Source organism: Callospermophilus lateralis, chromosome 1 (assembly GCF_048772815.1).
Source record: "Callospermophilus lateralis isolate mCalLat2 chromosome 1, mCalLat2.hap1, whole genome shotgun sequence".
In the NCBI taxonomy this organism is placed as follows: Eukaryota; Metazoa; Chordata; class Mammalia; order Rodentia; family Sciuridae; genus Callospermophilus; species Callospermophilus lateralis.
The window spans coordinates 209,936,671-210,005,435 of NC_135305.1; the positions used below are offsets into that span (position 1 = coordinate 209,936,671).

The window sequence follows — 68,765 nt, forward strand, 5'->3', positions numbered from 1 at the left end:
TTCCTGCTTCCTGGACCCCCACACCTTCAGACTGGGCAGTGTCCTATGGTGCTGCAATAAGTCGTGCTACTATCATGCAAAGATAAATACCAAACCAACGGGTCACAGAGCTGTGTGATCAAGATTAGAGCTCACATGAGCTCCCACGTCTGGCCACCTGGCCACCGTCTGCCGGTCTACACCTGTCCTCACAGGATGGCAGGGCCGGATTAGACCCTTTTGTATCGAGAGGGAAAATGAGGCACAGCACCATCAACTCATCTAGGGGAGGCTGGGTGGAGGCCCAGGTGGCCTCCCACTACCACCTGACGGCGTTTCCTTTAATTTGCTCTGTCGATAATGAGCTCCCCGTCACGGGAGGTGATCAAGCCACACCAGAATCCCACCAGGCAGAGATTGTTCTGGACCTCTCCCTGGCTCATGGGGTGGCCCCAGACAAGTCCCTTCCCTGCTCTGGACCTCAGAGGCTGGTGGCAAGAGGAGAAGTCACTTAGACTTTCCCAGTTCCTCTTGGGTCGACCCAGCTGTGCCTCTGAGCAGTCTGAGTGGGCTTATGGGGTTCTCTGAGCTCACAGGCTCCAAGGCCCCTTCTCCTGGTTCCCCAGAGCCAGAGCAGCCGACAGAACCTGCCACACCTTGGGAGTGAGGGGGGGGGGAGAGGGAGGGCGACATAGCTGGGCAAACAGGACCTGCTCATCTAAGCCAGGTGGGGGCCCAGCTGTCTAACTCAGGGGCCACACCTTCTCCTGACTCCTCTGCATGTGGTAGTGGCCTTGGGAACTGCTAGGTGTCGGGAAGGGCTGGCCGCCCAGGGCTGGCCCCAGAGCCCGCATTGAGGCAGCTCCCTTGGGACCTGAACCTCTGATCTGAACTAGAGGAGGGTGTCTTCCCGCTGGGGGGGCGTGTCTCAGTTTCCACATCTAAAAATGTGGCCACAAAAAAAAAAGAAAAAGCCTCTGAAGGGAAGTTGGTCAGAAGGGTGACCCCATAATTATTATTAACATAATCATGGTGACGGCTCACTGCCCCCTGAGCGGCCACAGTACTTTTCCACCCTCCTCCACGGGCGCCTGCCAGGAGACCTACGTAACACAGAGGGAAACTGAGGCTCACAGGCTTAAAGTCACGTGTCCCAGAGTCCCCCGTGGCCAGCAGGACACCCCATAATAAAAATTCCCTTCCTGGCTGAGCAGTCAGGCCCCCTCCTCAAATCCGGGTCACTGTCTCACCTCAAGGAGGAGAAAGTGAGGCCAGGCGACCAGGGACAACTTTACCGAGCCACAGAGCCGCGGCTGGCAGAGCAGGGACCTGAAGGAACCCAGGGAAGCCTCACGTTCCCGAAGGTGGCCCAGCTCCGGAGCAGCAAGGAGAGGTCGGGGATCAACCGCGGTTCCCGCCAGAAACGACAATCAGCGCCCTCAGGAGCTGGGGGACAGTTCCTGGACAGCCACCCTCAGAGGGCTAACAATCGCCACAACTGGAACAGCGACGGGGGGACGAGGGCTGAGTGCCAGCCGCTCCTCCGGGAGAGCCCGCCCAACCCTGGCAGGCGGCGGGCAGCGGGGGTCCCCGGGGTTAGGGAGGCTTTCCTCCCGGCCAAGGCCACAGGTGGCCTTAGAAACGCCGGGGATCCATGCTGCCGGTGGGCGGGGCCAGCCGAGTTCCTGCGACTCGGGGCTCCAGGATGTCGCTACATCTTCAGGGACTTGCTAGGGGCTCCCTGGGACCCTCCTTGCCTCCTCCCGGTGCCCACTCCCGGGAGCCGCCAGGTCCTCAGGGTCCCTAACACTTACCCGCCAGGCGACCGTCCAGGCCCTGCCCTCCTCCCCTGGAGCCGAGAAGGGCTCTCACCTGGCGGAGCCCCCGCCTCCCGGCCTCGCTCCTTCCCGCTGCAGCCCGCGAGCCGCGTCTCCCGGCCGCGCGGAGTCTCGGGGTGGCCCAGGCGAAGGCCCTCCGGCCCCGCCCCCAACACGCCCCGCCCCCAACACGCCCCGCCCCGCCCCGCCCCCGACACGCCCCTTCCCCCGCGGCCCGGGCCAGCGCCCGACGCTCGGGGCCTCCCCGCTCCTCCCGCGCCCTGGAGCCCACCTGGGTCCGGCGCGGCCAGGGAGGGGGCTCGCCGCGGCTGGAGGGGGCCCCCGCGCAGCGCTGGCCCAACGTGTGCTCAAGGAAGAAATGATGAGCTGGGAGGCAGCTGGACCCAGGGCTCCAGGGTCTCTGCAGAGGTTGGAAGCCTCCAGAAGCCCCAGAAACCTGTGCCTCGCACCTCCTCCCCCGGACTTCCGGAGGTTGCGGGCTTGACATTCAAAAAGGTTCTGGAAGTGGAAAGTCAGATTTGAGATTGGGGGTGGGGGCTGGGTTTGGGGAGGATTCGAACTCTGTCCCCTGCTGCCTCGAGGGTCTATAGAAGTTTCTAGGCTTGGACTGTTGGGATCAGGAGCTGTGGGGTGAGGGTCCAGGTGTGTGTAGGCTCCATTCATCCTGCGTCCTCCCATCCCCATTGCTTCCTGAGAGGAAGGGTGAGGGGCCTGGCTGGGACAGAGCTGGGACAGAGCTGGGACAGCTGTGGGGAGTGAACTCTGCTTGGCGCAGAGTGATTGCAAAGAGAGATGGTGTCACCTTGGCTGCCCCATAGGGGCCCCAGGACATCAGGGGCTCCAGATCCACACCTTCCTTGCAGAGATAAACACTTGGACTTCGGTTAGGAGCTTGTGGATACCCCATGGGGCCCCAGGAAGGACCTGTCACATTCTTTCCCGTGGGAGGTCCCTGCCCATCCCCACCTTCACCAGAAAGGGGCCCTTTCCTGGGTTGCCCCGGAAACGTGCAGAACCACTGTAAGGAGAGGAAGCCCGCCGAGTCCTCAGAACCCTGTCCCCTGCTGCTTCTAGGGTAGACACCCAAATCCTGGTCCTTCCAAACAGGGGACCCTGGACACAAAGGTCAGAGATCTGGGATCAAACGCAGGGAGTGAGTAGCCTGCCCTGGTGAGGCATGCCGGGAATCCCAGCGGCTCTGGAGGCTGAGGCAGGAGGATCCCAAGTTCAAAGCCAGCCTCAGCAACTTGGCAAGACTCTTTAGCAAAATAAAAAGGGTTGGGGGTGTGACCCAGTGGTTAACCGCTCCTGGGCTTAAAAACAAAACAACAACAAAAAAAAACAAAGATGAAAAAGAGAGATGGGATAGGTCCTCTCTCCCATGAGAGTCCACATTCTTCCAGAGCCGCTCCCAGTGGCAATTCCAGGTGAATCCAGAACAGGTGTTCCAGCAGGCCCTTGTGCACACGGTCAGGGCAGCACCATTTACAGTGGCCAGAGGACCCAAGGACCGGTGTGTCCATCTCAGGGCGGAGGGATAAAGGAACTGGTCCATCCACATAGGGGAAGGTCACTTAGCTGTAAAAGGACCAGGCCACAACAAGGATGAAACTTGAAATCATGCCGCTGTGTGACGAAAACCAGGCCCAAAAGGCCACAGGGTGTGACTCCCCTGACACAAGACGTCCAGAACAGAGACACAACTCGGGGGCCTGCCCATGCGGTGGGGGTCCTCTTTGGGGAGATGAACATGTCCTAGAGGGAGATGGAAGCCCTACATTTTGAATGTCCTGACCGCTGCGGGGCAAGTTCACGGTCAATTTTCTGTTGTGTGAATTTCACATTTGTTTATTTTTAGTTTGGGGATGGAGCCTGGGGGCACTCCGCCACTGAGCCCCATCTCCAGCCCTTTTTAAAAATGTTCTCAATTCTGAGACGGGGTCTCCCCAGGTTGACGGGGCTGACCTGGAGTCGGGACCCTCAGCTCCTAAGTCGCTGGGATCACAGGTGTGTGACACAGGCCTGGCTCACCTCAGTGGAGACACGCACACACAAGCCCACTAGGGGACTTGGAGCACTGTGCGACTGGTCACTGTGGCAGAGCAGAGATTGGGGGCCACCAACGGGGGGGGGGGGACCAGAGAATCGTTAACAGCTCAATGACACCACGCCCTCTGGGGTTGACCAGTTTAATGGGTCACTGCCCACTCTGTTGGGACGCACCCTCCTGAGATAGGCGCGTGTCACACAAGCAGGGCAGGGCAATTAGGCGGTCACTCCCAAGAAAAATGCCTCCTGTGTTTTAAAAGGTGCCCGGCCTTACTCAGGACCCAGGAAAACAAATTCAAGGCAGCATGAGGTACCATGTTCCTGCCGCTTATCAGATGGGCCGGAACCCAAGCCTTGATAAGCCAGTGTGTTGGAGGTGGCAGCAGATGGTGGCATTCAGACATCAGCTCCGGGCTTGCAGATGGCACCCACACCATCAGCCCCATGGCCACACAAGACTCTCTGGGGGGACCAAGGCCACCAGCCCTGCACACACATGGATGGTGGGGACACTGCCATCGGCTTTGTCCTTCTGTGGGCTATGGCTCCCTCCCCTCCCCCAACCCACTGTGAAGTCAGGAAGGTGCCCTGAGGACATTCCCCCCAGCTCCAGGGTTCCCCTCTTTTTTTTTTTAACATATGAAGAAACCAAGGACAGGAGGACTGGAGGGGATATTATCAATGGGGTTTTGAGGTGTGAGTAGGAGCTTGCAAGATGAGGAAGCGCCTCCCCGCCCTGGCATAGCCAGCCATCCCCCTCCTCTTCAGACGAGGGAGGATCAAAAAGTGCAGGGCAAGTCTCAAGCCACATCCTGCTTCCTGTTTCCTGTTTCTGAAACTCCATTTGGTGCAGACTTGGTTCCTCTCAGGTTGTAGGATCCCTCAGGGTCAGACTGAGTGACGGTCCCCAGGTGCCTGTCAGGACCCAGGACCATCTGCTGAGCTCAGACCTGCTCCCTGGCACTGTCTGTTACCACGTCTACCCCGGGCCCCACCAGGCCACTCTGCTCCCCCTCCCTCCTGGCACTCTGTGTACTCAGCTTCCCCGGGGCCACCATGAAGGGGGCTGCAGATGAGGACACCTAGGCTCAAGCCACTCATTCAAAGTCAGTGATGGCCGCGTCGGCTCTGGACCCAGGCCCCTGCTCCCAAGTCTTTCAGCTTCCAAGAACTTTGTCTTGCTTACAGCTGCGCCCCCTGCCTGGCCCACCCCGGAGATCAATTAATGTTCATGTATTGACTAAAAATCGCTTTCTCATGGAGCTCAAACTCTGCCTGGGGTGCCCCGCCTGTCTTATAAACTCCTGCTCAAACGTCAAAGCCCCATTTATGATGCCCCTCCCTAGGACATTTTCTTAACTCCTTGGGAAGAGCTCTGGGTGCCCCCATCTGGGCTCCTATAGTCCTTGTCCCTCCCACTAGCCCAGTTCTGAGCCCGTGGGCCCTGTGTCTGGCTTTTGTCCCTTGAAAGCTTGTAGGATAAGCAAAGTGTAGGGTGTGGGGCGAGATACCCTAGAAACCCCAGGCCGCACCCATGCAGCTCTGTCCCCCTCCACTGACTTTATGAAGGAGCCACTCTGGAGCGGGATAAGGTCTCCTTTTTTATTTTGTTAGAAAATAAAGTGTTTATTCGAAGAACGTTAAAAGGCCAGGACCTGGGGCGTTGGCGGGAGGAGGCCGGTCTCGGCTCAGCCGGGCTGGCGGGGGCTCCTCTCCAGAGTCTGGGCCTGGGGGGCGGCGGCGGCCCGGCACCCAGCAGGAGGGTGGGGGTGAGTGAGCACCTCGGTCCCAGCTCAGCAGCTCACCAGGTACATCCCTGTGGCAGAGGGGACAGTGAGGAGGGCCTGACCTTCCGGTTCCCTCGGTGTCCCCCGTCCAACGTTCCCATGGTCTCTGCCTGGGTCCCAGCAGCCCCTTATGGGGCGGGAGGACCGAGTGGGGGTGGGGGTGGGATCTGGTTCCCTGCCCTGGGTCCTTCCAAGGACGCCCCGGGGTCAACCCGGCCCCTGTTTCTCCCCCTTTATTTGCAGTGCTGGGCGGGGATGGGGACCCTACTTCCCCAATTTTGGGTCTCCTGGCTCCAAAACCTTCAAACGCCCCCTCCTGCCAAATTCCTCCCAGCAGCCCAGCAGAAGCAGGTGACAGGGCCCAGCTCCAGTGCCTGGTGGCAGGTGACAGTACCTGTGGCGAACCTCCTCTTCACCAGCGACATGCGGTAGCCATTGCCCACCAGCTCCAGGTCCACGCCCGACAGAGTGGCCCCCTCGCTGGTGAACTGTGCGGCCACAGGGCTGGGCGTGCTGGGCCCAGACAGGGGCTCCCAGCTGGCAGAGAGGTGGCCAGGGCCTAGGGAGGCCTGCGGTGAGCTGCCCCCGCCCAGCGCTGTCCCACGGTCCCTGTGCTAGAAACCCTTTGCTCTCTGGCTCATCTGCCCCGCCCACCCCCTCTTGCACCCAGGCACCCTTTTCTTCTGGCCCCGCGGTTGACACAGCAGTCCTACCACAGGGTCTTGGCATCTGCCATGCCCACCCCCTGGGTTTTCTTCTCCCACATTTTTCAAGCCCACTCCTCACACTAGCATTCTCCCCAGTCTGAATAAGTGCCTCCCACCTGAGCTCTCCCCGTGCTTCATGCACACCCATAACTCACCTGCTGCCTCAGACACATCTGGAAGCTTCCACATGAACCGCTTCTCCTCCAGGCTCCTGGCAGTGAGAGAGGTTTGGTCAGGTCTTCACCAGAGAAGATGCTAGAAGCCCGTGGGCACAGTTTGGCCACTTCCTGGTCCCCTGCATGACCCCCACAGGCCCACTTCCCAGCCTCGCCTCTGTTTCCCCATGTGTAAAAGGGGTGGGCATGGAGCGGCTGATGCCAGACAGCACTTTGAAAAGCCACATTCAATCCTCCTGCACAGCAGGTTCCACCTTTTGTACAAAACGAAGGTGGGCCCAGGGCCACGGCTCAGGGGTAGAGCACCCACCGTGTGCCTGGGGCCCTGGGTTCCAACCCCAGCACGGCAAAAAAATAAAAATAAAAATAATAAATTTAAAAAGTGGTGGTGGGTCAGACTGGCGGCTGCAGCAGGAATGGGTGGGCAGTCGGGTTTTGGTGTGGCCTCAGACAAGCCGAGGAGCCTCCCGTGCCTGTCTCCGCCTCCGTATGTGGGGAGGTGAGAGGCCACACCTGGGGCTGCTGAGGACCAAGACCACCCGGCAGAGGCCTGCTCACGCCTGGTGTGGAGGAAGCTCTGCAGAAATCATTGGTTTTTATGTTCGTTGTTTTGCTTGTTTGTTGGCTGTGCTGGGGTGGACCCCAGGCCTGGCGCATAGGAGGCACGTGCTCTGCCGCTGAATTTCTTTTTGAGATGGGATCTCCTGGTGTGGCCCAGGCTGGGTTCAAACTCCTGAGCTCAAGCCAGCCTCCTGTCTCGGCCTCCACATAGCTGGGACCACAGGTGGGTGCCATTGTACCCGGCTCCAAAATTATTTAAATCATCCCCAGTTCTAAGCAAGGTAGGCGCTGTCAGGGGTCCAGCCTTGGCTGGACCTTTGGCTGCCACAACCCCGGGTGCTCTACAGGTCCCCACGTGGGAGAGGACGGGAGGGGAGGGCAGGGCTGGGCTGGGCGTCGGTCGGCCTCGTACCAGGTGGCAGCAGGCTGTAGGCGGACATTGGTCACAGGCTCCCCCACGGGCAGCAGGATCTGGACGTTGGTGAGCGGTGTGGACACGGCCGTGGCCCCAGCGCGGTAGCTGTACTCCACCGAGACCTGGGTGAGCGAGGCCGCGCACTGCCAGTGGACGCTCAGCTGCAGAGGCAGGGACTGGGGGCCGGGGCGGGAGAACTGGGGGGACAAAAGCAAGAGAGACACAGCTCGGGTTTATGTCCTGCCACCCCGTGACCTTGCCTCGCCACCCACCATTCCACCACTCCACCACGCTGACAGCGCCACACACACATCTTTCATCGACTCCAGGCCGGTGCAGGAGAATTTAGTGTATTACACTATGTGCCCAGCAGAGGGCAGGCGAGCACCTCATTTTAACAAAATCGGCCAGACAAGTGCAAGCCCAAGGTTCGGGGCGGGGCCTCTTCCAATTTGCATAATTGTACCATCTGCACCAATGGGGAAGGCCCCCCAGGGCGTGGCGAGGCCCCACCCCCGGCTCCGGGCCCACCTGGTATCGCAGCAGCACCACGTTGTAGTAGGAGGCCGTGGGGTTCTGCTCCGCCTGTCGCTGCAGGGCCTCGGTCAGAGCTGCCATATTGAGCCAGAAGTCTTTGGTGTCCGGGTCGCTCTGGGAGGGGTCACTGTGCAGACAGGGCTCATCACCCCCAGCCCTCAGGAAATGCCCTCCCAGGGCTTTCTTCTATGCCAGCGGCTTCCTAAAGACGTGATTTCTTGTCCCACCCTCGGCCCAGGAAAGCCCTACTTGGGCTGGAGGTGAAGACAGTAGAGGAGTCAAGGAAAGCAAGGTTCAGAGAGGGCAAGCAGCTTATCCCAGGTCACACAGCAAATCCCAAGAGGCAGAGTAGAAATTCAGAGCTCGGGAGCCGCTGACCCCCCAGTGTAAGGCCCCTTCCCACTGGGCGTGCCCAGTACCTGAAGAGCAGGTCAGCACTGGGCTGGAAGTGCTCGATGGGGGCCGTGTGCACGAGCCTGAAGCTGAGGACGGGTGGGGGTGGGGTCCCGTTGAACACTCGCATGATACCAGCAGGAAAGGTCATGGTCAGCTCCCCAGTGACTCGAGCCAGGCAGCTGGGGAGTGGGGGACGTGGTGGCTCAGGGCTCTGCCTGGAGCCCTATCCCCCTCCCCTGGGCCCACCACAGCTGGGGCTTCCCAGTTCCCTGTATCCAGCAAGGCCCTAATCAAGCCAGCAGGCCTGTCACCCCTGCCTGGACGGGAAGAAGCCACCCAGGACTGAGGGAGAAAGAAGGCCCCTCCCGTTTGCTTTTCTCCTAGACCAAGACCTCAAGCCACAACGGCTGCGTGGTGCAGCGGTCCTCAGCCAGAGCTTGGGTCAAACCCTCTCCTCCTCCTCGTGGTGTGAAGGAAGTCCTTCCTGCTGATCCACCCAGGGACGTCGGGCCAGGCTCCGGCTCCCCAGCTCACCCCACCTGCCCCTGACTGGGCACGGCTTCTGGTCCTCTCAGCCTGGTGGCACAGTGGCCTTGGGGAGCCCCAAGCCCTGCTCCGACGCCCTCTGGGGCTCCCACTGCCCTCCAAGGCTGAGAATTGTCTGCTACTTCCTTTGCAGACCCAGACACCAGCCTTGGAGCCCTCCCTGTACCCTTCCCGACCTTGTCACACCTGGGACTGTGGCCACGGAAGTAGGCGTGGACGTACTCCGTGAAGGCTGTGGCCACAGGCAGGGCATCCTGGGAGCCGAGGACCACAGGGCTTGGGCCCCGGGAGACTCCTGGGGTGGCGAGGAAGAAACCGGTCACATGGATGCGCACAGGCCCTGACGACCCACCCTGCCACAGCCACCAGCCACCGCCCAGACCAGAGACAGGGTCCCCGAGGCCGGGGGGCCAGAGCTGCCCCACCTACCGTGTCCTGTCTGGGAGGAGAAGCCGGGCCTCTCCGAGGTGATGCTGGGGGCGGAGGAGCCCAGTGGGGAGGGGCTCAGGGGCCGAGACTGGAAGGACAGGGGTGGGGGCTAGAAGTGGAGGCCAAGAACCACCCAGGCCACTCCCAGCCAGTCCCTGTCACATCCTCACTTACCAGGTCACCGTTGCTCCGGGTGAGGGGGCAGGACACCTTCCTGGAGCGCGGCCTCCGGGGTGGGGCAGCGAGGCCCTCCCTAGAGGTGCCATCGGCGGGTGGGGGCACCAGGTCTGGGAGGAGCGTGGAGAACAGGCCCAGATGAGCCACCGCCCTGGGTCTGGGGGGGGGGGGGCTCAGCCACAAACAGCGGGAGAAGGTGCTTCAGGAAGAGGAAGCCTGGAGTCGGGCAGGCACCACCCACAGCCCGAGCCTCCACACACTGGCAGCCAGACAAGGGCGAGCGCCTCCTCAGGGGGTGGAGAAGCAGGGCTGGGGGCCACCGTCAGCAGCGCTATGACACCCACTTCCAAGAGTGAGGGCCGCCTAGGTGACCTGTGTCTGCCTCTCACCCTCCTCTGTTAACTACCGGGGCACGCGTGGCCCCTTGAACTGGCTCAGCCAGGTTCTTTCCCATGGAGCGTGTCAAGGACGCTGGCCAGCAGCGCTGGGGACAGTGTGTGGTCAGAGCTACCTCTGGAGCCAGGGGGCCACCCTGCCTGCTCCCTTCCTCCACCCCTCTGGCCCTGCCTGCTCAACCCCAGGCTCTCCTTCCTGGGTGGCCTCCCTCCCTGCTCTGATGACATCTTCACACAGCTGTGACATGCCACCCTCCCCCCCCCCCCCTTCCCCACCCGGCTGGCCACCTGGCTGGCTCTTCTCCACCCTTACCCGAGGCCGCCTGCTTCTCCCCACGCTGCTCTTCCTTCACCTTCCCTCCCTCCCAAGCTGCCAGAGGAGCATGTGACCCCAAGTCACGCATGTCCTGTGCTTCCTCCATTCGAAGCCCTGCAGGGCGGCGCTTCCTCAAGGAGCATGTCACAGTCCTCCCCAGGCCCAGGCGCTTCCTCCCGACCCCCCCACCCCCGCTTCTCCCTGGGGGTTCCTCAATCGTGGCCAGCAGCAACTGCCCCGGCCTCTTCCCAGGCTGTGGCAACACCTCCCAGCAGCACCCCCATCCAGGGGCCCCGCCCAACCTCACTGCCATCAAATTTTAGCGCAAATGTCCTTCCCTCGGAGGCCTCCACCCATCACCCATCATCCCCTGCCTTGTTAAATATCGACCTCGTTATCACCCCTGTAGAGGTGGGGGTCACCAAATCCCGCCTGTGGCCCCAGAAGTCTGATCAGGCCCTGCCTACAGGGGGCACTCAGTCCTCTCCAATCTCAGGGACAAGGACACTGGACTCACCTCCTCCGGCCTCCAGTCCCCAAGGGCCTGGCGATGGTGCCAGGCGCTGCGGAGAGTCGGGTGGCGGTGGGGGCCGTGTTCCCCTGGGTTCAGGGGGCTGTGCCCTACAGGTGGGCGGGCTCTGCGGGGTGCCCGGGCGGGGGACCCAGGAATCCGGGGAGGGGCCGGGTGCTGCATGGGAAGGAGAGTCGAGGCCAGAGTCTTCCACGTTTTCAGGTGACGAGGAGGAGAAAGGGGAGGGGCTGGAGGTGAACCCGAGGCTGCTGGAGCCTAGGGGAGCCAACAGACGGTCAGCGTGGGGCCCGCCCACACGGAGTCCCCGCCCACCCTCCTTCAGGCCACACCCACGGGGCGGGAAGCTGGGTTCCCATTCTCGGTTGTCCATCTCCCTAATGTCCTCACCACTGTTATCCACCACTGTTACCCAGACCCAAACACAGACCGCCACCATCTACGGTCTGTCCCACTCGAAAGTGTCCATCAGCTATAGCCCCGCCCACTTATGTAAAGGTGCCCATCTTCTATCCTCCGCCCCCCTGGCAGACCAGCCTACCTTCCCATTGGCCCCATCTTCCCTCCTCCTGGCCTATCCTTGCAATGGCCCCACCCACCCTCTCGCTAGCCACGCCCACACCCCTGTTCCCATCACCTGTAAAATCTTCATGGTCAAAGGCTGACTCCAGGGGTGGCCCAAAGAGATTCTTGGATACCTGCTCGTCCAAGGGCAGCTTTTCTGCACAGCTGTGGACCAGGAGGCCAAGGGGGGCGGGGTCTATTGGCTGCGTGCCTTGTCCCCCCCCCAGAGCCTTTACGAAGTCTACTCTGTCCTGAGCTGTTCCTGCATTTGTACCTATGGCCAATTCCTACTCCTCCTCGGGGTTCAGCCCAAAGCCAGCCCTCGGGAAGCCCCATCCCAAGTGAAGTTACCCCTTCCTGTCTGCAGCGCATCGCTGGCCTGAGCTTTTCCACAACACTTAGGAGCACACCTAATTCATTTGCTGGTCATTTTAATGAGCCACTAGAATGTGACTGAGAACAGAGACCTGTCTTGGTCATGTACCCCAAAACCCGCATGGGGCAAGTATACAGAAGGTGCTTCATAAGCCAGAGGCACGAGGCAGAGACCTGGGGAGGAGGTAGGGGCGGCCCACACCTGCCACACCAGTTAGCTCCATGTCCCACCCTGTGGAACCTACCTGCTGGTCCTTGGGGCAGACCGAGGCCTCTGTGGTTTCCCAGCAGCGTCCCCTGTGGGAGATACCCTCCTTGAACCTTCCTGTCACCCTGCCTGCAGCACTGCTCATTGCACACACCACGACCCTGAGACTCAGGGCAACCAGAGGTTCAAGAAGGAGCCAAGCCAACCTGCCTCCAGATGTGGGCTCTTTTCCTAGCCCCAGCTTCTCCTTTCAATTTTCTCTTTCTTTCTTTCTTTGATATTTATTTTTTTTAGTTGCAGTTGGACACATACCTTTATTGCATTTATTTATTTTTAAGTGGTGCTGAGGATCAAACCCTGGGCCCCACATGTGCAAGACAAGTGCTCTACCATGAGCCACAGCCCCGGCCCTCCTTTCAATTTTCATTTAATTTATTCTTATTTTACAAAGGAGGAGACTGAGGGTCAGACTGGTTAAGCAGCCTGCCCCATGTTACAGCAGAGGTGGGGTTCAAATTCACACCCAAATCCAGGACCAGCTTTCCCTCCAAGTGTTCTTACCCAAACCAAGACAGAAGGTTACTCACGTGAAGAATGGCGTTTCATGGTGCCCTGTGGATAAATGAGGCAGGTCAGGCACAGGTGCATCCAGCCAGCCCTGCTGCACACCCAAAGCAACCCTCCCACACCTCACCCCTGGGCCTGGAGGTAGGATGAGGCTGCCCGCTGTGGCCCTGAGCTGTGCCGCTGCAGCCTCAGGGTTACAGGACGGAGCCCGGGCTGGCGCGGGCTTGATGTGCACGTGGAACTTCCGAGGCTCCTCATCGTCAAAGTCAGAGTCACTAGATGAGAAACGAGAAGGCTCGGCCGTGCTTAGGCCTCAGTCAAGGAGCCAAGCAGATCCTAGCAGCCCTCAGATCCCACCCCATCCCTCCCTGCTCAAACCTCGCACAGTCCCTCTGCTCACACTAACTGGCAAACTCCTATTCAGCTGCAAAACCTCAACACTGGTGCCCCTTCCTCCAGGAAGCCCTTGGACTCTCCTTCTGGGACAATCCAACTGCCTCTCTCACTCTTGCCCATCCCTGACCCCACAGAACAGCTGTTTACATCTGGACCGGTTCCCTCCACGACAGAGGCCCTCTCCAGGGTGGACACAGGGGCGGTTGCTAGTGGTAGACTAGACAGAGCTTTGTCCCTGCTGTGCCAACAGTGGTTCCCAGGGACATCAGAAGGATATTGTTCTGGGTCACATCAGGTCGGACAGTGAAACCTTCTTCATCCACCTCTGGACACATCTGGGGGTGGAGAGTGACGAGGTGGGTCCCCCCGATTGAACTTTTCCCCTCCAGGGCCTGGCTCTGACCCACACCACCTGCCCCTTCCCCGGGTGTGTGGCAGGTTCCAGGGGCACGCTGAAGTGCCGTGGGGTGTCAGTCCCTCCCATGTGGCCCACAGGTGGGATCTGAGCCCAGCCCCAAGCTGCACTCCCTGGGGTTCCCACCCCGCCCAGTATCACCTGGGATTCAGGTGAGAACAGGCCCCTCCCAAGCCCCTCCCCGGCACTCACCCCTGAATCGGGTTCCAGGAAATCTCTGGGGAGGGAGGGAGAGGTGTCAGCGTCAGCGCCCCTGGGACCTGGGGCGCCTGCACTACCCGCCTAGGCCAGCCCTGGGGGCCGTGGGACCTGGGGCTTGCTCGCGGTGGGGAGTCTGGAGTCAGCCAATCAGGACGTGTGTTTAAGCAGCCTGGGAAGGGGGGCCGCTGGAGCTGGACTTCAGGGCCGGCCTGAGAAGCCCAGGGACGTGGGGGGCATCACTGGCAAGGCCACGACAGGGCTGGCATCCTGGACCAGCCGGGGCAGGGGCAATCCTTGGCCACCATGGGCCAGGAAGCCCCCGGCCTGGCCTTGGTGCATAGACAGACTCCAGCCAGGTTGGGCTTTGGCACTGGGGCACTACCCTGGGGCAGAGGTTCTTGTGGGCCAGCCTGGGGAGAGGGAGTCCTGGGCTAGCCTGGGACAGGGGCTACTCCGAGCTACCCACAGAGGTCAATGGGCAATACTGGGCTAGCCTGGGATAGGGAGACTCCTGAGTGGGGGATTTCTGGGCCAGCCCCAGAGGGGGAGATCTGGGCTAGCCTGGACCGGCACCAGGCAGGGCCTTCCTCACACAGCGGCTCGAGGCTCCCGCTCCCGCCGGCTTAGTCCTGGAAGGCGGAAGGCCTTGGATCCCCGCAGGCGTTTCATTGCTGAGGACAGACGGAGGTGGCTGAGCAGGGCGGGTGCCCCCTTCCCAGGCAGGTCCCCCGTCACCCCACGGTCTAGCCTGGGCGACCAGGCCCAGACGTACTTGCCTTCCTGCAGTGCGGCGGCACTGTAGCTCTCGAAGTCCAGAGGTCCTGAGACAGGGAGGTGGAGGTGGGCGGGCCTGGCACGGGCGGCCGGCAGCCACACGGCTTGGGCCCGCAGTCAGTCAGGTAGGTAAAAGCGGGACAGCCCAGCCAGGGCATGGGCGGGTGGGCTCAGGGGCTGCTCTGCCACTGGCTGGGTGGTGCCACCTGAGCCATCTAGACACTTGCAGCATTTCTAGGTGGAACTTGGTTTGGGTCAGGGGATTGACCAAGATGGGCCTGGACACCCAGAGGAGGGGCTGGGACTCTCCCAACATGATGGCGAGGCAAGGGGCGTGTGTGAGGGCGGCAGATCTGGGGCCAATCAAGGGCAAGAATGGGGGGCCACATAAGGAGGGGCGGCCTGAGCAGGGCCTGAGCCGTAGAGACAACAAGGAGGAAGGACAGGCCTCACTGGCTGAGTAGACTTGGGGACAGTGACGTAGTTAGTGGACACCTACCCATCAGATCACCGAGCTTTGTGAGAATTACTGTGAGTATATTCTCATCCCCACTTTCCAGGTGAGGAAACTGAAGTTCAGAGAAGTCAAGACATATGTCCTAGGTCACACAGCCAGCAAGGAAGAAAGGACCCAAACCAGGTCTGATTCTCAAACTTGCCCTCAGCTCCTCTCAGCCCCCACATCTGGGCTTTTCCAAATTTGTCTTTTGCTCAACAACACTCAATAGCTCCCTGAGGCCCTTGGGGTGAAGTCTGAACCTCCGAGCGTGGCTTTCAAGCCCTCTCTGGAATCTTCTGGTTCTGAGATAGACACACCAGACCAGCCATCAAATTCCCTTTCTACCTGGGCTGGAGACTTGGAATTGTCACCAGCCATTTTTCTGATGAAGAAACCGAGGCTCAGGGAGGCCGAGTCTCCCGCCTCTTTGTCTGCGGCTGTGGCCCCCAGCCTGGCTGCCATCTCTGCGGACTCACCTGGCTTCTCCCGGCCCGTGCCCTTGCTCTCAGCAAACTTCCTGAGCAGCATCTCCACGCTGACGTTCTCTATGTTCTGCTTAAATTCCTCGTGCACCTGGGTGGGTGGGCGGGCAGGCTGTGTGACTGGCAGGGTCCTCTTGCCCAGCACCGGCCCCAGCCTCATCCTGCACACCAGCCCCCGTCACCTGCCCAATCTGCACATGGGTGTCTTCCACCGAGTGTGCGTAGGAGCCCAGCAGCCCCTTCATGTGTCGCAGGTGGGTCTCCTCCATGGCTTGGAAGCGCTGAGGCAGGAAGAGAGGAGTGAATGGAAATGCAGAATGGCCATGTGACCAATCAGAACATCCCAGCTCTCTGGCCTCAGTGATTGCTTAAAGAAAGAACCAATGAAAGTCTGCCCTAGGACTTTAGCTGGAACTACGAGAAAAGATGCTTCATTCCTGAGCCAAAGAGTTATTGGGATACAAATGGGGGCAGCTGGCAGCCACTTTTCTGTGTGCACACACTGTATATGTGAACATGTGCACATGTTTACACACACACACAAACACACACACTGGCATTTCTAATGTCTACCTGGGGGTCAAGTCCCCAGGGAAGAAAACTGACTAGAGAATCAGAGAGACACAAGCTTCCTGCCAACACCATTCGAGCACCTAAATCCATCCATGCCTGAAGCCTCCGCACCCCCTCAAAAAAATTCTTCAGTTCACTGACCCTAAAAAACTCATCCATTTAAATAAACATTTCTTTCTTTTTTGGTATGGGGGATTGAACCCAGAAGTGATTAAGCCACATCCGCAGCCCCCCACCCTTTTTAATCTTTTTTAGAGTCAGAGATTCACTTAGTTGCTTAGGGCCTTGATAATTTGCTGAAGCTGGCTTTGAAATCACAATCCTCCTGTCTCAGCCTCCCGAATCACTGGGATTACAGGTGAATGCCACCATGCCAGGTTTAAATAAAAGTTTCTATCACTTGCAACTTGAAAAAGAATTCTTATTCTGAGTCCTGAGAGTCTAGTCTACTCTTGGTCCATGTGGGTAGATGGAGACCCAGAGAGGTGCAGTAACTTGCAAAGTCATACACAGCTCTTGAGGGACAGAGGCTGGGTGGCCTTCCAGCCACCAAGGAATCTCAGGAGATACTTGGCTTCTGGACTTTGTCCTTCTTCAAAAAATCTCCCCAATAGAATGGAAATAATAATGACAGCTTAGGGAGTGGCTTCTGTGTCCTGGTACTAGTCTGAAAACTTCAGAGTTGCTCATCTAACCTTCGCTGCTCTATGAGGCAGGCACTATTAGAGTCTCCGTTTTACAGATGGGGAAACTGAGGCACAAGATAATTTGGCTTCTGAAATAATGTCAACGACAATAATAGGCCTTAGGCCTACGACCCTAAGCACCCTGGGACGCGGGCGGTCGGGAGGTGTCCCGGGCCAGGGACGCGCAGCCCTCGGGGTGCGGATCTCTGGGGCCGGCTTCCTACCAGCGCCGAGTCCAGCATCTTGTGCTCGAAGTCGGCCCGGGCCGAGTTGTACTTCTCCACCGCGCGCCGCAGGCTCTCCGCCGCCTTCTTGGTTTTGGTTTCTGCCTAGGAGGCACAGGGAGGGGATGGCATTGGGATGGGGCCACACAGAGGGCTTCCCCAGTCCAGACTCGTCACCTGGCAGGTGGGTTCCTGGGGTACCCAGGGCTCAGTGGCCACACGCAGGCCCAGTGACCACCTCTGTGCGACACATTTTCGTTCTGATCAGGCAGCCCCAAGGACCTGCGGCAGATCCCTCAGACCCGCGCGCCGCAGCGGCCGCCACCTGCACACCTTGTCCATCTCTTTCTGGCTGGTGTTCTCTCTGCGCAGGCGCTCCTGGTCCATGCAGCGGCTCAGGTAGTTCTCGCGAGACTTGGGCAGCAGCTGGCTGACGCCCGAGAGCACCTGCACCGCGTCCAGGGTGCCCAGCGCTTCCTCCTTGCACTGTAGGGGGCGGGGGTGTGTGTAAGGGGCGCGTGGGTGCCACCTGTGCCCAGGCAGGGACCGTGATACTCTGAGATTTTATTTGTCCCAGAGTATTTTGGCCGGGCCTGGTGGCGCTCGCCTGGAATCCCAGTGGCTCGGGAGGCTGTGGCAGGAGCACCGCGGGCTCAAAGGCAGCCTCAGCAACTTAGGCCCGGAGCAACTTTGCGAGACCCTGACCCTAAATAAAACGAAAAGGGCTGGGGATGTGGCTCAGTGCTTAAGCAGCCTGGAACCTAATAATAATAATAATAATAATAATAATAATTATTATTATTATTATTATTATTGCAAGTTGAAAACACTGTACATGGGGACTGCATCGATTCTGCCCAACCCACCTGCACCCTGGCTTAGCCATAGGGCACACTGTGGGGTCCCCGTTTCATGGGGCTAACGGGTGCTGTGCTCCCTGCAGCTGCCCAGTTTCACAACAGAGGATCGGAACTAACCCAGAGAAAGTTCCGAATTCACAGCTCCAAGTTCCATTTCTACTGAACGCAGGTCACTGCTGCACTGTTGTGAAGTTAAAAAAAAAAAAAAAAAAATTGTTCGCCAGCATTCTAAACTGGGACCCTTTGTAAGTGCAAAGAATTTTTTTTTTGTATAATCACACACTTGAGAGGTGTGGGATCCTGAGTTTAAGGCTTGGATCACCCAAGATTCTAGTCCTTTGGGTTTTGTTTTATTTATGTTTGTTTTTGGTACCAAGATTTGAACCCAGAGGTGTTTAACCACGGAGCCACATCCGCAGCTCTTTTTATCCCTGAGTTGCTTAGGGCCTTGCTGAGTAGCTGAGGCTGGCTTTGAACCCACGATCTTCCTGAGACGCTGGGATTACAGGCGTGCACCCGGGTCTAGGTTTTTAAGTCTAGAAATGTTAGGTATCAAGCCAGGCACTGTCCAGGGCTCTGTCTGTACAGAACAGAGAGTCAGTGTGCTGGGCTTGTCCCTGACCCTGGACTCTGTCCTTGTAGCACAAAACCAGCCGGAGACACTATGCACAGGAATGGCGAGGCTGTGTGGCACTGGAGTCTGCATGTCACAGTCTCCACGCGGCCAAGGACAGCATCTGCTCCGAGCTGCGCAGAAGCCGCCCGGGCTGAGGCTGGCCAGGCCTGCAGGTGCGACTCCAGTCTTGCCCAGGGTCCCCACTGAGCCCCGCCCCCGCCCCCTGCTGCTGCTGGGCTCTGAGCCGGAGTTCATCAAGCCCAGGGGGGTCGGGTGTGTGGAGGTGGCGGGCATCTGGGGGCACCCCCAGGGTCTGAGGCCGCAGGAGGCCTGGGACCCGGATGCGCTGGCCCCGCCCCGGCCGCCCCCTGGACGCACCCTCTTGTGGGCCTTGAGCTGCTCCTCCCCGTAGCGCAGCACGTCCTTGATGAGGTCCTGCAGCTTCCGCGTCAGCTCCAGGTGACACAGCGCCAGCTTGTCGGAGGAGACTCGGAAGACCTCCCAGAGCGGGGCGAAAGTCCTGGGGGCAGGCCGGCGTTACCCCCAGGGTCCGCCAGGACCCACCCCGCTGAAGTCCCCGCACACAGGGCAATGGCCTCGGCTGCACATGTCCTGCGGGCCTGGGCCTGCGAAGCCTCGCTCATCTTCATTAGTATATATATTTTTTAATTTTCCGGGATAGGGACAGAACCCACGGCTTCCCATGCCAGAGGAGCGCTCGGCCACTGAGCCCCATTCTTAGTCCCAAAGCTAGAACTTAAGTCCTGTCCGCGGACCCAGGAGTCCTTCCTGGGCCAGGCCCAGTCCCCTGGTCTCCAGGCCCAGGCTGATTATTCCCACTGGGTGAGACTCAAGGTGGGCAGACTAAGTCCCCTGTGGCCTTTGCCCCTCGCAGGGGCTCCTCCAGTGCTCCCCCCACATACCTTCTCTCCCTGCAGCCTCTGCCCCAGCCCTCCCCATCGTGTGGCCCCACAGCAACCACAGGGAACTTTGCGAATGCCCAGGAATCACATCACAGGTGGCTTGTGCCTGAGGTCCCTATGGCCTGTCCACCTCCACTCCCCTCTCCCCCACCATTCCCACCTCACCCCCCAGGAGCCGGGTGAGCCTCCTTGTTCTTCCTTGCACAGGCCACGTGGGCTACTGCCTCAGGGCCTTTGCACTGGCAGGGCCACCTGCCTGGGTCTCTGGCCCTCAGACACTCCCAGGGCCAGCTCCTTCTGCACATTAAGGCCCGGGCTCACTGCAGCTGAGTCTACTCCAGAGGAAGTGCCCCCCCTCTCACGGTCCTGCTTGTTTCCTGCCTAGCACTTCTCACTCAGGGAAAGGACTTGGTTATGTGTGAGTTTAACTTGTGTCTCATGGGACAAGGGACAAAGGACCCATGGGCTGTAGTGTCTGGCCCTCAGAAGTTGCTCAGCAAATACATGTGCAATGAACACATGAAGAAGCCAGAGAGTGAACGATACACGTCATGTCACGTGAGTAAAGACACATCCACCCCGGAAGGCTCCCGATGCCCCAGGCCCAGCACCCTGGTGACCCCTGCTCCACTCACCCCATGGGGGTCCCGTTGCTGGCCAGCTTGGAGAGTTTCGCCATTGCCTTTGAGTACGTCTCCTCGATGGTGGCTCTGGGTGGGAGGACGGGGGAGATGGCGGAGGTTCTTTTCGGGCACCTGGGAGAGCACTAGCCCTGGACCTCCGCTTCCCCATCTCCAGTGTCTAAGCAGTGGCTCTCAAGGAGGGCATTTTGGAAATTTGGGCAAGAGATCCGTTTCCGCTAAGCAATGCCCTTGGCCAACAACAGCAGTGTTGGTAGCAGCAGGAGGAAAAATATTGAAGCACATAATGGGCACCGAGTGGAGTGCTTCATATGGTTTGTTTCACTTAATTGCAGGAGAAAAGCTCATTTTTCCTTTTTCCCTCTGGGCAGATCCTGCTAAATGCCGTCTCATGTCTAGTCACATCTTCCTTCAAACAAAACCTCAGTTTTCTGGGGCATCAATGTATCCACTTAGAAGCTACACCAGGGGCTGGGGCTGAATGGTAGAGGCTTGCCCAGCACGTGGGAGGCAGGGGTTTCACCCTCAGCACCACATTAAAGAAAGAAAGAAAGTAAGGTATTGTATCAATGTATAGCTAAAATAATAATAATAATATTTTTTAAAAAAAGGAATACCAGCTGTATGCAGTGGCGCAGGCCTATAATCCCATCGACTTGGGAGGCTGAGGCAGAAGGATCACAAGTTCAAAGCCAGCCTCAGCAAAAATGAAGCGCTAAGCAACTCAGGGAGACCCCATGTCTAAAAAAAAGTATTAAAAGGGCTGGGGATGTGGTGCAGTGGTTAAATGTCCCTGGGTTCAATCTCTGGTACCAAAAAAAAAAAAAAAAAAAAAAAAGTCATACCAGTGGGAGCGGAGGTTGCCTGGCCCTGCAGTTAGTTCATCATGTGCGCATGTGTGTGTTGGCATGTGGACTATTCTAGCATACGTGTTTTCATTCATCATCCTCAAGGCGCGAGATGGTTTAAAAATCCCCCCCTCCAAGTAGGTTCTATCAGAAGGGAGGCTTTAGAACCAGGATGGTTATTGTTTAAAAGGGGGCGTGGAGTTCACAGGGCCGAGAACCACTGGTCTCAAGGGTCCTCAGGACCTTTTGATTCCTGGAGGCCCGGGGAATTTGGACCTGGCGGGTGGGGGAAGGTACCTGGAAAGGCAGGTGCAGGACCTGAGGGGAGGTGGGCGGGACCAGGCTGTGGGCGTGGCCACATGGTAGGCAGGGCTTGGGGACCTCACCTCTCCCGGATGAAGTCAGCCAGCTCCTTGGTGGAGACGGGCCCCTGCTTCACGCTGTGGTACAGGACCTCAAAGCCATGATTTTTCTCACCCTGAGGGGATGAAGGTGAAGATCAAGGAAGTTGGTGGGAGACGAGGCTATCAATGTTGCCTAGCAACCGGGGCAGGGCCAACGAGCAGGAGTCCATCCCTGGCTTGAGCCAATCGGTCTGTTGCACTTGCCCTTGGCCCCAGTTCCTGGACTTTAAATTGGACCAATCAGAAAAAAGCCTGGGGTTTTGGGCCTATAGTTGAGGGAACGACAATCTCAGTTGTTCTTTGTGTCTCTTTTATCTTTGGATCCTGGTCTTTCGGCTTCTGTTTGCCTCAGTTTCGTAAGTTTTTCCCCCTCTGATTTTTCTCTCTCTCCATCAATGAGGAACAGTGGTGACAAAAGATATTAGAAGCCAAAAACCATGAGCCTTAGATGCTGAACCAGAAGGAATCGAATAACTTGTGTGTTCAGTCAAGTTGCTGGATGGAACCAAACCTGAAAGCCACATTGCCACACAGCTGTCCACTTTTATAAGCCAATGAATACAACCCCTGGTGTTTAAGTCACTGTAGTTGTGTTTTCTATTCTTTTCAACACGGAAATTCCCTCTCTGAGGCTCAGGTCAGGGCCTGGGTCTGAGTTCTTTCTCAGGGCCCAGAAAAGCCCAGCACAGGGTGAGGCCCAGAAAACACAAACTTTTGAGAATTTTGAATAAGTGAACAAATGTTATTTTTCTGTAAACAGTTAGTGCTGGTGGGAGCTGCGCCTACTGATGCCTCACCCAAAACCTCTTTCCTCCGAGTTCTGGGGCTGTCACTGTCCCTCATCCACCTCTTACATGGGAATGAAGACTGATCTCCGTCAGGGTCCCCAAAGCCCCAAAAGCAATTCTAGTTTTTGCTAATTCTCTGTTACTTAACATTTTAAATCTCTTTCTTCTCCAAATGCATTCACGTAAGGGCAACTTTACTGCTATTCAAAATAGGACACTGGGACTCCTTTCCATTTGAAAGTGTAGGAAAAATGACTTGACATTTTTGGGGTGTGTGTGGGGGCGGATTCTGGGGATTCTCAGGGGCACCCCATCACTGAGCCACACACCCAGTCCTCTATTTTGCATTTTATTTAGAGACAGGGTCTCACTGAGTTGCTTGGTGCCTTGCCATTGCTGAGGCTGGCTTTGAACTCATGATCCTCCTGTCTCAACCTCCCTAGCCACTGGGATTCCAGGCAAGAATCACCTTGCCTGGCAGGTGACATTTTAATGCCAGCCAGATCCTGTCACCTGTGAAGGGTGCCATGTCTGAACACTGAACTGTCCATTCAGAAGGGTGTTGCGCTGGGGTCTGAGGGAACTTGGAAACATTTTAGCACCGATGATGCTTTGTAATCAGGATGGAAAGATGAGGCGGAGAGATCCAAGGCCTTCTTTCTGCCTGTCTCTGTCTCTCTCTCTCTGCAGTGTTGGGGAGGGAACCCAGGGCCTTGCACAGCTAGACAGGGCTCCTCCGCCCCGCCCCGCCCCCGTGCCACTAAAGTCCCAGTTGAAGTCCCCGGACCCTCCTTCTGGCCACATTGGGCAGTGTCTTCCATTCACCTGCCCAGTCACCTGGAAGCTGGAAGGCTGGTCAGAATTCCTGCTAGATGACCCTCCTGCTGCACACACGATTTAGCGAATGAGCAAAAACGAGAATTGCCTTTGGGGCTTTGGGGACCCTGACGGAGATCCACCTGGTTCATCCCGCTGAGAGGTGGCTGGCTCCCTGCCCCAGCTAACACGGAGCTACCCAAGGCTCAGAGAGGAACGAGGCAGCCTCAAGCCCAAGGCTCCCGACAGCCACCGCTCACTCTAGAATCACTGATGGCTCTGGTCAGTGGTCCATCAGCTGCTCAAGTTCAAGGTCTCTTGGTTTGGAATTGCTTTTCCAGCCTCATCTCTTGGTTTCTTCCCACCTCGCCAGGAAGCAGGGACATGTGGTCCCTTCGCACTACACCTTTGCACTACACCTTTGCCCAGGGGTCCTACCACCAGCCCTCCACCAGGCCAGCCCCGCCCACCTCAGCCCCTCCCACCTGCCAGTCCCTCCCAGCCTCCAGGTCCTCCCACCAGCCCCGCCCACCCGCCAGCCCCGCCCACTTCACTAGGGCCCTTCCAGACCAGCCTCCTCCCAAGCTGCTCAGAACCCCACTTCCCTGGGTGCTCTGGTTGTCCCTCCAGCTTCCTGTCTAGTCCTGTATTTTCAGGCTCCAGTGCTACACCCCCCTTACATGCACTGAGTGTCTTAGAGTTGGTGATTTCGCCTCTCTGGGTCTCAGTTCCTCCTCCGACAGTGACAGCACCCAGCTCACCAGGGTCTTAGTGAGGTGGGGCTGGCACAGTGCTGGGCAAGGGGCCTCCTGGGTCATAGTGAGGGCCTGGCAAACAGCCGCAGCAGCTCACTGTCCCCCGGGGATCCTCGGGTGAGGCTGCTCCAGGCACTGTCACCCAGGCTAGCATCTGGGCCTGACTCCGAGCCAACCACTGGCCTGGTTCCCAGGGCTGGCAAACCCCCAGCAGTCTCTGCCTTCCTCAGAGTGGGCTGGCAGCCGAGGGACCTAGGGGGGCTGTCTTGGGTGTGTGTCTCCTTCAAGAACCTCTGGATCCCAGTATTGCCCCAGTGCCTACTGGGGCAGGACTTTCCGATCACAGCTTGATCATGGCCCTCTCCTGCTCACACTTCCCCCATGGCTCCCTAGTGCTCTCCATGCCTTTTGCCTTGCCCGGCTCAAGGAGACTGAGGCATCCCTGTCTGTCTTGATGACCCCTGATGAAAGAGTCTCCTTGGACCACCCAGAGCCCCGGCCCTGCTCAACCTGTGTGGGGGCTCTAATGCAAGCCACTGATTGAAAGAAGCATTACTAAGGGCAGGGGTGTGGGTCAGTGGTAGAGCATTTGCCCTTCAGGCCCACGGCCCTGGCTTCAATTCCAGTACTAAAAAAAAAGACCTTGCTGGAGTCTGGAGATTTCTGTCATGGACAGGGTCCCCAAGGCACTCCTGTGTCCCAGGAAGATGGAATTCCATTGCCCTTTCCCACACGGGGAAACTGGGCTGGAGGAGACAGAGTCGCCTGGCCAAGGGCTCCCGCAGAACCAAATTCCAATCCGGAGCTCAGAGCCCTGGCGCGGGAGCTGGGGTGTCTTTAGGTGGGGGTGGTTTCTATTTTTTTTTTCTTTGCTCATCTGAATTTTCTATGGGGAGTCTGCGCACTTTGTGCAATTAAAAAGGACTTAAAATAAATGTAGGTGCCTCGTACATTAAAAGACATCTTAAATAGATATAGGTACTGCTATCAGGGCTCCAACTTCTGATGCTCTAACCATCAACCCCCTCCCACAGAGGTCCTCATGGGGGCTCAGAGACACAGAGTCCCCGGGTCACACAGCCATTCAAAGGCAGAGCTGGAGAGTCAGACCCCTGGGGAGAGGGTGCAGGTCAGACTCCGCCCCCAGGTGGCAAGGGGGTAGGGTCCCTTTAAGAAAGTGAGTGCGGGTAAGAGGAGCCCCAGCTGGGAGGGGAGAAAGGAGGGAGCCTGCTTGTTGCCAGGGGCAACTGGTTGCCTAACAACAGGCTTCCTCTGGCAAGCCCAGGGCCTGCAGTTGAGGAAGGGGCTTTCTGCAGGCCCCTCCGGGCCTCTCCTGAGGCTCACCCTCCTTAGCCACCTCTGCAGGGGGCGTCCTGTTCTCTGAGCTGGCCACCAATGTCACACCTCTGGGCTTCCACCCAGCCTGCCCCTTGGCCTGGAGGACACAGCCGCATGCTGGCCCCTCCCCGGGTGCCCCTGAGCTGGGCTTGCCCTGGCCCTGCAGTGGGGGTGTCCGGCTGACTCGGTGTCCCCTAGACTCCAGCTCCTCTCTCTGAGCTGGACGGAGGCTCTTGGGGGCCCCAGCGCCTTCCAGAGCAGGGGGTCATGGGGTCAGAGGGAGGGAGTCCTCTCCGTCCTGTCCTGTACCCATCCTGGGTGGGGAAGGAGCGCAGGGGACACAGGGGTCAAGCCAAGAAAACTCCCCAACTCTCCAGGATGGGAAGGGCGCGGGAACCCCCGGCTGGAGTGACCCGGCGTCCGGCGCGCTCTGGCCCAGGTTGGTGTCCTGAGCCTGCACTTTTTTGCTGGGCAATTTCAGCTACCAGATTCCTCCTCTGGGCTGCGGCTTCCTGACTTGCCCAAGGTCACAAGGTCTGTGAGGTCTGAGGGTGTGGATTCTAACCCAGCCTGACTCTTCCTGCTGTGACTTCTACCTGCAGCAGACCCTCTCCCTGCCCACAAGACACTGAGTCTCCCCATCTCCATAAAAGTCCATATGGCTCTGCCCGGAGCCCCCACCAAAATAAGAGTAGGTCTTACCCAAAAATGTTCCCCAAAGTAGGACATCCTGATGGCCTCTGTGGAGACCCCTGCAGGCCCCCTCCGATACCTGTCTGAAGAAAAAGGCAAGTTTGAGCCACGACGTCCTGACAGTGCAAGCCCCAGTCCGAGTAGGGGAAAGTGGGAGGAGGGAGAGGCGGATGCCCTGAGGCTGGGCTGAGGGGGGACCAGGAGTGGAGGGCGGTGGTGGTGTCTGAGTTGACTGGTCTACGGGAACGGAAGTGGACGCATATGCCCCAGTCTCATGGGGTCGGGTCTGCACTAGATGGAGGGACAGGTGGGGAGCTCAGGTGGGGAAGGGAGGGCACGGAGCTCCGGGTTTTAGCAGGTGTCGGAGTTCGTGGGCAGAGGTGGGAGTGGGAGTGGGTAAGCTGGGCCCAGGCGGAGACGGGAGAATCCAGTCCCCTCTGAAGAGGAAAGCCACTTGCCAAGGTCCCGCAGCAGGAAATGACAGCAGGCTTGACCCTGCCACGCGCAACCCAGACCTGCCCTCAGATCCTCGCGGCTCCTGTGGGAAGAGAGTCTGGTGGGGAGGGTGCTGGGGTCCCTGGAGTGTCCCTGAAGGTCCCCCTGAGGTCTCTCGAGTCCTTCTTCACAGTCCCCGCCGCAGCTCATTCAGCAGGGCGAGCTTGTCCCTGTCCTGGTGACCCCGCCAGCGGCCCCTGGAGGCCAGTGCGCACTGTCCTCTGAGCCACTGTCCAGCCCCTCTGCAGCCCACGATGGGCGCCCGGGAGGGTCTGGCTGGGGAACCCCGGCTCTGCACGGGGCTGGGCCGGGCACCCGGTGGGGGAGGGCCGCAGGGTGTCCTTGGCATGCTCCGAGCCCAGGCTGGTCACTGGAGCCTGCAGGCCTCATCCATAATTCATGACCCCACGGGCAGCTCGGCAGCAGCTGGGAGCCTGGGAGGCACGGTGGCAGCGGGGACAGGGCTGGGTCACTGCAGGCTGGGGAGGCGCCCCGGGTCCCACCAGGAAAGGACTGAGCAGGACGCTGGGCATGGTTGCCCCTCTCCGAGCCTCAGGTGACCCATCCAGCCCCGGTCCCTGGTCCTCGCATGTCTCGGCACCTGCCGAGTGCCCGCTGCGACCAGGGCAAGGCCTCTGAGCCTGGCCCCCCAGTCCCCAGTCGAGGAGGGCAGAGCCGGACACAGGTGTCCCTAATCTGCTGCGGTCAGGGAGGGGCCAACAGAAGGACAAAGGCTGGACTTCAGCAGGGGCCATGGGGCTGAGCCTGCGGGGCACACCTGCACCTGTCACGCCAGCCACCAGGAAAGCGGAGGCAGGGGAATTGCAAGTTCGAGGCCAGCCTTGGCAACTGAGGGAGACCCTGACTCAAAAATAAAATAAAAACACAGTAAGCACCAGGCAGAGGCTCGGAGGGAGAGCGCCCCGGGTTCAATCCCCGGCACTGAAAAAAAAAAAAAAAAAAAAAAAGACAGGGGCATGATAGCTGGGGTTTTAAAGCATCCACAGGAGCTCACCAGTTCATCATTTGTTTCAGCAAATTTACCCAGCACCACCCTGGGCCGGGCAATGCTGCAGCCCCTGAGGAACTTCTGCTCCCAGGGGAGTCCCTGGCCAACCTAATTTGGCGACATGCGGCACTGCAGGCTGATGTCCCAAGGGAGGAAAGTCCCAAATGCTCCGATCATCTCTGGCCATGAGCGGGCCCAGGAGCCGTGTTGAAGGAGACGGGCCTGTAGCACCAGGCGGCGACTCAGTGTAAAACTGAGTAAAAGTGAACACGGTTGCCGCCGGCCTCGCGGGTGCCAGGCTCCTCCCGGGGCCCAGCGCCAGGCAGAGCAGACTCAGTTCTGCTAGACGCACGCTCAGGGGATCCCAAGTTCCCAGAAACCGACCGTCTCACTCCCACCAGGGGCCTCCCCCTCTCTGCCCCCGTGAGGGTGCCCTGCTGTGCCCAAACCCTCACACCTGGCCATCACCCCGCCTTCGGGCCCCAGCGGCCCCCACTTCACGGACGAGGAGACAGGCCTAGAGGGAGGTGGCCGGCTCTGGGGACGGGGTTGTGCTCCTCTGACCGCGGCCTGGCTGCGGGCAGTGTCCCACTCACCACCTCCTCCCACCACTCAGAACGTCGGGGGCAGGAGCCAAGCGAAGGATGGCTCACCCCGAGGTGGCCCGGCCCAGGAAATGACACCGCTGCCTGTCCCCACACCCAGCCCAGACAGAGGCCTCCCTTCTGCTCCTGATGGGGCCCAGGAGGGCCCGAGAGCCCCCAGGCCGGGACTCAACTCACCCAACGGGGCGTCCCTCGGGGCAGGCACTAGGCGATGGCCACAGGCCCCTGTCACTTCCGTGGCTGTGTGGTGTGTGTGGGGGAGACAGGAAGCTCACCCTGCCCCGCCTACCACCAACTGCCACCTCACCTCCCCGCCCTGATGGGTCCCCAGGGACCTCTCTGCAACCACAGGGAGGCCGTGTGGGAGGGTAAACTGAGGCTTATGCGCCCAGGGCCCCGCCTGGGGCTCTCACCACTGAACAAATCATGACCACGACAAGGACCGTGAAAGAGCAGCACCCACAGCCGAGCACCAGCCCTGGCCCCGCACCCCTGAACCCGCCAGCCCAAGGTGGCTCCCTCCCTCCACGCGAAGAAATTTAAAATGGCATTTTTCAGCAGCGTTGGCACGAAGACGGGGTTATTAATCTTATATACTAAAAGGCTTCCCTGGACCCCAAAAGTTCTCCTTCCTTTTTCTTCTGATTTGGAAAGAAGTTAAACGGCCCCTAAAAATGCCAGGAGTCTGAGCTACTCTGCTGACCGCATCCCATCCCAGGCTGCCCGGCCTCTGCAGTGCCCTGGCCGAGCCCAGAGATGGATAGACACTTGCCCAAGGTTACACAGCCGTCTGCCAGCTGACCCCAGATGCCCCCGACCTGCTTTCCCAGCACCAATTCCCGAAAACCTGGGACTCAGATGTGTGAGCCGCCCAGGAGCAGATGACATGGGACAGGAACCAAGTCAGCAAAGAAGGCACAGCCCAAGCTCCCAGCCTGGGGACCAGGTCGGGGCTGGTGGGGGGTCAAGGCTCCTGACCTTTTGCTGGATGACCTGGGCTGTCCCTGCCCTCTCTGGCTTCCAGGATCCTATAAACAGAACCAGACGCGTCCCTGCTGGGCTCAGAGGGCACACGTTAGAATGAGAGTTTCTCTTCCTCCCCACCGACCGGTCCTCATGGAGGCCACGCCATTTCCAAGATCAGCTCTGTCACCGGGACTATGACCAGTTACACAGACCGGCTGCTTCTCACCACGGTGTGCCCAGGCAGTGTCTCATCTGGTGGGGAAACTGAGGCCCGGGCCCAGGTCCTGCTGTGACTCAGCCGACGGAGGGGTGGCCTCTGAGCTGGTGCTCGGGAAGGTTTTCAGCTTTCCCTACTGGTCCCCTCCCTCTCCATCGTGTCCTGTGGCGCACACATCTATTGAGTGCCTACTGAGTACCTGACTTTACAGACAACACCCCTTGAAGACGCCCCTCCCTCTGTCCCCTTTCTGGTCAGCTGGGACACCTTTTAGTGAGCAGCGATATTATAATTAATACGATAATGATCACATCTGCGTTACAGCGCCCCCTCCTCCCACGGCCTCCTCTGCTCCTCCCAGAGGGGTCAGTCCATTTCACAGAGGAGCAAAGCAAGGCAAAGCCACAGGCAGGCAGAGGCAGGGGTCTCAGGCTCTCATCCTGGAACTCACCCCTCTGCCCACCGAGGGTACAAAGCTGCAAAGGACAGAGAGAGGCTGGCCTGTCACCTCCCACCTCTTCCTCCTGCCCAGGACCCAGCCCAGGAACTGGCTCGCCCCTGGCGTGGGTGAAGGTATGTGGGTCAGGGTGTGCCCCAGGCAGCTCCACTGGTGAGACCAGGATCAGGTCCCTGTTCTGACAATTGCAGCTTGGTCATGTTTTACTAGTGGACAGGACTGTCCCCTTCTTATCCTCAGCCCTCTGGCAATGCCAGAGTGTCACCATCCACCCATTTTGCAGTGCAGTAAACTGAGGCACAGAGGCCAGTAAGGCTCATTGAGGGGTCTTCAAATCCCACCATTCTCTTGACCCCATCTTAAGCAAGAGGAAAATCACAGTCCACCCAAAAAGAGGGGCAGGTGGGTTCAGAAGCGGGAGGGTGCAGGGTCTAAGCCCCCAATCTCAACTTTCAAAAGAGAGGAAACAAAGGCTCAGGGAGGTGCTGTCACCTGCCCAAGGTCACCAGTGAGGCAGGTCCATTGTGCTGCCTCCTGGTCCCCAATGCGGCTGGGGCAGGTGATCAGGGGATGGAGGCAGATGGAGGGGCTGCCCACCACCCAGCACTCCCCCGCACCCCACTTGCAGCCAGCCTCAGGCAAGATCTTAATTTACCTCCATTTATTTTCATCCCTAAGAACAGATGCTGCTGCTCCCCCTCACACACTCACACACGGGGAGGGACCCCTCCAATCCAGGCTCCAGGCCTTTCTAGGCCTGGCCTGGCCAGTCCCCAGCAGGAGGGGACCCTACACTATCTCCTCCCCAGAATTCCAACCTCGGGTCCCTTAGAGGATGCCAGGAGAAAGGCCTCCGTCCCAGCTTTAAGGTGGAGGCGGGTCGGGACATTTAGATGTGGGGAGAGGAGACCCGGGTTCCTCCAGCTGCCAGGCCTGAATAGGGGTTCACAGTGGAGAAAAGGGGAAGCAGGTCCTTCATCTCAATCCCTGGGGGTCTGCAGGCCAAAGTTGGGAAGAAAAAAATTGGGAGTGGTTCCCACCTCGTCTGCCCAGGTTTGCAGGCTGGAAGGAGAGTGGCGCCCCCATCTTTGAAGCCCCAGAACCTAGGCAAGATCCAGGCTTAGAATAAAGGGATTTGGGGAGGGGTCTTGCTGTACAGCCACCCCGCTGCCCGCTCTAATTCTAGGCCAGGAGATGGGGTTCTGGGGAGGGGGTCCCCATCTTTGCCTCTGAACCCCCGACTGCACCGCGGGGGAGGCCGGGGCGCCCACCGCGCAGCCCCCTACCCCGGCCGCCAGCCCTCGCGCGCCGCCGCGCCTTCGCCCGCCGCAGCCTCCAGTGCCGCTGGGCACAGTGCGCATGGGGGAACTGCGATGCCCGGGGACGCCGAGGGGTCCCGGGGACAGCACTCACCTCTCGAGCTCGGGCAGACCCCGCGCCCGCCGCCACCTGCGGCTCGGTTGCTGACACCCGAGCCCGCCCCGCCCCTCCCTCCGCGGCTGCGGCGCGGCTGCCTGGTGGCTCCGCCCCCGGGGCGTGGCCGAGAAAGTCTCCACCCCCGTGGCGGCGCCGGGAGGCAGGGGCGGGCTCAGGGTCCGCGCGGCCCAGCATTGGGCCATTTAGGCGGCTGGCTCCCTCAGTCCAGGGCGCTGATTGGCTAAGAAGAAGAGGCTCCTTTTTATCTGTCCCTCTATACTCGCGCGCGCGCGCACAAATACACGCGCGCACACACATACACTCGCGCACACTTACGCCACCACCCGCAGTTCATTTGCATAATTTAAAGAGACAGGCGTCGCGCCGTGCGTCTGAGTTGGGAAGAAGGAAGGTTACCCCAGCATTTATTGAGCGCCACTGTATGCCAGGCATGGAACAGAGGTCATTTGCTTCCCCTTACAAGGATGTCAGTGATACAATATTGATCCTCATTTACATTTGCTCCGAGAGGGCAAAGACAGGGATGGAGGTCACACAGCAAGTCGGCAGCCTCCAGCCCCTCCCAAAAATGTCATCATGCCATAGAGCAGTTTTGACAGACTCCCATCTAGCTCATCTGGGTTTTCATAAAATGAGACTTATATAAGGCCTGCCAACCCAGAATAGGAACTTGTACTCAGGGACAGACACCTGGCTGGTTTCTGGAGCCCCAGGCTTGCTTACCCACCAACTTCCTCAGCTCAGTTAGGGCAGCCCAGGAGTATGGGCCAGAGGACCCAGACACCCTGAAAGCCACCTTTCCCCTCACTGTTGTCCGTCAGTCATGCACACCCTGTGTCTTTGAAACACCCCCAGTTTTCCCATTTTCCTGCTCCCTGCAGTGGCCCAGGTCAAGGCCAGCTCACTTGCAGCCTGGATGCTGCCTTAGCTTCCTCAAGGGGCCTCTGTTTCCTCCATCTCTGTCCCAGACAATCCCTGTTCCCATGGCAACCACATCCATCTATCCATCCATCCACCTATCTGTAGCTCTGTGTATATTTAAACATTTTATCTTAGAGCAGTTATTTACAGAATAATCATGAAGAAGGGCAGAGCTCCGGGCCCCATGCTCAGCTTCCCCATCATCACATCTCACCCGCACGGCTCGCTGGGCACCATTAGCAAGTCAGTGTCAAGCACAGTTATTGGGGCTGGGGCTGGGGCTGGGCTGGGGCTCTGTGGTAGAGCGCTTCCTAGCATGGGTGTCACTGGGTTTAACCCTCAACACCACATAAAAATAATAAGTAAATAAATAAGTAAAGGTATCATGTCCATCTACAACTAAAAATATTGGGGAAAAAAGGGATGTTGCTCAGTGGTTAAGTGTCCTTAGGTTTGACCCCAGGCCCAAAAAAAAAAAAAAAAAAAGACACAATTATTAACCCAAGTTCACACACTTCAGTCACATTTCCTCCATTTTCTCTGAATGTCCCTCTTCTATCCTCTGATCCCACATGACCTGAGACAGTTTCTCAGACTTTCCTTTCGTTTTTTAATGGGCAGGTGTCCTGTCCTTGTCCCTTCATTGGTTGGATTTGTCAGGTTTTTCTCTTGGTTAGACTGGGATAATGGGTTCGGGGGAGGAAAATCACCTAGGGGAAATGCCCCCCGTCTTTTGAGACAGTGTCTCACTCAGCTCCCAAGGGCCTCACTAAGTTGCTGAGGCTGACCTCGAACTTCTAATCCTCGTGCCTCAGCCTCTCATGTCGCTGGGATTACAGGCATGTGTCATCATGACAGCTTGAAGTGCCCTTCGTGTCACATTGTAGCAAAGGTGGACAATGATGACATGACCGTTCACAGCTGGTGTTGACCTTGAACCCCTGGCTGAGGTGGTGTTTGTCTGGGTTCTTCACTGCACAGTCACCCTGCGGTCCCCATTCCGTGCTGAGAGAGGAAGTCACCACCCTCCCTGCCTTAGGAGTGGGGGCTTATGGCCACCTCCTTGGGGTGCTGAGAAGCTCTGAAAATTACTGGATTCTGCCCAGGAAACACATCTCTCCCCACCCCCTTTTACTTAATTATTTATATCAGTGTGGATTTGCGGATATTCATTTCGCACTTGGATTATAATCCAATCCTACCTACTCTATTGATTTTGTGGCTCAGGTTGCTCCAGTTGGCTGCTGGGAGTTTTTCAGGTTGGCTCCATGTCCCTTCGACTTTCCCTCTTCGCTGTTTTTTCCCCCGTTAGCACATCCTACATTTCTGTCACTGTAAAATGCTCTGGACGCGTAGTTTCCTGCCCTAGTCCCAGGACCCACCTTTTTTCCCCAAGAGCATCCCTGGTGCCTTTGGAGAATGGCCGTCTTCATTTGTTTTCTGATGCTGTAACAGGATACCTAAGACTGGGTAATTCTTTTGGAGGGGGTACTAGTGGCTGAACCCGGGGGCTCTTTAGCGGTAAACCACATGCCCAGCCCTTTTTATTTTCTGTTTTGTAACTGGATCTTACTATGTTGCTGGGGGCCTGGCTAAGTTGCCCATGCTGACCTTGAACTTGCAATCCTCCTGCCTCAGCTTCCCAAATCAGTGAGATTACAGGCACGCGCCACCACACCTGGCTGAGACTGGGTAATTCATAAAGAACAGTGGTTTATCTTGGCTGGGTTCTGGAGGCCGCCCGTCTGAGAGCATAGTGCCAGCACCTTGGCTTGTGGTGAGGACTTGGTGCTGTTTCAACTTGGGGTGGAGAGTCCAGGAGGAAACAGGTGCATGCAGAAGAAACAGCACGGGGGAATTTACACAGTGTACACCTCAGTGCATCAGAATGTTACATGGAACCACATTAATCTGTACAATTTTGTTTATATGTATCAGTTTAAAAATAAACTTAATTGCTAAATAGCCCACAAGGGGCCGCCTTGCTTTATAGTGGCCTGTTCTCCCACTCCCTAGAGAAATACGGTGCATCCCTGTGAACGCCCTAGGGGCCTCTTGACGAGTCCACCCACCCTCACACCTTCCCTTGGGAGTCAAATCTCCACATGAGCTTTGGAGGGGGACGCAAAACCCAGGGGACAGGAGCAGGCTGTGCGCTGCTGGGTGTTGCTTGTGGCCCCTGGGGTGAGAGCGAGGGAGGACACTACCTCCACTCACCTGGGGAGAGACAGAGCCCTAAGTACCTCAGTGCCTCCTAGGCTGGCCGTGGGTGGGTGCTGGAGGCTTCCCGCCAGCCCTCAGCGCGGCTCCCTCTAGCCTCCTCCCCTTGCTAGTCTTGACCTTCCACTTCACCAGTGAGGAACCTGCAGTGGCGTGCAGAGCGGTTCAGGATGTCAAGCCACACCCGGGCAAGGGGACCATGCAGCCTCGTCCCCCAGAGGCTTCCCCGTGTCCCGAGCCTCAGGGTTGCTGACCTCTGGTTCCCCCCCCAGCTCAGGCCTTCGCCTGGCGCTTGCCCCAGGCGGCCCCGCCCCGCCCCAGGAGAGGCTCCCTCCGGAGCGTCCTGGGGAAGCCTCCTCCGACCCCAGGCCACCTGGGACACTCGAGACTTGTCGCTTCCTGGTGTGTGTCCGACTTTGCCCGGACCCGTCCGCCCCAGGAGGGCAGCAGCCCACGTTGAAGGCTTGCACGGGCGGGTGCTGGGGTTCCGGGGAGACCGCGGGGTGGGAAGGCGACCTGGAGGAGATGGGAGGGGCGCGCTCCTGCTGAGCAGGCCCCGGGTGGGCGCCCCGCCAGGGTCACACGAGAGCAGCCGCCACCTGCTCCATCGGAGCTCCAGGGTCTCGCGGGCTTTGGCAGCAGCCAGGATATTTTTAGCACCAGCTGCTGCAGAGGCGGCCGGGGCCGGGGCCGGGGCGGGGGCTGTCAGGAGGGACTGTGGGGTGGGAAGAGAGGAAGAGACCAGGGGGCGGAGGGGAAGGAGGAAGAGGAGGGAGAAGGGAGAGGGAGGCAGGGGTGGGTCTCCCCGGTTTGGCCCTCCACAGCCCACAGGCCAAATCCAGCTCACGCCCTCTTTGTAAATAAAGTTTTATTAGAACGCAGGGGGCCACTCCTTAGTTCAGCTCCAATGGTGCCGTTTAGTGGTCTCAACAGACTGCGGTGGCTGCAATGCCCACAAAGTGGCTTTCTGGCTCATTACAGAAAGTTTGCTGTTGTTCAGGACAAAAATGACCTCTTGGGGGGAGATTATTAGAAGTTAGGGGTGATTTTTACCCCCGTGATTTTCTTCTTCCAGTTACAGTGAAGGGGGCTCAGGGTCCCTGAAGTTAGGGTCATGTGACTTGCCTTGGTATGAAATGGGAGCAACACATGTCAATTCTCCAGTTTCCTTAGAAGCTGACACCCTGCCCCTCTCCCTGCCACAACCTCTGCGATGTTCTTGGTGGTGGATTTTTTTGGGGGGAGGGCTACTGGGGATTGAACTCAGGAGCACGGGACCACTGAGACATCCCCAGCCCTATTTTGTAGTTTATTTAGAGAGAGGGTCTCACTCAGTTGCTGAGGCTGGCTTTGAACTCATGATCCTCCTGCCTCAGCCTCCTGAGCCCCTGGGATGACAGGCGTCGGTCACCGCCCCCCAGGTGGTGAATTCTTCTTGATGTCCCACTGCTGAGTTAAGTCACCAGACAGAAGGTGGAAGCCAAGACTCACAGCTTCAAACTACAATCAAAGTTGAGGTCTTTCTAGGAATGTAAGGGACATCAACGTTAAAAATCTAAAAATACATTAAATAAAAAAAATGAGAGAGAGAGAAACTATGATCCCCTCTCCTGATCTTTAACTTTCTTCATATTTTGAAGTTCCATTACTAGGTGCATATAAATTTGAACTATTTTATCTCCTTGGAACTCAAAGCTCTGACATTCCTTATTTCTAGTAATATATCAAGAATATAACTAATAGCTTGACTGCCATAAGAACATTCTAGATACGGGGTATCTCAAACAAGAGAACTTTATTTTCTCACAGTACTGAAGGCTGAGAGTCCAAGAGCATGGCTGCATTGGGGTAAAGGCTCTCTACTTGACAAGCTTTCTACCTTCTCCCTATGGTCTCATCTGGTGTATCCCTTGTTGAATGGACATGAATAATGACAGCAATTTCTGTCTTCCTTTTCTTGTATGGTCATCAATACTGTTGGTTAAAATCCCAAACCTTTGACTTCATTTAAACTTAATTATTTCCTAAAAGTCCCATCTCAGAGGTGGGGTGGTGAAGCTCAGCAGTGGAGTGCTTGCTAGCATGCCTGAGGCCCTGGGTTCCCTCCCAGCACCACACACAAGCCCCATCTTCAAATACAGTCCCATTTGGGATTGCAGAGTATCAACAATATGACCTTTGGGGACACATGCTAGTCTACAGCAATAACTATTTGTTTGGCTGTATCAGCTTTAATTTTCTTAGTTTTTAGGATTCACCAAGTTAATTTTGTCTTATCCTTTACTTTCAAGTTTTCAGCGACTTTATATTTACATGTTTTTTGTAAATCACATAACCCTTGAATTTAAACCATAAAAAAAAAATCCAGAGTCTTTTGTCTTTGAAGTTTTTTGTCCATTTATGTTTTGTGTAATTACTGGCAAGTTTTATGAAATTTCATTCTTCTTTTGAGCTCTTCTTCCCTATGGACCTTATTTTCAATTATATTTTTTTTACATTCTAATTTTCACCCATCAACTAATGTGGAAAGTAAAGAGTAGTTATATTCTCCTACTTTACTGTAAAATTTTTAGGTGGGCATGGTGGTGCATGCCTGTAATCCCAGAGGCTCTTGAGGCTGAGGTAAGAAGTTCTGAGTTCAAAGCCAGCCTCAGCAACTAAGTAACTCAGCAAGACCCTGTCTCTAAACAAAATGTAAAAAGGGCTGGGGATGTAGCTCAGTGGTTAAGCACCCATGGGTTCAATCCCCAGTACCCCCCCCCAAAAAAAAATTTCCCCTATGCTCTCCCAAGTAATGTTACCCTCCTCACAAACAACACCAGGATTTTAAGACCCTCATCTTCCATCGGCTGTTCTTATTAGGCCCTATCTAAACTGGGTTGTTTTTAACCCTACATGTGGAACAGTATAATTACCAATGGAAACTAGGGCAGTGGCATGCATCCAGGCCTGTCCTCCCAGCTGCTCGGGAAGCTGAAGCAGGAGGATGGCCTATTAGTGGAGGTGATGGTTTGGATGAACTCATGTATCTCTTTCTTTTTTGCTGTTTCCTTCCATGTGGTGGCTCATCTGCTCACACCACCTGAAAAAACTCCCTGGAAGTTGCCTGGTGGGGGTCACAGTGGCAGATCCTGCACCACTGTTCATCCCGCTTCCTCCTCCAAGCACTGTGGGGTGGCCTCTCTGCTCGTAGGTGTGCACAGTCCACCCTGTTCCCACCAAAAGGCTGGGGACGGGGACTTGGTTCTATGAATCTCACTTTTTTGGTTAACTGTTTTTTTTGCACTTCCACTCAGTTGTGTTTTTTTGATATATCCTGCTTGGGATCTTTGATTTACTAAATATGAATTTGTTCTAGAAAGTTCTCAGTCATTATCTCTTTTCCTTTGCTTTTTTTTTTTTTTTTTTTGTTCTAGGGATTGAACCCAGGGAGTGCTTTATCTACCACTGAGCTATACCCAGCCCTTTTAAATTTTTTGAGACAGGGCCTCACTAAGTGGCCCAGGCTGAACCTTGAACTTGTGATCCTCCTGCCTCAGCCTCCTGAGTCACTGGGATGACAGGCCTGGATTGCTGCTCCCAGTTGCTTTATTGCATTTCTTATCCATGTGTTTGGGCCCCCTCTGTGGAGGTTCTAGAACCCCCCAGGATGAATCAGTATGTAAAAATAGCTGGAGATTTATGAATTTTTTTCTTTCATAAATAAAATTCAAAGGCTGGGGTGTAGCTCAGGGATGAGTGGTTGTCTTGCTATGTGCCAGGCTTTAAGCTCCACCCCTAGCACCATAAAAATTAAGTTAAAGAAAAAGGTCCTGCCTTATGAACTATTAAGACACACAGCTGGGCGCAGTGGCCCCCACCTGGAATCAGCTACTCAGAGGCAGAGGCAGAGGATCACAAGTTCAAGGCCAACCTGTCTCAAAAAACAAATATTTAAAAGGGCTGAGGATGGTAGCCCGGAACAGTGGTACACACCTACAATCCCAGGGGCTCAGGAGGCTGAGGCAGGAGGATCATGAGTTCAAAGCCAGCCTCAGCAACTTAGCAAGACCCTGTCTCAAATTAAATAAAAAGGGCTGGGGATGGAGCTTAGTAGTAGAGCGCCCCGGGGTTCAGCACTGAGACAGGAACATACACAAAGTTCCAACTAATTAAAACAACAAGGACACCCAGAGGTGGGTGATGAATAGAGCCAATTTAGAAACAGACAGTGACACACAGACCTTACTGGAGGAGGGGACATTCAACTCTATACACAGCATGTGGTAACTGGGTGTCCCTTGGGGATGAGATACCTCCTGCCCTTCCCTTCATCCCCAAATAAGCCCTAAATGGATAAAAGTGAAAACTGAGGTCACAGACAGAATCACCACCGCAACAAAACGTGGGAAACGTGTGCCGCTGTGGGTAGGGCCTCTCAAACACAGGGACATTTAAAGATCACGGGCCTGGGGGGCTGGCTCAGGGGTGGCTGCCTAACGTGTGGCTCTGCCTGGGTTCCATCCCGTATCGCAAAGGAAAATAAGTAATCAACAAATAAAGCCTGTGGTTTGGAGACCATGTAAACTGTCCATAAACAAAACTGAAAACACTTACCACACCAAAGTTCACTGTTTCTCACTGAGAAGAAGAATTACACGTAAATGAAAAAGACAAACACCCAAGAGGTGAAATTCACACAGTGAATTAGAAAAAAAGATGTGTTTCTATCGGGAAATCTCCATGACAAGGAGGTGGCCAGGTCACTTGACAGTTTGGCTACAGTGACCAATCTGGACAATCTGGCTTCATGTGTCAGTGGGACCTCAAGTCTAACCTTCTGCTGTGACAACTGAGAAAGGCCATGACCTTCCAGCCAGGCCACAGGGGCCGGGTGAGTGGGGGTCTGTCTGTCCCCTCTCCCAGGATTCCTGCGAGGAGACAGGAGAGTGCCGGAAGTGAGCAGTGACCAGGTTGGCGCCAGGTTTCCAGCTGCCCCGCAACTCCTGGCCAGCATGTCCACTGGCCGCTGGGGCCCTGGGCCCCTCCTTGGATCCTCAGGTCCTCCTGGGTCAGCCGCACACTGGTCTTGCTGATGGGGCGCCACTCTCTTGACATCCAGGTACAAGGCCATGAGCATCCCTGGGCTCCTGCCTCCAGCTATCCTTTGTCACCAGCTGCCCTGTGGCCACTTAAAGCCCCAATATGCCCATGAACACAGCTAGAGAGCAGATCCCACTGGGGGCTCCCACCCCATAACTACCCTCTGGGGAGACCTCCCCGCCTGCTAGGGTGACTCTGAACTCCCAGGCTTAATGACCAAATGCTAGCTGGGCGCAGTGGCACAGGCCTGTGATCCCAGCCACCCAGGAGGGGGAGGCAGGACACAGCAAGTTTCAGGCCAGCAACTTAGCCAGACCCTGTCTCAAAACAAAAAGTGAAAAAGGGCTGGGGACATGGCTCAGTGCCATAGGGCAGCTTTGGGACAAAATGCTCAGCAGAATCTCTACAGAAGCCTCCCTGACCCTGGGGGGTGCCTAGGAGGAAGGCTTTGGGGGCTCTTTAAGGTTAAATGAGGTTCTAAGGGTGGGGTCACCAGCAAGAGGGTGACCATCCCCATGCCAGGAAGAGCCCTGACTCTGAGTCAGGAGCAGCTTCAGCCTGGACAGTGAGAAATGTCAGTCCCGAGGCCACTCGGACTCGAGCTCTGTTGGAGCAGCTCCAGGTGCCAACGCTGACACGGCCGGAAGGAGAAAGCCACACCCCACAGCTCTGCAGCCCCCAGGGATCCAGACCAGCACTGCAGCGTGGATACGTGGTGTCCCCCAAAGATCCCTGACTGGGAGCCTGGGCCCCGTGAGCCATACTGAGCAGGAAGGCGTTGGGTCACGGGCCACCACCTTCTAAGGGTGTTTGCCTTGAGGGGACAGGTTGGGTCTTCAGGGCCCCCAAGAAAGTAGGTGTTGAAGAACAAGTAAGGCTTTCTGGACTCACTCTGCTTCCTCTGGGTGTCACCGTGTGACCTCGGGCACAGTTTCGCCAAGTGAGGCCCTCGGCCTGCAGACTGTGGGGTGGATAAGCCTTTCCTCTGCCACCTGCAGGCCGAGGGTCCAGGGCTTTTTGTTTCCCACTGTGCCAGGGCTGGACCCAGGGCGCGGAGCACCTAGGCCAGCACACTGCCACCAATTCACAGGGTCGTCTTCCACTGTGTCTGTCACCTCTTGTGTGTCTCCCGGGGCCACTTGTTATTGGATTTTGAGCTGACCGGGATAATCCAAGATGATCTTGTCTTGAGATCCTCCAACTAATCTCATCTATCAAGGCTCCCCTTCAGGCCGGGGCGGCCAGCCCGGCACGGGGTTAGGATCTGGATGCGTTTCCTGGGTGGCCAGTCAGCCAGTGTGGACGGCATTTTGTTTTGGGGTTGGGATGGAACATACTGAGCTACCTGCCCAGCCCTTTCTATTTTGGAAGAGTCTCACTCCGTTGCCCAGGCCTTGAACCTGGCCTCAGTCTCCTGCCTCAGTCTCCCAAGCCTCAGGAAGTGACCCCGGGAGTAGAGGGGGACTCCCTGGGATGTGCCCACCCCCTCACGCTCTCCCTGGCGGTTGCTGGCTAGAGACGGGGCTCTGTAGTGAGCACCCCTGGGCAGCTGATTACGCACCACGAGGGGCTCCTCCCTGGGCCTGGGTCCCACCTGTGCCCTGCGCGAGGCCACTGAGTCTGACACAGCCTGGGCCCCCACTGAGTCTCCCCTTGCCAGAAAGAGCGAAGGCCACAGCTGAGCAGGGTTAGCGGTTTATTTCTGGTGCAGGTCACTTTCAGGACAGAGGCTGACTGGGGGAGAGTGCAGAGGGTGCTGGGGACGGGGCTAGAACTCCACCTTGCAGGCCGGGAAGGCCTCGTCCTGCATGGACACCATGCTGTTGCTGCCCAGCACAGTGATGCCCAGTGCCTGGTGCCGGGCGTGTGTCTCCTCGTACCACTTGTGCATCGCCACTGAGTCAAAGGTGGGGATCAAGGTCACCTGGGGGCAAGAGACGAACCACAGGTGATGGGGTGCCCTTGCCCTTCAGGCCCAGCCCCCGAGCTCCTGCCTTTCCCGGCATTCAAGACCATCTGGCCTTGTGGCTGACGGTCTTCAGAGGCCAGCCTGTCCTCAGGCCCCTTCTCTTAGCACCTCTAGAACCTCTGGGCGCCGCAGCCCTTGGCTCTGCTCAGCCCTTCTGCCACACCTGCCCCACCCCTGGGCCGTGCAATTCCCTCCTGCCAGCTGTGCCCTCTGCCTAGGAGGCTCCTAGAAGCTGCCGGAGCACCAGGGCCACATGCCTGGCTGCTCAGTGTGACATTGTGCACGCACTGTCCCCATACAGACACCCTCAGACTTTGGGGGTGACCCCAGCCCTTTGGCCGGGTCTCGCTGCAGGGCCCTGCACAGCCCCTCCCCCACCCGGCTGGTCATCACCAGGGAGCCAGGGTGCTAGGGTGCCAGGACAGGGGCTGAGCTCACTCAGGCCTGTGCCCCACCCCAGGTGACCACATGGGAGCAGAGTCTGAGGGGCCATCTCGGGTGGAGCAGATGGGACTCCTACTTGCCCTCATCCCCGTCTAACCTCAGGGACACTGCGTGGTCCCTTTGAACCCTGCTGACCTCCAGGGGCTGGGAGTGGAGCAGGTCTGCCCCCACAGACTGAGGGTGTTCACTGTCACCAGGACAATCTGAAGGTCCTGGAGGCACGCACCTGGAGGTCCCGGTCCCACTGCTGCTTGCTGGCCAGCAGGGCGTCCAGGACAGCCCGCATGCCCTCCTCTTTGCGCTGGTCTTGGCCGCTGATGACATAGCAGAGCGCGCGCACGCGCCGGAAGAACTCCTCATCCACCAGGCGGGCGCTGCTCCCACTGGGCAGGTAGGCCAGGTCCAGGTAGACAGGGGAGCCGGGCGGGGTGGCTGGCCTGCCTGGCCGGCTGCCAGCTGCCCCTGTAGGAAGGAGGGACAGGTCAGTGGCGAGCTCTGGTGACTGAGAAGGGATCAAACCCAGAGCCTGGAGAGTCCCAGATGGGGACCTTGCCCGCAGCACCAGGCCAGCAGACGGTTGCCTGACCGACAGACACAGCTGGACCTGGCAACAGGAAGCCTGCCTGGCGCCCCTGGGCATCTGGGATCACTCAGGCTACCCAGCTCAGGGTGTGGCCCCCAGGGAGTGTGTCTGGGCATTTGCAGAGTGACCAAGGTCCCCAACTCTGGGCAGCAGCAGCCCTGCCCCAAGCCTGGGAGTCCCCTGTGTGACAGTGAGGATCCTGAGCCTAGGCCAGAGCGCCAGCGTGGCTGTGGTTGGCAGGAGGGGGCTGTCTGGGATGGGGCAGAGGCTGGATGGCAAAAAGAAGGGGGACCATGGGCAGCAGGAGGGGCGCAGGGAGATGGGCAGGCCCCAGCTCTTGGCGGGGCCAGCAGCTGCTAGCTGTAGTAGGCAAGTTTCTGTGGAGGCCCGTCTGGCCTTGCGGGGTGCGGAGCGGGTGTGGGGCAGGGACAGCTCAGTGAGCCCGGGGCTGGGACAAGACCTGCCTGCAAAGGTGGGAATGCACCTCTTCTGGCTGACCCCAGCGTGCAAGTGGGATCTCTGCTCTGTCCCCTGAAAGGTCGCGTGTTGGGAGCCTGAGCTATGCATGGCGATGTGAGGGCCGTGGGACCACACAAGGTGGGGCTAGCTGGGAAGTCGCTAGCCCTGGGTAGGGACCCAGGTGGAGAGCAAGCCTGGCCCCTCCTGTCCCTGGTGTCCACTTCTTCTCTTAGGGAGCTGAGAGTTAAGGAGTAGGACTGTCACAAGCAACCCCACCACAAGGAAAGACCAGACCTTAAATTTACAGCTCAGGCCGATCCTGGGTCCAGAGACGTCCGACACTGACACGGCCACAGCAGGCCCCGGGACAGAACTGCGCTCCAGAGTGACCACATCATTCAATTCAAACACGCGGTTTCCAACAGCACGACAGAGGCACACGGAGAAGCCCTGACTGCGACCACCTTAGACACGGGCACAGCCACGGGCACAGCCCTCGGCCAACTGTGGAGTGGAGGCCACCTGGATGTCGTGTCCCCCTAAAGCAACATGGCTCAGAGGTGGAGTGACTGGGCTGAGGGCGCCTTCACCTCATCAGCGAGTCAATCTGACCGGCTGGCCTGGCGGAACGGGAACCGGGTCGCCCCCTCGGCCACAGCCCTGCGCCATGAGGCCTTTTAGTCACAGCAGTGGAAAAAGGTGACTAAGACAGGGACCCTGACACAAACGGGCCCAGTAAAATACACTCTGCTTGCCCCTCAGTACCCACAGGGGATCGGTCCAGGACCCTGGGACACCAAACTCCACGGATCAAGTCCTCCTGTAAAATGGCCCAGCGCCTGCGCAGAGCCCACCCGTGTCCTGCAGGCTGCACGTCACCTGAGTGATTCCCAGAAAACGGATCCAAAGGAAATGTGATGCTGTGACTATGACAACTGAGATGCTCTGGCACGCGCCTTCAGGGCCAGCTACTGGGGGGCGGTGGCAGGAGGATCACCTGAGCCCAGGAGCGTGAGACCAGCCTGGGTAGCGCAGCAAGACCCCATGTCTCTCCCCCCCCCCCCACGCCACATTTTCAGTACAGGTGGATTTTTCTTTTTTAACAAATATTTCTGACCCACTCTAGTTGAAACCGCGGCTGCAGGACCCGTGCCCGTGGGGGTGAGCCCTAGTAAACCGACTTCCCCAGGCAAGGGTGCAGCCAGGGGTAGAGCACTCCCGGGCACGTGAGAGGCCCTGGTTCTGTGTCTGGAATCATAAAATAAGAAAAAAGTTTGACTTCTTTGTCTTTTTACTTATTGTGGCCACTAGAGAAGCCACAATAGCAGACCTGCTAACAGCACTCTGTGGAAGCAGGGGTTGAACCCAGAAGTGCTCTGCCACTGAGCCATAGCCCCTGCCCTTCTTAATTTTGAGATGAGGTCTCACCAAGTTGCCCAGCCTGGCCTCAAACTTGAAATCCTCCTACCTCAGCCTCCTGAGTTGCTGGAACCACAGGCCTGTGCTCCTGCTGACTGACGCTCCCTACTGAGGCATGGCAGGTGCCTCAACAGTGAGGGCCCTTTTTCTTTTCCAGGAGAAACTGAGCCCCCGAGAGAGTGGGGAGTGGCTGAAACCGCACAGCCCGCAGGCACAAGAGGGCTGCGCTCTCACGTCAGCTCAGCACAGGGCTTCAGCCCCAGGTACTCACCAGATGTGCCTTGAGTGGCAGTCTTGGTGACCGAGGACTTTCTGATCAGGGATGCTCGGCCTCCCTTGTCCATGGGCTCACTCCGGGCGCTGAGGGGTCGGCCTGCCCGCTCCCCGCTGGCCAGCCCCTTGCTTCTGGCAGTGGCAGCTGCTGTGGACTTGGGGGCGGCCGTGCCAGAGCTGGGCCGGGCCGGGGGCTTCCGGGTGCGGCCAGGGTTCTCGTTCTGCCTGGTGGACTTGGGGGGTAGCATCTCAGGGTCCACCATGCAGATGCTGGGCGGGTCAGGCAGTGGCGGGGGGACTTTGAGGGGTTCAGGCAGTGGGTCATGGCGAGGGACCCCAAAGCCAACCGTATCATCGTCTGAGTCCACGGCCCCGGAAGCAGCAGGCAGGGGGTCTGAGTCAGACAGCGTTGGCAGAGACTCGCTGACGGACGTGGGTGGCGTCTCTTCAGCCCCGGGGGCCCCTGCCCGCTCCTGGGACCGGGCACTACTGTCATTGGAGCTGCCGGGGGATGCAGGTGCCGGCGCTGTGGGCACAGGCTTGCGGTGCTCAAACTCACAGGGTGACACCAAGCACAGGTCCACGTCGTGCGGGGACACAGAGCGTCGTGCCCGGGGGCCACGCAGGGGGAGGCTCAGTCCAGCCTCACTGGAGGCTGCTGGTGGCAGCACTTGCTCAAAGGACACGGAGAGGGACTCGTCCACCTCTGTGGAGTGCGGGGAGCCCACCTCGGCAGGCAGTGAAGGAGTGGTCAGGGTGGGTGTGGTGACGGTGGGCGAGGCATCGGGCCCAGTCTCACCACCCCGCAGCGGGCTCAGTGACAGCGGCCCGCTGCCCTCGGCTGGACTCCGGCGGCTCTCGGTGGGCGAAGGTGTGGGTGGACGGGGTGTGCTCGTGGCCAGCAGCAGCTCCAGTGTTTTGTCCTCAAAGCGGCCACCCTCCTCCCCAGCTGGGCTCAGCCCCAGCTCCAGGCTGCTCCCCAGGCTGGGCGTGGCCACCAACTGGGGTGCGGGGGAGCCCTGGGCTACAGCAGAGGGGCTGGGTGGGCTGCAGGGCCCATTCTCCACAGGTACAGCACCTGCCTGGGGCACAGCAGGTGCTCTGCGGGCTTTGGGGACCCCCTGGGTGCCCGCCTTCTTGAGGCTGGGTGCCGTGTTAGCTGTGCGGCGCAATTCCCGGGGCTGGGCCCGGGGTGCCACAGGCTTGGGGTCCTTCTTCACCTCCCGGGAGTCCCTGGCTTCTTTCTCGGTCTTTCGTGGGGGCTCAGCCCGGACTGGCTCCTTCCGGGCCGCACCAGGTCGCTCTTGGCCAGGTCTGGGGGCTGTCCCTGTCCGACTCTCTCTCTTTGAACTGTCCCGGGAGCCCACGCTCTCTTTGCTTTCAGCTCGTCGGGGTCCTTCTAGATCCTGGGGAGTCACCACGGGCTCCCGCAGGAAACCCAGATGCTGCAGTCGGACTAGCCCATCCAGGAGGTGAGCGGGCGGCGTGCAGCCCGGGAAGAGAACACGCACCACCTTGTCGGCAGGGCCCGCAGGGTGCCACACAAGCAGGGCACACACAGAGGCCAGAGTGCGGTCGGAGCCAGAGGAGGGCGGGTGCAGCACGTACATGTCCAGGCGGCCCACGCCCATCTTCTCCAGGAGCACCGTGGGCTTGGTGGGCAGAGGCCCGCGGCTCAGGGGCAGGGGCGTGATGCCCAGCTGGGCCAGGAGGCTCAGCGCCAGCTCCGCCTCATCCTCACCGCGCATCAGCCGTGACACGGCCTCGCGGGCGTTGAGGAACACGACCCCCAGGTTGGGGGAGATGAGGCGGCGCAGCCTGTCATCCCAGGAGCCCCCGCCGGCCGTGGCCACCTCGTGACGCTCAGCCAGCTTGCGGCGCAGCAGACTGTTAAGGCCCGGGAGGCTATCGGCACCCGCATGCGTCACCAGCACGGCGTCCACTCGGTCCAGATGCCGCACCAGCTTCCAAAAGCTGGACTTGGGGTTTGAGCCACCATTGACCAACATGGTGAAGCCATTGACGGCAAAGAAGGCGGCATCCCCCAGGCCTCCCGGGAAGATGTAGCAGCAGGGCCTCGGGAGCCTGAGGAAGCCCCCAGAGGACGGTGGCTCCAGCAGGTCAAAGGGGGACGGCAGCTCCAAGGACTCGGCCACGTACTCCAGGAACTCCTGCAGGCCCTCGGCAGCTGGCAGCCGCACTGGGGGGTTCAGCCGCAGCTGCAGCCGGAGCGGGCCCTGCAGGTTGGGCACATCAGGAGCCAGCCGTGCCCAGTCTCCAAAGGTCGGGCAGGTGATGGTGAGTGTGGGCAGGTCTGCAGGCGGAGGTGAGGAGGCCAGAGTGTCATGGATCTGCAAGGGCAGCGGGTAAGGGCGAGCTGGAGCAGGCAACAGCCAGCCCCACGGGAAACCGAGAGAACACCAAGCCCCGCCTCCTGGGGCCAGGAGGGTCCCCCGCCCTGCAGCTGCTCCCCTCAGGCCCACCCTACCTGGGTGCCTTTTCCCATCATCTTCACCTCACTCACTACGGTGTGAACAGCAAGAGGCCAGCGCTTGTGGCCCACACCCCGCCCCAAACCGGGGCTCCAGAAAGGACCCTATTCGGGTCTATCCTAGCTGGACCTTAAATCTGGGGGCTCTGCAACAGGCCTCTGGGATACCCACTGAGCACCAGGCCCAGCCTCACACCACAGCCTGTCCCAGAAGGTGGCACTGCTCCCTGGCCACAAGGTGCACACAGGTAGTCCTATAGGAGGGGAGATGGGTCAGGCAGGAGGGCACTGGGGCCCTGTAGCCCCATAAAGGCAAGTCAGGATGGCAAGGGGGCAGCTTACCTCTTTGTCCCCCAGGACCTGGAGGAAGTGGTGGGGTGAGAAGCCCCCTGTCTGAAGCAGAAGTTCCCCCGTCTCCTCTAGGCAGGGCCCGGCCAGTACCAGCAGCTTGTGAGGGGCAGGATCCAGCAGGAGGTTCCGGAGCTGGGACAAGCATTAAAGGTCCTTCCTATGTAGCAATGCACCAGCACCTGCCCCAGTCCACAGGTCGCCACTCAACTTCTCAGCCCCAACCCACAGGCAGGCTGACTGAGGCGGAGCAGCGGCCCTGTCCCTGGCAAGCTCCAGCTCCTCCTACAAGGCTGGACTCTCAGGCCCTCCTCCTGGGAGCCCCCTCCCCCAGCCCAGCTCTGAAATGACAGGCTGAGGGCTATCTGCATCTGGCTCTGGCTCCTCCAGTCTCAGAGTCCCTTAAGGGAGCAAAAGAGAACTTTTTTTTAAACATTTATTTTTTTAGTTGTAGGTGGACACTATACCTTTTATTTTTATGTGGTGCTGAAGATCCAACCCAGTGCCTCACGCATGCTAGGCGAGCGCTCTACCTCTGAGCCACAATTCCAGCCCCCAAGAACATTTCTTTTTTAAAACATTTATTTTTTAGAAGTAGTTGGAGACAATACTTTTATTTTATTTTATTTATTTATTTTTATGTGGTGCTGAGGATAGAACCCAGGGCCTTGCATGTGCTAGACGAGGGCTCTACCGCTGAGCCACAACCCCAGCCCCCAAAGGAGCACATTTTTGATCAAAGGAATCAGCTTGTAAGATAGTCTCTAGCAGGGTGCCCAGGGCTCTGTACTGTTCATCGTTCTGACGTGCAGGTGGGAGAGGGGTGCAGACCGACACAGGCCAGGAGTATTACTAAGTCATGTCAGACAACTGCGGGGGCCCAGCTGGAGGGAACTCACAGGACAAAGACATCATGTAGGACTTGCCCCCCCCCCCCCCCGCATCCAGGCCCTCTGCTGCTCTGTCACCAGGGCTGGGAATCTTGACCCACTCCCCTTCCTCCCAAACCCCAGCCTCCCCTGCTCCCGCCCTGGAGGAGGCAATGAGCTGAGCTGGACTCTGGAGAGGGTGCCTGTGTGTGGAGAGGGCTGTGTGGCATGGAGATGGGCACAGGATAAGGGGAGGGACAGCAGCCCCAGCAACCCACTCCCTCCAGGAGGTTGCCTGCTCCCTACCTCATCACAAAGGGACTTGTCTGAGGGGTTCAGGAGGACCAGCGTCTCCAGGGTGTCTCCACGGTGATGCAGGCTCCGCTGGCCTGTGAGGGGATCAAGCCAGGCCACCCACTCAGTGTCCTGGAGTTAAATCCTGCCTCCCTGTATGGCCTTCAGGTACCACGATTCCCCAGGGAACCCACCCAGGGGTCACATGGGACACGGTAGGGCTGTGGGTCAGGATGAAGGGAGACCAGAAAACCCAAGGAGGTCATCCTGGAAACAGGCAAGAGGCCCACACGTGCTGGGCCTGATGGGCAGCTGTAACCCAGTGGGAAAAGCCACCGTCGCCTCCAGTTTATAGTCAAGGAGCCCAAGTCCAAGGAGGGCCATCAAGGACACGCCCAGAAGAGGGTACAATATGGGCAATGACCCAGAAGCAGGACAGAGCCGAGTGCAGGAAGGGCTGGGAGTGGAGCTGCTTTTATGATCCCAACCCTGGAGGGTTCCCCAGAGCCCAGATGTGTTTTGATTTATTTTAATTTTTGGTACCAGGGGTTGAACCCAGGGGTGTTACACTACTAAGGCACATCCCCAGTACTTTTTATTTTTTATTTTGAGAGAGGGCCTAAGTTGCTGAGGCTGATTTGAATTTAGGAACCTCCTGCCTCAGCCTCCAGAGCCACTGGGATTACAGGTGTGTGTCACGGTGCCCAGCCCAGATGTGTTTCGAACATAAAGCACAGGCCTTGAGTCTGGAGAGCCAATGACCCTCTAGCTCTGTCAACCCTTATCATGCTGTCACAGATACTGCCCCATTCAGGGGGGAGATTAAGGCATAGAGTGGAAGTGGTCATTGAGGTCACACAGTGCCGACAGGATTTCCAGCCCCCCACCCCCGCACGAAGGGTCAGGAAGCCACCAGGACCTGCTGGGACAATGAGACGAGGGACATTTCCTTCCCTTCCTCTAGCAGTCAGGAGGTGACTCAACAGGCCAGCCCAGGCAGGGACAGTAGTCAATACCCAAGTCCCACCCAGGGGCTGGTCTGTTCACCCTGGGTCACCCCAGAATCCCCAAAGAGCCTTGTGCCAGGTGAATCTCGCTCCTTAGCTCCCTCACTATGTTAGCAGTAGTAGAAAGCCCACTGTGTCCAGGCCACGGCTGCCATCCAGACTCAGACCCTCCACACTCCAGCCTCCCAGACCTGCCCGTGACACCTGCCCAGTGACCCCGAACCCTTCCTACCCACACTCCAACCTCAGCAATTCTCATTCCGAAAGCCTCACCCTTGGAGATCTTCTTGCCACCCTGCCCACAACACCATGGTCTCCTCTGGTAAATGGAGACAAAACCACTAGGTCCTGTCTTTGGGTTGCTGAGGCCTGAGGTCAGGACTGCCTGGCTCGGCCACTGGCAGGCCTGGGCTGGGTTACTCCTGGGTTTGGGTTTTTTTTTTTTTTTTTTTTTTTAACAGCTACACCCTGCCCCCCCCCACCTGGCATTCTTCAAGCACTTGCCTGATGAACAAGAGACCCAACCTCACCTTTCACGATGCTGGAGAAGGTGGCTGAGTGCCGGGACACGAAGATCTTGAGCTGTTCATCCAGGCTGCAGACTCTAGGATCAACGTCCCAGGACCGGACACCTGGTTGGGGTGGGCATGGAGGCAGTTCAGCCTGGCCACCCAGCTCCCAGAAACTAGCACCTGACAGTCGATGGTTGTGCTAGCACCCTTCCCCTTCTCAATCATCAAAGCCTGGAGACTCAGAACCACTTAAGACCTGCAGATGAGGCATCTGAGTGGAGACCCACCCAGGGCGCACATGGACATTAACTCAGGATATCAGCGATGAGGGTGCCCACTTTCTGGATGGTGATCTTATTTCTCCCTCTCCCCCTCCTCACTGCTCCTCTTCCGGGCCAGCCAGGTTGAGTCCACTCTGGACCTTGTCACCAGTTGTTCCCACAGCCTGGAAGCCTGTCCCCCCTGCCTCTCCACCTGTTGCTGCTGTCCAGTGGCCCTTCCCCGTGTATAACTTTTAGGTGCCAACAGTGGCTGTCCTTTCAGCCATTCCCATCTGGTGTACTTGAGACACCATGGGAACTTAAACTTGTTTATCTCCTCATTCTCCTGGGTCCATCCCCACAGGACAGCATGAGCCCCATGAAGTCATGGCTGGGCCTGTCCACCATCCAGGCCGGGTCCCAGTGCCTGAAAGCCTGGCACACAGCAGGTGCTCAGGGAACATCCTCCAAGCACAGAAACTGAGCTGCGTGCCAAGGCCTCATTCTGCAGCGAGGGGACACAGGCCTGCGTGCTCCGACCAATGGGACGTGAACCTTCTCCTGACCCACGGGGTCAGCACGCCAGTCCATCCTACCGTGCCAAGTAGCTGCAGGTAAACCTTGCAGGTGCACCTGTGAGTCACCTCCCCAAGTGCCAAATCGCCCAGGGAAGGCCGCACCCACCCACACCCCAATTAGCTGGTCCTCGGATAGCGAAAGAAAGCGAGCCCCGAGGCTGCAGGCCCTCCCTCCAGCACGTCGAGGCTGCAGAGACCCAGTGACCCGCGGCGACCCGGCCTCTTCCTCGGAGCAGGAAGCCGAGGGGTTGCCCAATCCAGCGGGTCCCGAAACCAAGGGCCGCGTCCCCTCCGCGGTCCGCACCCAGGCTGGGCGGGGCAGCCAGGCCCAGGCGCCGCTTCCTCCCCGGGAGCCCTGGCTGCCCCGCCAAAGCCCGCGCCACGCGCGCTGCAGGGGGGAGCCCCGCGCCCCGGGCCGCACCGCGCCGCGCCGCGACCCCGCCGCCCCCGCCCGGCTGCAGGCCGAGCCGCCCCACCCCCGGCCCCGGGCGGAGACCGCGGCCGCGGCCGCCTCCCCGGCTCCCGCGCCGCCGGCCGGCCCGACCTCGTTCGAGCTCCTCCAGGACGTAGGCCAGCAGCCCCGGGCAGCCGCACTCGCCGCCCACCACCAGCAGCAACGAGCTCGGCACCTCGGCCGCCACGGGCACCACTGCCGCCATCTTCGCGCCGCCCTGACGCTCTGGGTGCCCGCCCCGCTGGCCCCGCCCCTTAAAGGGGCCGCACCGGAAGGGCTGAAGACCCTCCCGGAAGCTCCATCTCCCCGCTTTGTTATCCCGCTCCAGGCCCTTCGAGGTCCAGGAGAGCCAGGGGTGCGAGTGTTGAAAGGTCTGGCGGACACTCAGGTCTCCGCTTTGGTATGCTCCTCCCAAATAACCTTTTATATGTTTATTCATTCATTCATTTAGCAAGCTTTTCCGGAGGCCGAGGTAGGAGGATTGCAAGCTTGAAGCCAGCCCAGCACTTGGAAAGACCCTGTCTCAAAATTTACAAACAGAAGAAAGGGCTGGGATGTTGCACAGTGGTGGAACACTTGCCTAGCATGCACAAGGTCCTGGGTTTAATAAAACAAAACTAAAATAAGCTTTGACCGACTACCTGTGGATCAGAATTTCTGCTGGGGTGGGGCTCCAATCACAGTGAGCCCAGTCAGAACCAGCTGCAGATGAATGCTCCTAGCTTCCTAGCCGGAGTTTGAATAGGAAAGAGAAATGTATCTTGTAGGTGGGGCTTGGAGGGATGTGTAGGAGTTTGCCAGGTACAGGCAAGAGCAAGTGAGGCAGCAGTTAAAGTATAAGCTCAGTTTTAGACATAGGCAAGTAAGTTCGTTTGTGTTTGGGTTTCATCCAGAGCACTCTGGGCCTGGAGCACTGCCACACACTTACTCTGAACCTACTGTGTGACAGGCATTTTACTTGATTAGCTCATGGAGTACATATGCAAAGCTATGAGCCAGACACTGTTATTGTCATTTCAGAGGAAAGCAGAGCACACCGAAGTCTGGAGGGCAGATGTCATCAGGCCTGTGTGCTACAGCAGATCTGAACCCAAGTGGTTTGACTCCAGATGTAGTCTTTGGCAGGGACCACCTGGGTGTTTCCCTTTGGTACCCCTAACCCACTCAGGACATTCTCATTCGTCTCTTTTGCCTTTGGTGGCCCCTATTTGAAAAGCCATGTTGCACTGAACTTCTGGGCAGTCACCCATGCACGAGAAGGATTGGGCTGTTTCCCTCAGGACTGGGCTCCATGTTTCTGGAAATATATAAGGCAGAACAAATCAGGACAGAATTGAGAAAGGTCCAGAAAGTAGAATCAGCCTCCTATTACTATTCAGTAATTGACTTGTCCAACCCAACTTCCCCGCCATCAGTGTGTAATAGCTGCCAGCCACGTGGGGCTGTAACGTTCCTGCTCTGGGCTTCCTCTTTCTCTTTTCAGCCAGCATCCTTCCTCTGGCCTGGCCCCTCCCACCTGGCTCTCTTCCCTGTGTCCTGGCTGCCTGTGATTTCCTCTGTTATTGCTCTGAGCAATAGTGGTGGCTAGCGTGGCAGTGACAAGCTCTATCTCCCTAAGCTGTGGGAACCCAATGACCAGATAGGACTAGGTTGGGAAGGTCATGATAAAATTTGTTTTTAAAAAAGCCTGAATGAGTGGGGAAGATGTCCATTCATCCGCCATTCATTCATTCACTCCACACATGTCCGTTGATTGGCACAGGATTCAAGCCTGCAAGCTTCCGACGGAAGTCCATGCTCTCTTTCTGCCCAAGACTGTGAGTTATGATTATTGGCATTAATTCTCATTGTTCTTAAAGGGCCTGAAGTGCCAAGACGTGTCTCCACAAGGGAGTATGATTTGAGAGAAAGGTGCCCCCTTAGGCTCTTGGGGTCCAATGTCCTGAGTGTTGTGGAGGTCCAAGGTTTTCCTGTCCCAGAGTATCCCCCAGGATGGGAATCCTGATGTGGAGAGTGTGGGGAACATCTCCCAAGAGACTGAGAAGCATTTGGGGGTCATTTATGGAATTCCAGGCCCTGGATTCAGGTCACTGTCCTGCTGCATTTATTCATCCCCAGCTCCACGCCTGTTTCCAGGTCAAAAGTCCCCAGGTGGGTCAGGTGACAGCATTTGTGGGGAAAACAGAATCCTGGGCCCTTAGGACTGCTGCATGCTCTCATCTTCTTCCCCTAGCAATTCTCCAGTTCCCCTCTCTCACCCCATCCCCCCTCCTCCCCAATGCTTCCGGTAGAACCAGAGCTTCACACATGCTAGGCAAGTGCTTTACCACCCAGCCAGACCCCAGTCACACCCCACTTTTCCATCATTTTTGTCAAGGTTTGCCACCAACTTGCGAAAGTTCCCAGACATCGGGAGTGGAGCTGGATGAGGGGAACAGCTTTTGGACTGGAATCTAGTTCCGCTCCAGCTCCTGGTGGTCCCTTGGACCTCAAGTTGATTCTCTCCCACCCCAAGGTGACCACTTCCCCGACCTTCAGTGCAATGGGGGAATTTTACCTGGTATTGAGCTTCACACAAACAGGATTGCACATAGTTTTCACACCTGCTTCTGATTTTTCTTGCTCCTCATGTTGAGTATCATGTCATTCATTTTCACAGCTGTGTGGTATTCCTGGGTACCAATTTCCCTTTTCTTTTTTATTGTGGTAAAGTACATATGACATGCAATTTACCATTTCAACCCTTTTAATGTGTACTCTTAGTGCTGTGCATTCACAATCTCTAGTTTCAGATAGAGCCATCCCTCGATATTCCAAGGGAATGGGTTCCAGGACACCATAAGGATACCCGAATCTGAGGATGCTCAGATTCTTTTATAAAATGGCAGAGTATTTGCATGGCTCCTACACACATCCTCTCATGGACTGAACTGCCTTTAGATGACTTGGAGCATCTAATACAATGTCAATGCTGTGTACACTGCCGCCACTCTGTACTGTTTAAGGAATGACAAGAAAAACTGTGTACGTGTCAAGTACAAGTGCAATTTTTTCCAATTTTTCTTTACCTAGGACAGTTGAATCTGTGGGTGTAGGGCTGGGGATGTGGCTCAAGCAGTAGCGCGCCCGCCTGGTGTGCGTGCGGTCCGGGTTCGATCCTCAGCACCACATACAGACAAAGATGTTGTGTCCGCCAAATACTAAAAAATAAATATTAAAAAATTCTCTCTCTCTCTCCCTCTTTCTCACTCTCTCTCACTCTTTAAAAAAATTCTCTCTCTTAAAAAAAAAAAAAAAAAGAATCTGTGGGTGTAGAACCCACAGATGCAGAAGGCCCTGCCCCCCTCCTCAGCAGATACTCCCTTCCCGCATCCCCTGGGTTAAAACCCTCCTGCCCTAGGGATCCACCTGCTCTGGACATTGCATGTCAGGGCCATCCCTCCATGTGGCCTTTTGTCTGGCTTCTGTCACTCAGTCTCATGTTTCAGGTTGTCTGGGTTGTGGCCTAGGTCCGTGCTTCCTTCCCTTTCTGGCTGAGTAGCATTCTTGTTAGTTATTGTGATTTTGCCTTTTAGTCTATATTTTTCCTCTGGACATTTGTGTACCAATCTTACGGGTTCTCTACCTAAAAGTGGCACTGCTGGACCATATGGGAATTCTAGGTTCAGTTTTTGAGGAGCTACCACACTGTTCTATTCACGGCAGTACAACTCTCACATCCGCATGGTTTTTCCCCCCATTAAAAAAAAAATCTTATCAGCTGGGCACAGTGGCATGCTCCTGTAGTCCCAGCTACTCAGGAGACTGAGGCAGGAGGGTTGTGTGAATCAGGAGTTTAAGGCTAGCCTTAGTGACAAAGTGAGACCCCATCTTAAAAAACAAACAAACAAACAAACAAAAACTATACCCACTGGGTACCAAATTTTTGCTATTTATTTACTTATTTATATTTGTGTACTGGGGATTAAATTCAAAGGCATTCAACCACTGAGCCACATCCCCAGCCCTATTTTGTATTTTATTTAGAAACAGGGTCTCCTTGAGTGCCTAGGGCCTCCTAAGTTACTGAGGTTACTGAGGTTGGCTTTGATTTGAACTCACGATGCTAACGCCTCAGCCTCCAAACCCCTGGGATTCCAGGTGTGTGCTACCACACTCAGCTTGTGTTGTATTGCTTTATCTATTTATTTATTTATTTTTGGTGCTGGGGATTGAACCCAGGGCCTTGTGCATGCAAGGCAAGCACTCTACCAACTGAGCTATATCCCCAGTCCTTATGTTTTATTTTAAGACAGGGTCTCCCTAAATTGCTAAGCCTGGCATGGAACTTGTGATCCTCCTGCCTCGGCTTACCACGTAGCTGGATTACAGGTGTGGCCCAGGGCACCTGGCTGAGCTGCTCTCCTTCTTGCGTCCCTCTCCCCTCCCGTGGAGCCCGCTCCTATTTCTCTGCACTCCTTTGCCGCACATACTGATAACATTCCTGTTCTGGGTGCTGGGGAGGGGAAACAAAGCTACCAGCCCCTGGTGTGGATCACTCTCCATCTGAGACTGGAGGGGACCTGAGGTAGGGTCATCACTGTGATGTGCGAGTTCGTTTTTATCTTTGCAAGAACTGAGTTAACATTTGTGTACCAATGTGTGTACCAATTGGTGCACTGAGTAAGCACGTTTCATAGACTGGTTCCCAGAGGTCAAGAGGCAGATTCAGTGACCAGCGCTCCAGAATGTGAACAGGGCATCTGAGTCCAGGCCCTTCAACAGGTTCATTCCTTGATTCGCTGAACACGTTGTGGCCGACTGACTGCCCGGGGTAGGACTGCCGGCATGATAGATCCTGGATGGCGCAGGGAACTCAGAAGTGTGCTGCAAGCCGCCATTGACGTGCGCTTTGTGTCATCCTCAGAGGTGAGGTCAGAGTTTTTCCCTCGGTGTATTGAGCACTCACTGTGGGCCAGACCCTGTGCCCAGCTCTGCTCTCCAGAGTCGCAAGCTCAGTTCTTCCTAATCTCCTAATTTTAGTTACCCTTGAATTCCTTAATTATTCCCCTTGACATATGTCTTGAATATGAACGCCGCTCCAGGTGATGGGGGATCAAAGGCTTTTTGAGGCCCAGTCCTGGCTCACTGAGGAGCTCTTAGCCTGCTCTGGAAACAGCAAGAAAATCATGTGATGAGATCACAGGATGCGGAGGTCCCCAGGGCAGGCCACCCAGTGGTGGGAATCAGCGAAGGCTTTCCCGAGGAGGGGACATTTCAGCTAAAAGTGGGAGAGGAAGCAGAGTGTACCGTGGAAAAGAGAAGGCAAGGTGCTTCTGCCCGCGGCCTGGAGCGGGAAGGTACATCGGAGAAATCAGACTTCCAAAGAGTCTGTGGCCCAAAGGAAGGTGGAGAAAGAGGGAGATCGGAAGGGCCAATCACTCCTCAAGGAAGGCTTTGTGGGCGGAGCTTACAACGTGCGCCCTCTCATTGGCCGCTCGCCTACGGCACTAGTCCAATCGGCGGTGACCACAGGGGCGTGGTCGGAGCTGCATCCAGACTGTGTGGTCCAGATCCTGAGCAGGATGCGACCTTCTCTGGTGGATTTTAGTCGCTGGGGGACAGATGGGGCCAGGCTGGATCCCGATCCGGTTTCCCACCTCCGGCCAGGTCTGGGCTCCTTGGCAGCACCGTGTGTCGACATCCAGACTCGCATCAAGTTAAACTGGCACGAAGGTCCCCGCATCCCCCATCCCACTAATGACCCCAAAGTCAAACAAAGGTTGAAGGAGTTAGGAGTCAGGGCACAGGTGCCACAGATGGTGGGGTTTAAATCTCAGCTCTCTTTATGGTTCTCCCCTCAGCCATCCGACGTCTCTGTGCCTCAGATTCCTCGTTGCTTGAGCTGGTGTAATGATAATTCCTATTTAGGATCACCTATTTAGGGTGATCATGAGGATTAAACAAGTTTTAGGAAGTATGCAGCCCAACGCCAGCAGGTTAAGCGTCTAACATTTCCCAATGTTAGTTATTCTTGTATTTTCTCATTTTGCTTTGGAAACCGACAAACCACAAGTAGCTCTTTGAGTGGCCAGTTGGCTGCGATCTGACTGGGATCTTCCTAGGGAGAGCATATCCAATCCCAGCCCTGTTTCCAGATGCACCAAAGAAAGTCCTGAACATAACGAACCATCGGTTCATTTGGACTTTGCACTTCCTTTCTTGCACTTTATAGCCAAAGCGTGCGTGCATCTGGGTCTCAAATATTTTCATAAGACCCTGGAGCATTTGCCAGGGCACCCAGCATTTGCCACCTATGTTCAAAGTTCTGCCACTCACCAGTTCTGTTATCTTGGGCAAACAACTTCAAGATTTTGTTCTCAATTACCTTATCTGTAACATAGGTTCCAGGATTAAACAAGTGAACATTTGTAGAGCTCTGCACAGGACTTTGCAGGCACTTGCCAAGTAACTTTTCTCAGGGGATTCATGAATCCTGGCTGCCCCAGTCCGGGATCTCCCACAAGCCTAGCGCTGCCCTCTACTGGCCACCCCGGTAACGTGGGAACTGAGCCTCCATCTCCGGGCCCATAGCCCCGCCCTCATTTAAAGTGGACCTATCATATTCCTTCGCTTCCTTATAGTTCCCGCCCCCGTCTCGTCCCCCTGACCAATCCAGACGCCCCTTTTTGCTATCAGTTCTCACCAGGCTAATGCAATCCCTTCGCTTCCTTGGCTTGATTCCAGCCTTGATTCCAGCTTTCAGGGAAGGGCCAGGAATTTTCAGTCATTACTGCCCAAGTCTCCTTCGATTTCCTGGAAACCAGTGATTCTTTTTGTTTGTTTGTTTGTTTTAATTAGTTACACATGACAGTACAATGAAAACCAGTGATTCTTTATCCCCACTTTTTTATCCCCCATACTTGACTCCATCGATTTCTCTTTGTCACAGCGGATCTGATGGTCACAGTGAAGTTCAGTAGGAAGTCCAGCCTGAGAACAATTGCTCTCTGCCAGGAATGAGCATCCTTCAATTCCCACGATGCTGAGTGAATGAGATTCTCCTGACTCTCAGCGTCCCCTCTTCCAGAAAGCCTTTGGCAACATCCCAATCAGAGCCTCCTCCCGCCCTAGTTCCTTTCCTTTGTCCCAGTCTTGACCTTAGAGATTGACTTCTTTTGCCCCTCTCTCTCAGACTCAAGTCAGAACCCCGGACCTTGGACAGAGCCTGGGCATGCATATAGATCCAGGTTGAGTTCACTGAATGACTAACTGATTACATGGACATCTGCATTATGCGAATGGTCGGTGCTCTGAGCGTTGGTTCACCCTCACATCACATCTCAGCCTTGCTCCTCTGATCTCTCAGAAGCTCAGGCTTCCTGTTTCTAAAATGAGCCAAATATATCCCCTTCCTCCCATGGTAGAAGGTTAAGGGAAACTATCTGTCAGGCACGGAGAACACTGCCAAGGCACAATGTGCCTCGGGAACTCCATGCTCTCCCTTCCCACCTCCACCAGCAAGAACTGCCACCATGGGACTCATGCTCCACTTTTTCCCCATCAATACAGCCTGCCTCTGCCTTTACCCAGGACCATTGACAATAGAACTGTCAGGAGAAGAAGAGGAGAGCAATAGCAGTCCCAGAGACATGAAGTCCATGTGCCTGCACACACTGTCACTTGCTGATCTGATAACAGGGCCTCGAGTGGCCAGTGGACCAAAGTGTGGAAGGTGGACTCCTGGATTCAATGTCCTGGTTTTGGTTGGTTCTGGAAGCCGGGGAGGCCCTTTGCACTCCATCTTCAATCTTCTTGTCCAGCATGGCCATTCGTCACCTCGTGTTGATGATTATTCTATTTGTGTCTCCAGTCCCACCCCTCCCTGAGAGCCCCACTGAATGACCCAATTGCCTGGCTACAGTAGTCCACCTTGTCCATGGGGGATGCATCCCAGAACATTCTGCAGATACCTGAAAATGGGGAAAGCAACCTCCATGTGTACAGTGGTCCCTTATTAGTGGGGAATTGGTTCTGGGACTTCTAGAAGACACCAGAATACCAGCATGCCCAAGTGCCTTCTATAGAAATTGTTCAACATTTGCATAGAACCTACACATACCCTCCTGTAGACTTTAAATCATCTCTAGATGACTTTTAGTACCCAATACCAAGTAAATGTTCGGTACATAGCTGTACATTGTTTAGGGAATGATGACAAGAAAAAAAAAAAAACTAAACCAAGCATGGTGTGCACGCCTGTATTCTCAGCAACCTGGGATCACAAGTTCGAGGCCAGCCTCAGCAACTTAGTGAAACCCTCTCTCTAAAATAAAATTGAAAAAAGGACTGGGGATATAGCTCAGTGGTAGAACTCCGAAGTACCAAAAGGAAGATTAAAAGTCTGTACATGTTCAGGACTGACGCAATTTTTCCCCCACACATTTTCCATCTGTGGTTGGTTGAATCCATGGACTCAGAACCCACGGATATGGAGGGAAGACTCTATTGTGCTTTTTCTTCTATTTATGATAAAGCTTCATTTAAGAATTTTGGCCCAGTAAGTGATTAACAATGCTAACTAATAAAATACTACACATAATACTAGAAGTTATTAAATACTAGAAGTTATTAAAACTTGTGAATTGCTTACTTCTGGAATTTTCTGTTTAATATTTTTGTAACTCAGTTGACTGTAGGTACCTGAAACTGCGCAGGAGGGAAGCTCTATGTTCCTATTTGATATTGCTTGGGGTGTTGGGGGTGCTGGAGGTGGATTCAGAGCCTGGAGCCTGCTAAGCGCAGGCTCCGCCATTAAGCTGCAGCCTGGACCCTTGGGTGTCTTGTAGACAACTCAGACCTATGAGGCCAAACCACGGCTCTCAGTTCCTCACTCTGAGATCTGCTGCTTCTGCATCTTGTTAACAGCCCCATTCCGCACATCCGGGTATCCAGGCCCCGGACCCTGGACTCTCCTTTCTTCCCCTCCCTTCACCAGGCCTGCACACTCAGGCTCCCCTGTCCTCGTGACATCTATGCCCCTGCTCCTGACTGTCCTGGCTCCCTTCTCCAGTCACAGACGCGTCCCTGAAACCATAAAGTGGCTCGGCGGCCCACGCCTATAATCCCAACAGCTTGGGAGACTGAGGCAGAAGGATCGCAGGTTCAAAGCCAGCCTCAGTGACTTAGTGAGGTTGTCAGGAACCCAGTGAGTCCCTGTCTCAAAATAAAAAAAAAAAAAAAAAAAAAAAAAAAAAAAAAAAAGGCTGGGGAGGTAGCTCAGTGATAAAGCACCCCTGGGTCCAGTCCTTGGCACCAATTAAAAAAAAAAAAAAAAGAACCATGAAGCAGAACAAGTCCCTCCTCTGCTCAAAGCCTCCCGCGGCTCCATTGTCCTCGAGTATCAGCGCGCTGCCCCCTGCAGCAGGACCAAGGCAGCCTGTGCCCTCCCATGCTGCCCACCCTTCTCCCGCTCCGCCCTTCCCCCTCAGATGTGTGCAGATGACTCCCTTCTCAGCACTCAGAACTGCCCCTACCAGAGCAGGGGATCAGAGGGATGAGTTTGCAGGAGAGACGTGGGTAAGAATAAAACCTCAGCAACCACCTGGGTTTGGGCTGGAGCCTTGGGGCCTGCAGGGGCCTGTCCTGCTTTATAAGGCTGAGACTCTCTCTCCCTCCTGCTTTCAGTGTTTCTCCCCTCTGTGTCTCCTTCTTTCCATCTATCTCTCTGTCTCTCCATGTCAGAAAGTCTCACACCCCTCCTCCATGCCCCCCGAAGCTTCTGCCCATTTCCCCCTCTCTTTTCCTCTCTCCTGACTCATTCTGCTCCAGGCAGAATGTCTACCTCAGTTCCTCCAACCTCAGGGCCTTGGTACCTGCTCTGCCTCTGTCTAGAGCGCCCCTCCCCCATTTCTCTCCAAGCAAGACGCAAGGGCTCCTTCTCTCCCTCTCATCTCCTGCGTGAGTTCCTCTAGAAAGCAGCTCTTCCCTCCCCTGCTGTTCCTCTCTATCAAGGGACCCTCTTTGTTTTCCTCCCAATTTCGCTTGATTTCCTTTGTGTGTGCTTATGTGTTTCCACCTCCCATGACACGGACCATGTCACTCTGTATACAATCTGATGACAAGCTTACTTCTCAGCATCCAGATGGTGCCAACAAATGTTTCCTGAACAAGTTGACTGACATTTCATTCACATCCTTCCCGTTGGCGGAGCTTCACACGGATCCAGGAACATCAAGTGTACCCAGCCAGGACCGGGAGTGTATTTGAAGACCAAGCTGCTGGCCCGGGCAGAGCCTGCTCGCAAAAGCTTTCTCTTTCCCCATGAAAAAGCTGAGCTTGGCAGATGCCGTGGGGGGCCCTTCTCATCTGAAGCCCAGCTGTGTCCATAGCTGCTCTTGGCACCGGGGATGGGCCACGTTAATAGGGTCCCTGGGGCTGGCGGCCGGGAGGGGGGTGGGTGCGCATGCGCGTGCGCGCACGTGTGCACAGGCGTTGGGTTAGTGGGGTGTGCTCCCGAGGAGCTGGGCTGCGGGGCGGGGGTTGCGCTTTTCCCCAGTCCCTGCTCCATCTCCCACCTCTCTTCTTCTTGCAAAGATTTCTGTTCGTGGGTTTCACTCGGTGGCGAGGAGACACATCAGAAGTGAGAGAAGAGAGGTGGGAGCGGGGGAGAGGGCTGCGCATTGCAGACCAATGAGCAGCGAGGACGGGGGGTGAGGGGAGAGGGGGCTGGAGAAAAGAGGGCACGGCCAGACCGAGGCCGCTGGAGGAGAGCAGGAGCAGACGGCGCCAATCAATAGCCCTGGAATTCGCTGAGCTGCTGGGGGAGCGCCACGAGGCACCAGGGCTTCGAAATTAATTGGATCCAAGTGATCAATGGTGAACGTTGAAATGTTCCCTTTAATACCGGGAACGAGGCAAGGATGCCTGTCACCACGGAGCCTGGCATTTTAGTGGAAAAAAATATATAAAAAGAAGTGAAAGCTAAAGGACTGGCAGGAAATGCAAAGTGTGTTTATTTGCACAAGGCAGGCAGCCTCGTGTACCACGAACCCCAAGAATGTGCAAATATAATTGCTGGATTTATGAAAAGTGGAGAAAGCCTGCCAGATGCTCGAACCAATTGCAGTCCACACTTCTGCAACAACAGGCAAAACATGTCATTTTAAAAGCTCATTGATCCCCAGGCGCAGTGTCGCATGCCTGTAATTTCACCGGCTTGGGAGCCTGAGGAAGGAGGATCATGAGTTCAAAGCCAGCCTCAGCACAAGTGAGGCCCTAAGCAACTCAGTGAGACCCTGTCTCTAAATAAAATACAAAATAGGGCTGGGGATGTGGCTCAGGGGTCGAGTGACCCTGAATTCAATCCCCTATATCTAAATAAATAAATAAATGCTCATGTATTCATAGCTTCAAATACACCAAGGATCTGGAAATAAATCTAACAGTTTGTTTGAAAGATTGATAAGTAGAAAGATTCGACATGCTTGGACCTCGGAAGGTGCAGTATTGTAAAGTATACTGACGCTCTGATTTGTCTGTGGGTTCACTGCGGGCAAGGTCCCCACTGGCCTGTGCTCTTTTTTTCCCACAGACTCCAACCAGCTGAGATAAAGGCAAAGACTAACTCAGAGGTCCTGACCGGGAACAAGATGGGGAGCTGGTATCAGTAGAGATGAAGGACCCATTTGAGAACTGATGGCCACGGGGATAGAAGAGAGCCCAGAACAGATCCCCAGCTAGGAGAGACACGGTGGCAGCCTCTGAATTCATCGCGCTCACTGAGAACTGCACCCTGGCATGAGAACTTGCTTTGGGACACTTTCATTAAAGGGCATTGGGATGGTGGATCACCCTTATTGGATCTTACCTCACTTCACTCTCAGACCTCAGTTCCCAGAGAAGCCGGGACTTGACCTTGGAGGACAAAAGCCCAGCCATACAGGACACGCTGTGAATGTGCTCTGCAGGTGTGGCAATTCCAGGGCGCTGTCCACTGCGCCACACAGCCGGTCACCCAGAAAACACTCTGAGAGGACCTTTAGGATACCGGGGCAGAGAAGGAGTCCTTGAACAAGACAGAGTGCACACAGCAAAGGCGGAAGAATTTGGAATTAAATCCTGACAGTCCAGATTGAGTGACCGAGGGGGCTGGGGGAGGGGAAGGGGAACAGCTGCTAATGGGGAGGCATCAGCCTTGGGGTGATGCAGATGTTCTGGAACTAGATAGAAGTGGTGGCTGTGACTCTGTGAATGTGCCGAGCACTGCTGAGTTGTAAATTTTAAAATGGTAAATGAGGTTATGTGGTTGGGTTTGTTTGTTTGTTTGTTTGGGCACCAAGGATTGAACTCAGGGGCACTCAACCACTGAGCCACATCCCAGCGCTATTTCGTATTTTACTTAGAGACAGTGTCTCACTGAGTGGCTTAGGGCCTCGCTGTTGCTGAGGCTGGTTTTGAACTCACAATCCTCCTCCCTCAGCCTCCCAAGCTGCTGGGATGACAGGCGTGGGGCCACCACTCCCAGCTGTTATGTGGATTTTATGACAATTAAAAAAAAAAAAAAAAGAACTTAAAATTAAGAACTCTGTAGACACACCACCTTCCAGATACAACCCCCCCCACAAATAATACAGTAAGAAAAGGGAAACTACAACTTCACAGTGGGTAAACCTGCAGTCGCCACCTTAACCAAGACCCCAAGGCTCACATCACTGATGATGTCATGGGGTATTTGGCACAGCTGGTATGATGTAATGAAGAAAGTGTCCCCCCCCCCCCAGTTTCAGGTTTCCCTCAAAACTGCACCTAATCTTTTTTTTTTTTTTTTTTCACCTAATCTTAAGTAAACATCACACAAACTCCAGTTGAGGAACTTCCTATGAAATAACTGACCAGCCTGCCCCAAAACTGTCAAGGTCAATGCCATGTAAGAAAGACTAAAAGAGTCCGGGGTGGTGGCTCAGTGGCAGAGTGCTGGCCTAGCACATGTGAGACACTGGGTTTGATCCTCAGCACTACATAAAAATAAATTTTAAAAAATCCAAAGATACTGTGTTCATCTACAACCAAACACCCGTGTGTGTGTGTGTGTGTGTGTGTGTGTGTATGAAAGACTAAGAAAATGTCACAGGTCAGAGGAGACCAAGGACATAAGATGACCGAATGCAGAGGGGGTTCCTGGGGCAGAAGGAGAACACTGGTGGGAAGCCCAGTGAAATCAAAATAAAACCTGCAATTTATTTGCTAATGAGCAGCAGCGAGACTGTTTTAGTTTTGACATCTGCACCCTGTAGCCATTTGGTACATGTTAATTGGGTGGAGGCTAAGGTGCCCAACAGCTTTGGCAGCTCTGAGCCTCTGTCGTAGTTCTGTGTATTTACACTTTTTCATAAAATTTTTTTTTAGAAAATTAAGAGATTCAGGGGCTGGGGTTGTGGCTCAGTGGTAGAGCACTCGCCTAGCACATGCGAGGCCCTGGGTTCGATCCTCAGCACCACATAAAAATAAAATAAAGATATTGTGTCCATCTTACGACTAAAAAATAAAGTATGATTTAAAAAAAAAAAAAAGAAAATTAAGAGATTCTGCTGGGCATGGTGGCACACACCTGTAATCCCAGAGCTCAGGAGGCTGAGGCAGGAGGATCACAAATTCAAAGCCAGCCTCAGCAATTAAGCAAGGCCCTAAGCAACTCAGTGAGACACTATCTCAAAATAAAAAATAAAAAGGTACTGGGGACATGGCTCAGTGGTTGAGTGTCCCTGGGTTCAATCCTTGGTACAAAAAAAAAAAAAATCAAGAGAGATTCTGTTGAGAAAATGATGCAATAAATAGCAAAGACAAGGCACAAAATTGGAGAGTTTACAACACATGAAACAACAAAGGATTCTGTTAAGGTCTGTAAACAAGTCAGGATGGCACCTGGTATTTTGCCAGAGAAATGTTAGAGTCTGTAAACAAGTCTGCATGGTGCCTGGCAAAATGCCAGAGGGAGTGGTTTGTGAAGTAACAAAAGCAAGCCATTAAGTGTGGAGATTCCTTATTGGTTGACTGCTGTATCTATTTTATGCTAATTAGATAAGCTGTGTAAAATGTATAAATACCACTCCTGTCCTACAAAAAAGGGCTCCTACTCCTGCTGTATCAACGTACACAAGTCATTCCTCACCCCCCCCCCCCCCCCCGCCCCCGTTATTTTGCTGCAGCCGGACTGCGGCAGGATTCGTAACTAATAAGAAAAACTCTTACAATTCAACAGGAAAAGACAAACAGTCAAAGTTTTAGAAATGAATGAAAGGCTTGAACAGGCATCTCACCTGAAGAAGCAGCCAGCCGTCACATACAAGTTCAGTTGCATGAGCAATTAGAGAGGAATCCACTCCAACCCTCTGCATGGGTGCAACCCCAAATCCTGGCAATTCAAATATTAGCAAGGAAATGGAGCCACTGATGCTTCCCCCCACCCCTTGGTACTGGGGATTGAACTCAGAGGCACTCACTCAACCACTCAGCCCCAGCCCTTATTTATTTATTTATTTTTAATTAATTTCTTTTTTTTTTTTTGGTACCAGAGATTGAACTCAGGAACACTTGACCACTGAGCCATATCCCCATCCATGTTTTGTATTTTATTAAGAGACAGGGTCTCACTGAGTTGCTTAGGGTCTTGCTGTTGCTGAGGGTGGCTTTCAATTGCAATCCTCCTGCCTCAGCCTCCCCAGCTGCTGGGATTACAGGCATGTGCCACTGCACCCGGCCCACTGATGCCTCTTTGACGTGAGTATGATGAAAATTGCTGGAGTCACTATAAAATTGTTTTTACATTATCCAGTGAAAGTGAGCATACATATGTTTTATGACTTAGCCATTGTCATCCATGCAAACCAGCACGCAATGCTGACCATAGTCATAAATCTGTGTGTCTGTGTGTGTGTCTGTGTGTGTATTTGCAATAAATCCAAATTTGAAACGACCCAAAGGCCCACTAACTGAAAAAATAGGTCAATCATACTGTTGTACTCATTACCAGAATATTATACAGCAGTGTAAAAGACCCGCATCACAGCCAGCATTGATACAGAGGAACATCAGCAGAATTATGTTGAGCAAACAAAACAGGTTGGTAAAGAATGTGAACATTTGTGTCAGTTACATAAAGGTCATAAACAATCAAAATTCAAATGTTTGCTGTCAAGCATGTGTAAGAAAAGCATGTAAGTGAAAAAGTTGGGGGAAATTCTCCTTTCTGAGCTGAGGGATGAGATTGGGAAGGCACCTAGGAGCCTCCCACTGTGTGGTGATGCTTTTTACCCAAGCCTGTGGCTCTACTGCTCATCCCTCTCCTGTGCACATCTGGTTGAGAGTTAATTAACATTCTGAAAGCAAAGAGAGATGTAACGTGGCTAACAGGAGACTACAGTGCCCAGCGCCTTCAGGTGTCACTCACATGACAGCTCCTGCCATCTGAGAGGCGGGTCTGTTGTCATCCCCTTTCACAGGGAAACTGAGGCACAGAAAAGTCATGTGATTTGGCCAAGACCATGCTGGCGATTAGAGGCAGAGCTGGGTTTTAAACACAGGCCTCCCTCACAGCGAACTTCATACCCATCCTGCATTTATGAAGGTCTTTCCTGTGTGTCGGGGACAGGCTGCTCTGTGGGGCTCGGCCTCTGGTGCCATTCCAGACACTGGCACACACGTGGACAGGTTTGTAGGGTAAGGGGCATATGGAGGCTCCCAGCTAGGTGTGTGCAGAGGAGTTAGAATCAGGGCCCAACTAGAGGAAGGGCTGGGAGCTGGAGACCCAGAGAGGTCAGTGCAAGGGAAGTCAAGGAAGGCTTCCTGGAGGAGGAGTGGGCATCAACAGATGAATAGATTTCTAGTTATACAGGGAAAGAAGGATGGGTGGCTTAGAGAAAGTGAAACGGGGTCATTGAGACCTAGATGGGACCTAACAGAGGCACAGAAAAGGAACAGAGAGGCTCAGAGGAAGACATGATTAAGAAAGGCCTGGAGAGAAACAGGAGCAGAGAGCGGGGAAGAGAGTGTTGGAGAGACGGAGACCCAGAGCCCCAGGAGCGGAGATCCTCCGGGCAGAGCCGGCAGGCGACATGCGTGGGGGCCGCCCAGTCCCCGTGCGGGGGAGGCCTGGAGGCGGGGATCCGGGGCTGCACGCGGGGCTCTTTAATGCACCCCCAGGCTGCGGCGCCCCCGCCCCATCAGGCGTTCCAGCCCCGCCCGCTGCGCGCCGGCGCCACGTCAGGAGCTGTCCGCCCCCCGGTGCTGAACCAAGATGGCTGGCGGCGGCCGGGCCCGGGCGTGAGCAGAGCGCGGGCTGCAGCCGCAAGATGCACGGAGCCGGCGGCCGCTGAGCCCGACCCCACCGAGCCGGCCTGGCCGCCCCCGGCCCGCCGGCGACTCCGGAGCCATGTCCCTGCTCTGCGTTGGAGGTAGGCGGGAGGCTGCGGGTCGGCACCCGTGCGGGCGCGGGCTGCTCCCGGGGTCCGCGTGGATGCGGCTGGGCTCCTCCGGGGGTGACCTGAGCACACGCGGCCGACCGCCGAGGGGCGAGCGCTGGGCGCTGCGGCAGGCCGCCTCGGGGGGTGACCCGTGTAGACGCGGCTCGGTTCTCGGGGGTCCCCGATCGCCTCTGTTGGGGGTCGTGTGGACGCGGGTGGGGATCTCGGGTTCTGTCCCGAAGCGGTCCAGACTCGGGCGACGGTGTAGACCGGGTGGTTGGTGTAGGGGTCCGTGTGGAGCGGGCTGGCTGGGTAGTCTGACTCCTGCGGGGCACTCGGAAGGAGTCCGGTCCTGTGCGCTGGGCTGTGGATCCTCGGGGACGCGGACCCGGCTGGGCATTCGAAGGGGCGCGGGTCTCCAAGCCCCGGAAATGGAAGGTCTGGGTGGGCGGGCGTCTTGGCCCTCAGGACGGCGGGGAGTTCTAGGAACCCCAGCCCTGGGTGAAGAGGACTAGGGGGAGGGGGCCAGGGAGACCCCCAGCGTCCAGAGAGGGCGATGACTGGGGGTGTGGGGCTGGTTCTCCCACGAACTCTTTGGCCACCAGATGAGGACTGGGAGGACAGCGGGAGGGACCTTCCCCCCGCCCCCTCCAGACCCCCTGAAGACATACCCAGCCTTCTCTGTAGGGAGCAGACCCTTTTGGAAGAGCAGTGACCCCCGCACGACCACCCGCCCTCGACCCCGACCCCTGTGGGTCCATCCTCACCTCACCCACTTTGGGCTGCAGGGAGGGAAGGGGGAGCTATTTTGGGGCCAGAGCGCCATCTGCACTGAGGCCCACGCCCAGGCCCACGCTCTGCGTTGGGGTGGGGGGAGGGAGAGGAACGTGGGAGACGCATGACCCCCCAACACACCTTTGAGCCTAGGGTTGGGAGAGACCAGCTCACCAGGGCCCGGGCGTCCGAGGCACTCCCGCAGAGAACTCAGGCTCTGGGAGACCTTGGGCGGGGAGCGGGCTGGCGGTGGGTGGGCTCGAGGCCCACAGAATTCTGAACCCTAGCTTTTAAGGACTGGGGTTCGCGGCTCCCCGCGCCCACTTCATGAAGACTGCGGTGGTGGAAGGAGGGTGTCGACCGAGTCTGAGAGGCCAGGCTTCGGGAGACCTTAGGCGGCGGGGAGTGTGAGAGTGTGTGCGCGCGCGTGTGTACGAGCGCGCGCGTGCGTGCCGAACTCCAGCGGCCGCCTGGACCCCGGTGGGCAGGCCAGAGCCGGGCCCCGCCCCTCCCCGCCCCCGCCCCTCCCCCCGCCGCTCCATTCACAAACCCAGCCCCGCCCGCCCGCTCCCAGCCGCGGCTTCCCGTGTGCAAATAGGGTCGGGCCGGCGGCGTGGAAGCGGGTGTTCTTAAAGGGACAGGAGCCCCCTTTCTCTGAGTTTATTTCGGTCTGACGAGGCTGGGGGTAGTGGGAGAAGGA

At 56.5% G+C, this 68,765-nt stretch overlaps 3 protein-coding genes across 7 annotated transcripts in view; 1 reads left to right on the forward strand and 2 right to left on the reverse strand.

Annotated features, from left to right (window-relative positions):
- Nucleotides 1-5,513: 5,513 nt before the first annotated feature.
- On the reverse strand, nt 5,514-25,559 carry Fcho1 (FCH and mu domain containing endocytic adaptor 1). The gene is made up of 26 exons (XM_076870412.2): nt 25,493-25,559; nt 21,076-21,167; nt 19,836-19,910; nt 18,656-18,797; nt 17,135-17,287; nt 16,802-16,906; nt 15,501-15,599; nt 15,313-15,409; nt 14,340-14,384; nt 14,156-14,234; nt 13,555-13,579; nt 13,212-13,282; nt 12,679-12,856; nt 12,572-12,596; nt 12,022-12,073; nt 11,475-11,566; nt 10,826-11,095; nt 9,595-9,707; nt 9,421-9,508; nt 9,178-9,286; nt 8,469-8,624; nt 8,044-8,176; nt 7,510-7,709; nt 6,516-6,571; nt 6,048-6,212; nt 5,514-5,682 (listed from the first exon to the last, which is right to left on the reverse strand). Exons 1-26 carry the CDS (start codon nt 25,517-25,519, stop codon nt 5,660-5,662), a joined length of 2,670 nt encoding a protein of 889 aa, XP_076726527.2. The 5' UTR covers nt 25,520-25,559; the 3' UTR covers nt 5,514-5,659.
- Nucleotides 25,560-40,575: 15,016 nt separating this feature from the next.
- On the reverse strand, nt 40,576-51,064 carry Map1s (microtubule associated protein 1S). 2 transcript variants are annotated; one of them, XM_076846236.2, is made up of 7 exons: nt 50,943-51,064; nt 49,579-49,680; nt 48,054-48,136; nt 46,873-47,013; nt 44,038-46,390; nt 41,532-41,767; nt 40,576-40,816 (listed from the first exon to the last, which is right to left on the reverse strand). In XM_076846236.2, the coding sequence occupies exons 1-7, from the start codon at nt 51,055-51,057 to the stop codon at nt 40,661-40,663; spliced, it is 3,186 nt and encodes a 1,061-aa protein (XP_076702351.2). In that variant the 5' UTR covers nt 51,058-51,064; the 3' UTR covers nt 40,576-40,660. The 2 variants fall into 2 exon arrangements, with proteins under 2 accessions (XP_076702351.2, XP_076702360.2); XM_076846245.2 differs by having other exon boundaries at nt 41,532-41,761; nt 44,014-46,390.
- A 16,196-nt stretch (nt 51,065-67,260) lies between these two features.
- Nucleotides 67,261-68,765, forward strand: part of Unc13a (unc-13 homolog A) — a 51,764-nt gene continuing 50,259 nt past the window's right edge. For all 4 annotated transcript variants that reach the window (XM_076870422.2, XM_076870431.2, XM_076870449.2 and 1 more), the window contains exon 1: nt 67,261-67,282. In XM_076870422.2, coding sequence (XP_076726537.1) covers nt 67,261-67,282 — 22 coding nt within the window. The remainder of the gene's footprint in view (nt 67,283-68,765) is intronic.

Coding starts and splice junctions, on each gene's coding strand:
- Fcho1 (XM_076870412.2), bottom strand. CDS start 25,519: ATGTCCTACTTTGGGGAACATTTTTGG. Junction 12,074..12,571: donor CATGAAACGCCATTCTTCAC/GTGAGTAACCTT, acceptor TATCTCCCACAG/GGGACGCTGCTGGGAAACCA. Junction 8,177..8,468: donor AGTGCTGACCTGCTCTTCAG/GTACTGGGCACG, acceptor CTGTCTGCACAG/TGACCCCTCCCAGAGCGACC.
- Map1s (XM_076846245.2), bottom strand. CDS start 51,057: ATGGCGGCAGTGGTGCCCGTGGCGGCCGAGGTGCCGAGCTCGTTGCTG. Junction 49,681..50,942: donor CCTGGAGGAGCTCGAACGAG/GTCGGGCCGGCC, acceptor CACCCCAACCAG/GTGTCCGGTCCTGGGACGTT. Junction 47,014..48,053: donor ACAAGTCCCTTTGTGATGAG/GTAGGGAGCAGG, acceptor TGCTTGTCCCAG/CTCCGGAACCTCCTGCTGGA.